This window comes from Cupressus sempervirens, chromosome 11 (assembly GCF_028749045.1).
Source record: "Cupressus sempervirens isolate cs-2001-9-10 chromosome 11, ASM2874904v1, whole genome shotgun sequence".
NCBI lineage: Eukaryota > Viridiplantae > Streptophyta > Pinopsida > Cupressales > Cupressaceae > Cupressus > Cupressus sempervirens.
The window spans coordinates 447066037-447138125 of NC_143128.1; the positions used below are offsets into that span (position 1 = coordinate 447066037).

Here is a 72089-nt window from a genome sequence, read left to right on the forward strand (position 1 = left end):
GCTTGCTCTATCTATTTGGCTATTTGGGCATCTTGCCTAGCTATTGACTTGAGTCATTCATGTCGTAAGTTTCTTGGACATATTGTTTGACAAGTCACTTTAATCTCTCTCTACTATCTTGACAAGTGAACACTCTACCTCCTATAGTTTCAACATCAAGTTATCTTCTAGGCTCTTTTATGCTTGGCTTTGCATCTAAAACTATGGGATCTAAACCTTGTGCTATCAAACTTCAATTGAATCTAGATGATAATGATATCCTCCATGTCACTAAAGAGTTTCAAGATCTATATGCACAATACAAAGAACTAGAAGAGACAAATGATCTTTCTTACCTTCATCTCTCTAAGCGCATGATAGAAATGAAGTCTAAACTTGAGAAAAGGTTAGAGGAGAAGATTGCATCATTACATGAATATTCCTTAAGGTCTTTACATGCATGTGAGTCACCTTCTTTGAGGTCATCCTCTTCTTCTAGGTCTACATGCTCTACTTCAAGACATCAAATGTCTTCATCTTCTAGATCTAAAGACCTCTTTAGAGAACAAGCAAGTGATACCTCCTTTGAGCCTATGCTAAAATTTCATGATGGACCTATCTTTGACCAAGATAATGATGAAGACATGGATGCATTCTATTCACTTGAGAAACAACAAGAAGATCCTAGACATACTTCTAATAGAACTTTTGCTCCCTTGGAAGATTCTTATGATGACACTTTGCAAAAACTTCTTAGCAATAAGATCATCATGTTACCAAAGTCTAGCTCATATGGAAACCCATTCTTGGATATCTATTGTGCTTATCATCAACATAATGAGCATAGTACTTCAGATTGCATTGAGCTAAAACATAAAATCCAAGATCTTATTGATAATGAAATTATTGATAGCTCTAGCAACTCATGTGCTGAGGATACTTCTCTTGAGCAAGATTACATTGATGAACCTATGTCTAGTAGTGGCTCCATTACATCTTCCACTTCTTCCAACACTCATGCATCTCCCAACACGTCAAAGCTTTCCAACATGCCTCTATCAAATAAAGAACCTAATGCTTTCCACATTGACTACGTGTATCCTCAAGGGCTATCTCTAAAAGAAACTCAAGCTAACCTTCACTTGGCTGCAAACCTTTTCCATGCTACTAATCCTAAATATCCTCAACCTTCATGCACTACTATGCCTAATCCATGCACTACTTCATTCACTCTTCATTCTCCCTTGTCCTTAGAAGGAGCTCCATGTCAAGAGGACTCTCAAAAAGAAAAAGCTATAAATGTCAAGAAAGATCAAGATCAAGCACCCTTTCATCTCTTTCAAGATTTTTCCCCTCCATATCCTATATCTTTTCCACCTCCTAAGTATGATGAAGATACCACTTCCATTATCTCCCTTGAGCTTACTGAAAATTATGAGAAAAGTTCTCTTCATATGCTATCCAAAGCTACTTGTCAAGATCAAAGCATCCCATCATGTTCTACTTCTCCATATCCACTTCAAAATTGTGCTCAGGCTTCAAGTGCTCCTATTAAAAATGTTGTTCCTATCAAAGCTACTCATGATTCTATTGATGGCTTTGACTATGTTGCTCAATCTAAAGATGTTGATATCCCTTTTCACTATCCATTTGCATCTCCTAATTCTATCCTTGGTCCTCATCCATCAAAGCTAAATTCTTTAAAACCTTCCATCTATAGTGGGACCTTATGTTCCTTCATCTCCTACACTTTCCACTCCTAGCTCTCCCATCATACCTCAAGATCAACAAAGACACTCATCCTTGATGACTTTTCACCCATCTATACATCTAAACCAGACATATCATTCTTATTCATCCACAAATCCCAAGTCCTTTGGAAGTGAGAATAAACATAAGAATCCATCGAAAAAGAAAGATCACTATGTCCCATCTAATCGACATGTGAATGCTAAGAAGGAAAATGCACAAAAGAGACTGCAAAGGTCCACTATTAAGAGAGCTAAATCAAAGAAAATATGGGTTCCTAAACCCATTATTGAAGAAATGTGTTTTGAAGTATCCAAAGGAAAATCTAAAGCTATATGGATTCCCAAGTCTCTTTTAAAAGACTTGAATATTGAAAATGTTTCAAAGTTGACATTCAAGCTTCCAAAGGCTTCCATTCCATCTTCTTCCAAAAATATTCCTAAAAATATTCCAAAGCCTTCCACTCCACTTTTTTCCAAATCTTTTCTACCACCTCATACATCTAAATCTCTAGCTATTTCATCCATGATTCCTCCATTTTTCCAATACCCTTCAAGGTGTGTGTCAATTTTGATCTTGTCCAATGTTTCAACTACCCTCATGAAATCCTTTAAAGCTTACACTTACTTTCTATGCATGAACTATTATCCTCCATATACTCTTCCTACTACCATTTCTCTTTCATCACCCTATCAACATCTTTGAGCATACCTTTCTATGGTCTTGGCTTATCATGACTTATCTTTTCTATAGGATCATTATCTACATTCAAACAGCTTCAGCTCTTTCTAAAAAAAAATTTTAAAAAAAGAAGGAAAAATAGAAAAAATGAAAAAAATGAAAATGTGCCTTAGTGAAAACCACATCTTGTGGCACCTTGGTAGCAAAAGTAAAGAGAAATAAATTTATCCTATGGTGAAAACTACTTCTTGTGGCACCTTAGATAAGTACCATGATGAAAACCTGGCAAACAGGCATCATGCGTAATTCTTCCACCATCCATCTATCCCCTCTTCTCTCTTTGATCTTCACAATGTTAAGCTATCTTTGCATATTGGCTATCTTATTCATGAGATTCTCTATTTGTGCTTTCTCATTCCATCATAGCCTCCATATTGAGCTTTATTTTTATTGCTCTATCCCATCGCTATCCTATCTAGTTGACCCCTTGGTCTTGATCATAATAAATGAAACATGGTTCTCATTCTTGACATGGCTACTCTTTTGGACTACATGCTTCATGCTATCTCACTTGTTGGCTTCACTGCTTATCCTACATGCTATCTTGCTCATTACTTCCATTTCTTATCCAAAATATGCTTCATATGACTATTTCACCTCTTTCCCTAGCTTGGGTACTCTTGAGGAATCAGTCCTTGAGGATCACTTTTAATTGCTTCATACTCCTTTCTTATCCATCTCTGCTTATCCACTGGCTTGTTTCTCCATCATGTCCTATACCTTGCTAGACATTAGGAGAAAATGATGTGATCTTTCTTGAGAACTAGTGATCTCTAAATTATTCTAAAAAATCCAAAAAATCATATATGATCCTGAAAAAAATCCTAAAAATCAGAAAATGTCTTGAAAAAAAGATCTTCTTAGTGAAAACCTAGCAATAGACACTTTGATGTATCACCAAAAAAATCAAAAATACAAAAATACAAAAAATTGAAAAAAGTCCTAAAAAAATCTGTCAACTGGTGAAAATCTGGAAATAGGTGCTACTTAAGACCCTTGCACCTCTGTCTATCAGTCTCAATCACCTACTTTGCTACACGTTTCTTGGCTTGGAATTATTTCTTGTCCTTGTCTCAGGGGCATAGCTACTTAGCCTATTGAGGTATTCTTGTGCATTAGGGTTTTTTTGAAAACTCACAAAATAGTGTTTCTCAACACTTCCCCCACCTTAACATCTAGTGTTTTTCAACACTTTTTAGATAGTTTACCTATGGTCTTTGATGTCGCGATATTTCTCACTATCAGAATCAAGTCTTGAAGAAATGGCCAAGTGACTTGCACACACGCACTTTAACACTTAAACGACTGAGCTATGCTGATCTTTATCTACTTTGTGTGTTGTCTATGATAATTTCTTTGCCATGTGTTCCCTCCCTAATAGTCTTTCAAGGATGTCATTGACTAGAAGACTGGGGGCATGGGACATATTTTCTTGATTTCTGCTTGTGGGTATACTGTTGTTCTTCTATAGTGTTGTAAGCATTTATGCTGGTCCTATTCAACACGTTGACTTACAAATGTATCATCCTTGACTGTTTTGCAAGACCACACTCAAGGTTTATCCTGATGCTTATGCCTTGATACAGGTGTAATCTTGCTAAATTAAACTTAGGGAATCTAATCGTGTAGTTATCTTGACTTACATGTCTCTGATGCTTAGATTGGATTTCCACATACCTATCTAATATCGATCATATTCATATCCTCATAGTTATACTAGTGATGGTTGTATGATCTCATGATGTCCCTAATAAATGCTCAATGATGAAATTAAGAGTCTAAATGTTATGCACTTCTTGCTAGTAAACCACTTTGCATATTAGCTTGCATTTTAGGCTCATTTTCTATCTTAGTCTTACATTCTTGCATATGGGGAGAGCTCTCTCTTCATCTATTCGCAGACATATCGGCTAACTCCTTTCATATATTTCTTTACTTTCTTCTTGTTCATGTCTTTTCGCCTTCTTAATCTTTCACTTCATCTCTTTTCTATCTTATCATCACATTATATAAAGTTTTGACCTCTTAAATAATTTCAACGTCCTAGATTCATTTTTGGGATCAAAATCCAAATTCAAGTTCATCTTGATGGTCAAAATTTTCTTTTAAAATTCTACTTTCTTCTAAGCAGTTAGCTGACCTTTTGAGGTCTAATCTCTGAATCATCATTGGGGCATCTTCATTTCTTCATGTCTTCATCATTTCCATACTTCATATCTACTTCAATTCACCGTTTCACATCTAAATCCTCTTTCTACTCAATTTGACCTATTTTTTATGATTTATCTTTCACGGTCAACTTTGGTCAAACTGGGGCATTTTATCAGTTTCTTATAGTCATTCTTGGGTTCTAATCATTTATCTATCATATCAGACATTGCTATATCTCAATTTTCTCATGTCCAGCTACTTTCTGCTTCCTCTTACCTCATTTCGATTTCGATCCCGAGGGGGCAGAAATACTCTATTGCTGATTGTTACAACTATCTATTTCTTAGGAGCATTTGTTTGACCTTATCACTTGCTCTCGATCTATTCGCTTCACTAGATGTTAGAATTCTTTTTGGATCCTAACATCATCTTCCTAATGTTCAGTACTACCACTATCAGGCTGTACATTCAGGACTTGCTATCTATTTCTGCATTTCATTCTTTGGAATCAAATATCTATATCTATCATCACCTACTTCACTTTGATTTTCTTTGACATAATGTGTTTCCAGATCGATCACACATTAGTCAAAGAGGGGCAAATGTAATCACATAAAAATGGTCATCTAGACTATTAGCCCCCTTCTCAGCATTTTGGCTAAATTAATTTAATCATTTACTTAGACCAAATTGCTAATAATCAATTTATTTGATTATAACCTATAGTTTGACTATGCTGTCCTAAGTTCATTATTTGATTAAAAGAACATGTTCCCTTTTAATTAAATAAAACACCCCATTCTTCTAACCCACTTAAAGTGCACACATAAAGTCATTTTTCTATTTTACAATTAAAAAAAGAGGCTTGTGAGACTTTTGTCTTATATGACAAGTCAACTTATATTCTATTGGTTGACTTGTGTGTGCACATGGATCACACCTATTTTCAAATTCCACCATTGATCATCCACCATCTTCATCTTGATCTCTACCGTCCATATGACTTTAAAAGGGAGAGAGCTTTCCCCCTCAAATCATCCATCCTCATTTGAATATTGTTATGCTGTAGGTTTTCTAACAGGTTTCTTTGGAGCTTTGTGGAGAACTTCTATTTCTTGTCTACATTCTCTCATCCATGGCATCATGGTATTCTAGCTTAGCTTAGCTTTCATTTTTACATGTAGCTTAATCTCACATAGCTTAATAATGGTATTGTAACACTCTCATACATGTTTTAGCATAGCTCCACTTTGCATCTCATTCTAGCTTAATTTTCATTTGCATTGCATTCTTGAGGAACTCCTTGGGACATTTGCATTCCTGCATCTTGTCTTTGGAACCTCCCATTGCATGGTTTACTAGCAAGAAGAGTATCTCTAAGGCTCATTTGAGAGCCCTTGAACTTGAAATACACTCTCTTGCACTCTGTGGATAGGGAGCTCTAAGCCGGCATCCAAGCATTCTGAACTCATGGAATCGTTTGGATAGAAGGGTTTAGAGTGTGACACTTTCGAGTGTACAAATGTTAATGTTCGTAACTATGTTCTTTTAGTGTCGCTTGACACTCGTGAATTATTGTGCTCTTTAGCATGCTAGTTAGGGTTAGCTATGTAACCCATGGACCTAAGTTGGTTTAAGTTAGTGTCAGTTTGCTAATTGGGTTCTTAATTGAGTTTAGTCATCCTTAATCCGGATTAGTGCTTAATCTGCATTTTAGAGTTGTTAGTTCGTCCTAATTTTTTTCTATCTTTTGTTTGGCTCTAAACCTATTCCTAAGAGTTTAAATCATGAAATTATTATACCCAAAGGGTATGGGTATGGGTTAGGGGTCTTTTCCAACCCCTAAGCCCCTTTTATTGACTTTTGAGGTCACTCAAAAAGTCTCTTTTTGCCTTTGTGCGAAAATTGACCATGGTTATCTTGAGTTTCATTACCCCACCTCCACTTAGTGTTTAACCATGGTGTGGGTTGAGTTAGCAGTTTCTAGAATTGTAAGTGGGTGGGTGTAGTTATTTCTCCTCTTGGATGGTTGAGTTGGAGGCCTATTTAGAGGCCCTTCTTGGACTTGTGGAGGTTGTTACCCAATCTCTACATTTAGAGAGGAGTTCTTGAAGATTGAAGCAAGGAAAGGGAAACTCTACTCAAACTTGTTCTTTGCCATTACCTCTCTATGAAGGTTGGAATTCTCATCTCCCTTGTTCAGATTTCATTCTTGTTTCATGCTTATGCTACCTTGTAGTTGTTTCAATGTTTGTATATTTGTGGGTATGTTGGGAAGCTTTGAAAACCATGTTATTTTTGGATGATTTCCTTTCATGTTTTGTTTGCAATTTTAAGATTTTTTCTTGCATGGATGTTTTGGTATTACTCACCCTTGGAGAAGGCAGAAGTGACCAATTTTGGGAAAGGTCTGTTTAGTCGGACTCCAACCAATGTAGAGTCTCTTCTCAGGATGAGAAGAGGGAGAAAGGGTAGGGTGTTATGGGCCCCTACCTGTCAGCACAAACCTTGTATGATTATGGTATGTTGAAATGGAAGAACGGAAGTTCTTGGTATATATAGCCCTGATTGGGCATCTGTTTGGTGTTGTGCTTGATTTCTCCTGGTTGGAAGAATCCACCTTTCCCTAGTTTTGATTCATTGTGAATCCTATTGTGTAAACCATGTATGATTATGCTTGTTTGATTGTCTCTTGGTTATGCTTGGTTGTCACCCGATCAGATTTTTGTTCTCTCCATGGTTCTAAAAATGTGTTGCAAATTTGGATATGGAACCCTTGTTGAGGGTCATGAAGGAAATTTCATTTAAGTGTTGTAGTTCAGGATTGAAATCCTATGTAAATTGTATCTCAAAACTTTGTTGGATTGGCAAAAAAGTCGAGTTTTCTTCATGATTCTTTCCTGGCTGAGCCTTTGAATCAGGTTGGCCAATAAAATTGGTGTTAAGTATAATTGCTTGTCATGTGATTTAATCGTAAATTTTAAATTGGATGGATGCATATCAAAATAGGATGGAATTGATGTTGTTTTAATTTGGCAAATTTCAAGTTTTCTTGTATGTTGATCAGTTTTAATGATTATTAGAATCAAGCAATTATTGCATGATTGAACAAAACGAATAATTCAAATTTTTGGTATATTAAGTTGTAACAAGTCCCTATGGATTTGCTTTGAAAAGAAAAAATTTAATCTCCCTCTTGGTTATTAATCAACTGAAAATTTTATACTTAAAAAAAGAATTAGACAAAAAAATATATATACTTTGCCTTGTAATTCTTACTTAGAAAAATTTTCAAAAAAAAAAATGTTTCCAAGAGAGTAAAAACTCTCTGGATTTTGTATGAGAAAAATTTTTAAATGCCCCTTTCATAACAGAGAATATTCTTTTAAATATCCTCTTTTAAATCATTTGTAAAATCTTGTAAATTAAAATTAAAATAATAATGATAATAGAAATTGTGTATAACATAATTTAAAACTAATATCCTAAATATCTTAACTCTTACCTATAAAACTTTATATGGTAAATGCTCTACTTTTTTCCCTTTGGCGTCACCTTTTTAATGCATTAAAATATGGTTTTTTTTTGTTTTAGCAAAGTCTTTTGTTATCATGAAAGATGACGTCACCTGTCTAGTCTCTCCTTGGTTTGGACGTTGCCTTTGGTTGAGTGTAAGTTTTCATTAAATTTTTGTTTTACTTTATTTTTTTTCCCCCTTTCTCCTCCACCAATCACCATGGAGGGGAGGTCTTGTGTTGATTTAACCTGCTGACCCATGTACTTGGGCCAGGTCGTCTTAGGGCTGCGAGTTGCAGGCCCTCGATTTTTGCAGGCCATTTTTGGGGCAGCGTTGAGAGCATGGGGAATCCTGGGGAGGGGCTAGGTAGGTGTGGGGAGTTAGGGGTTTGGGGTTAAGTTAGTAGTTAGTAGGTTATTTTAGTTATGTTTAGTTATTAGTAGATGTTAGTAGTAGTTTTAGTGTTGGTTTGTGTTTAATTTTAAATGTTTTAATTTAGTAGTGTTAGGGAAAGTTAGTATAGGTTAGTTAGATTAGTTAAGTTTAGAGTTATGATAAATTGTGTAATGTTAGTTTAAAGTTTTCTTTTTTGTTAGTTTTAGAACTAAGTTATTTTAACAATAAATGTAATATAGTTTTAGATTTTGAATTAGTTAGCATTTTTTTTTAAATATATATTGTAATATAATTTAGTTGTAATTATAGTTGTAAGTTAGTGTTAATAGACTGTAGTATTTGATTGTGATTGAACTAGAATTAAAAATGATACGTTTAGTTTTGTTAGGAATTAAGTATGATGTTAAATTAATATTAATTTATAGGTTCTACCATCATTTAAATTAGTGTAACATTAGTGCTATACTGATATGATTTTAACTAGTTTAAATGTATGATTGTTTTATATTTAGTTAGTTTTTATTTCATTAAATTTAAATTTAGTAAGATTTTGATGGTTTATTAATATGTTAAAAATAGTTGAAATGTTTAAAGTTAATAAATTTGATATACATATATTCAATTTTAATTCTAGTTAAATTGCTTTTTCCTAAAGTGACTTTTTAATATTGATTAATTTGTAAATTGATAATTGTCTTAGAGTTTTATAGTTGATTTGATTTATATACTTTCAATGAATCTAAACTTGAATACATTTACACTGTCATTTAAATAATTGTTTCATATTGTTGTAAGCTAATAAAATTACGTATCTTATAATCGATATCAATCTTAACGATGTATTCCTCCACTAGAGTTTTAAACTTAAGATGTATTGTAGTGAACCTTTACTTCTCTTGCAGGAATCAGATTAAAACTTTGAGCAATCTAACTATTATAATTTAAAAAGAAAAAGATTTGTGTGTTTTTGCCCTCATAGTTTGGGCATGACATTTTGGTATCAGAGCTCGTGTTTCAACACTAGGAACCTTAAACCCTTACGCTTCTGAAACTTAAAACTAAACATTAAATTGTGTAGGATGCCTCCTATTACTCGAAGCAACCCACGAGGCAGAGGTCGTAGGGCGAGAGGTGGTAGAGTGGGATAGGGGGATGGACCACCTCCACCTCCACCACCACCGAACCCAAACCAGGACATTATAGATGCACTTCAGACATTGATCGATGTAGTTCAGCAGAGAGTAGTCCTATGGTTCAGCCAGTTCAGCAGAGTTTGGTAGTGGTAGCAAAGGGACCTAGAGGAGGCGGGCCCAGAGTCAGAGAGAGGACTAGGAGTCCCCCACTGAGATAGTTAGAGGGTCAGGATGAGCATGAAGGTGAGTCAATACACCAGAGAGGAACCCCACTTGTCAGACCTCCTAGACATATAGGAGATGATATCAGGGAATTGATTCGACTTGGGCCACCATTATTTATGGGTTCCACTGAGGGCACAGTAGCAGAGGCATGGTTGTAGAGCCTATAGTGGTGCTTTGGATTATGACCCTATGGGAGTAATCTAAAGGCACGCCTAGTAGTTCATCAGTTGAGAGGGGATGCCTCCAATTGGTGGCATCAGGAGGAGATCATAGGTGGAGTGAGGATGGATACCCTCACGTGGGAATCATTCTTAGAAAGATTCTAAGAGAGGTACTTGTTAGAGCATTTCCGAAAAAAATAGATAGAGGAGTTCCATTCTCTTTATCAGAGAGGTCTTACAGTGGCATAGTATGAGAGCAAGTTTCTCGAGCTCCTTCCTTATGTGGAATACATGAAGGACGAGAAACTACGGGTACATCACTTTATCATGGGGCTGAATTCCTCACTTCAGGGACTAGTTCGGATGGCCTTCCCTACCACCTTCAGATAGGTAGTGGAGATAGCACTAGTGGTAGAGGATACTCGGGGTAGACAGGAATCACGGGATCGGTCTCAGAACCGAAACTCTACCCAGCAGAAACCCCCTTGGAAAGTGAATCAAAACTATACACTAGGGTCCTCTAAGGGCCAACAGTCTCAGCAACAATAGCAGGAACTCTCACAGGGTTACCAAGGTTCTGAACCCAAGCAATGGCAGTTACAGCAGGATCAGAAAGTACTTACCCCACAATCACAAGCAGTGTAGACTCAGTAGTCTTCCAGGGGTGGATACAGTGGGTCTAGCAGATCAGGAGGCCCACAGCAGTCAGGATCATAGGATACACAATCTTATACCCGAGGGCCATGCTATGCTTGTGGTGGTATGGGTCAAATAGCTAGAGAGTGTCCACAGGGACAGTCATCTAGTGGTCAGAGAGGGGTTTTTTCATAGCCGACAGTTGGAGACTTGGGCAGGTCTCACAAAGTTTTTGCAGCGGTTGACAATCGCCAAGATGAGCATCAAGCTACAGATATTGGGGCTACAGGTGGAGTTGGTCAGCCAGTTAGTGCTAGAGACTATCCATATTATTGCCCGACAGACCCTAGCTCCTCGAAGTTGAGAGCTGGACCAAGTTAGGATCTAGCAGGAATGTTATGATGAGGTCATGATTTCTTTGGAGGATGCAGCACGGATGTGATCTCTATACCCTTATCTTTTGATGAACTCTAGGAGGAAGTTCATGCCTAGTGGGGGAGGATGTGAGGCCTCGCCCCAACCCTTCATAGCCTTAGTTGTTACTTTATCTTTTTGTTACTCTCGACTCGAGACGTCGAGACATTATCTGATGCTTAGAACATATTATATTATTTCATGTTGTGTGATGATATTTTCAGATATTTGAGTTCGTCATTTAATGTTTTATGCATATGTATGTTGATGAAATCAATAAATGTAGGATTGATATTTTGGTTTAGGATATTTTAATTTGTTAAGAATTAAGTAGGATGAAAGAAACCCTGATTTTTGTTATAGATGGATGTTTTAATTTATGTGATTCCTGATATGTATATATAGATATGTACATGTGATTTTCAGGATTACTAATGTGTGCAATGAGTGTGCAGATATTTTAGCCGAAGAAATTGACAGAGGAACAGAACTGATCTCTATGTGTTAATTTTAGAAACCTTGTTGTTCGTAATTCAAGTATTGTATTGTGAGATGTATGTATGTATCTCTTTGTGTTCAGTGAATGTTAATGTTCGTAACTATGTTCTTTTAGTGTCGCTTGACACTCGTGAATTGTTGTCCTCTTTAGCATGCTAGTTAGGGTTAGTTGTGTAACCCATGGACCTAAGTCGGTTTAAGTTAGTGTCAGTTTGCTAATTGGGTTCTTAATCAAGTTTAGTCATCCTTAATCTAGATTAAAGCTTAATCTACATTTTAGAGTTGTTAGTTGGTCCTAATTTTTTTCTAGCTTTTTTTTGGCTCTAAACCTATTCCTAAGGCTTTAAATCATGAAATTATTATACCCAAAGGGTATGGGTATGGGTTAGGGGTCTTTTCCAACCCCTAAGCCACTTTTATTGACTTTTGAGGTCACTCAAAAAGTTTCTTTTTGCCTTTGTGCGAAAATTGACCATGGTTATCTTGAGTTTCATTACCCCACCTCCACTTAGTGTTTAACCATGGTGTGCGTTGAGTTAGGAGTTTCTAGAATTGTACGTGGGTGGGTGTAGTTATTGCTCCTCTTGGGTGGTTGAGTTGGAGGCCTATTTAGAGGCCCTTCTTGGACTTGTGGAGGTTGTTACCCAATCTCTACATTTAGAGAGGAGTTCTTGAAGATTGAAGCAAGGAAAGGGAAACTCTACTCAAACTTGTTCTTTGCCATTACCTCTTTGTGAAGGTTGGAATTCTCATCTCCCTTGTTCAGATTTTATTCTTGTTTCATGCTTATGCTACCTTGTTGTTGTTTCAATGTTTGTATGTTTGTGGGTATGTTGGGAAGCTTTGAAAACCATGTTATTTTTGGATGATTTCCTTTCATGTTTTGTTTGCAATTTTGAGATTTTTTCTTGCATGGGTGTTTTGGTATTACTCACCCTTGGAGAGGGTAGAAGTGACCAATTTTGGGAAAGGTTTGTTTAGTCGGACTCCAACCAGTGTAGAGTCTCTTCTCAGGATGAGAAGAGGGAGAAAGGGTAGGGTGTTATGGGCCCCTACCTGTCAGCACAAACCTTGTATGATTATGGTACGTTGAAATGGAAGAATGGAAGTTCTTGGTATATATAGCCCCGATTGGGCATCTGTTTGGTGTTGTGCTTGATTTCTCCTGGTTGGAAGAATCCACCTTTCCCTAGTTTTGATTCATTGTGAATCCTATTGTGTAAACCATGTATGATTATGCTTGTTTGATTGTCTCTTGGTTATGCTTGGTTGTCACCCGATCAGATTTTTGTTCCCTCCATGGTTCTAAAAATGTGTTGCAGATTTGGATATGGAACCCTTGTTGAGGGTCATGAAGGAAATTTCATTTAAGTGTTGTAGTTCAGGATTGAAATCCTATGTAAATTGTATCCCAAAACTTTGTTGGATTGGCAACGAAGTCGGGTTTTCTTCCTGATTCTTTCCCGACTGAGCCTTTGAATCAGGTTGGCCAATAAAATTGGTGTTAAGTATAATTGCTTGTCATGTGATTTAATCATAAATTTTAAATTGGATGGATGCATATCAAAATAGGATGGAATTGATGTTGTTTTAATTTGGCAAATTTCAAGTTTTATTGTATGTTGATCAGTTTTAATGATTATTAGAATCAAGCAATTATTGCATGATTGAACAAAACGAATAATTCAAATTTTTGGTATATTAAGTTGTAACAAGTCCCTATGGATTTGCTTTGAAAAGAAAAAATTTAATCTCCCTCTTGGTTATTAATCAACTGAAAATTTTATACTTAAAAAAAAAATTAGACAAAAAAATATATATACTTTGCCTTGTAATTCTTACTTAGAAAAATTTTCAAAAAAAAAAAAAGTTTCCAAGAGAGTAAAAACTCTCTGGATTTTGTATGAGAAAAATTTAAAAATGCCCCTTTCATAACAGAGAATATTCTTTTAAATATCCTCTTTTAAATCAATTGTAAAATCTTGTAAATTAAAATTAAAATAATAATGATAATAGAAATTGTGTATAACATAATTTAAAACTAATATCCTAAATATCCTAACTCTTACCTATAAAACTTTATATGGTAAATGCTCTACCTTTTTCCCTTGGGCATCACCTTTTTAATGCATTAAAATATGGTTTTTTTTGGTTTTAGTAAAGTCTTTTGTCATCATGAAAGATGACGTCGCCTGTCTAGTCTCTCCTTGGTTTGGACGTTGCCTTTGCTTGAGTGTAAGTTTTCATTAAATTTTTGTTTTACTTTATTTATTTTTTCCCCCCTTCTCCTCCACCAATCACCATGGAGGGCAGGTCTTGTGTTGATTTAACCTGCTGACCCACATACTTGGGCCAGGTCGTCTTAGGGCTGCGAGTTGCAGGCCCTCAATTTCCGCAAGCCATTTTTGGGGCAGCGTTGAGAGCATGTGGAATCGTGGGGAGGGGCTAGGTAGGTGTGGGGAGTTAGGGGTTTGGGGTTAAGTTAGCAGTTAGTAGGTTATTTTAGTTATGTTTAGTTATTAGTAGATGTTAGTAGTAGTTTTAGTGTTAGTTTGTGTTTAATTTTAAATGTTTTAATTTAGTAGTGTTAGGGAAATTTAGTATAGGTTAGTTAGATTAGTTAAGTTTAGAGTTATGATAAATTGTGTAATGTTAGTTTAAAGTTTTCTTTTTTGTTAGTTTTAGAACTAAGTTATTTTAACAATAAATGTAATATAGTTTTAGATTTTGAATTAGTTAGCATTTTTTTTTAAATATATATATTGTAATATAATTTAGTTGTAATTATAGTTGTAAGTTAGTGTTAATAGAATGTAGTATTTGATTGTGATTGAACTAGAATTAAAAATGATACGTTTAGTTTTGTTAGAAATTAAGTATGATGTTAAATTAATATTAATTTATAGGTCCTACCATCATTTAAATTAGTGTAACGTTAGTGCTATACTGATATGATTTTAACTAGTTTAAATGTATGATTGTTTTATATTTAGTTAGTTTTTATGTCATTAAATTTAAATTTAGTAAGATTTTGATGGTTTATTAATATGTTAAAAATAGTTGAAATATTTAAATAATAAATTTGATATACATATATTTAGTTTTAATTCTAGTTAAATTGCTTTTTCCTAAAGTGACTTTTTAATATTGATTAATTTGTAAATTGATAATTGTCTTAGAGTTTTATAGTTGATTTGATTTATATACTTTCAATGAATCTAAACTCGAATACATTTACATTGTCATTTAAATAATTGTTTCATATTGTTGTAAGCTAATAAAATTATGTATCTTATGATCGATATCAATCTTAACGATGTATTCCTCCACTAGAGTTTTAAACTTAAGATGTATTGTAGTGAACCTTTACTTCTCTTGCAGGAATCAGATTAAAACTTTGAGCACTCTAACTATTATAATTTAAAAAGAAAAAGATTTGTGTTTTTTTGCCCTCGTAGTTTGGGCATGACATTACCAGTGCAAATGAGTCAAAACATAATATAGTTGATGCAATGATTGAATCAGTTAGGAACCAGAGTCATATGGAACATAAGGATAAGATCCTTGTTTGTATAAATAGTAGTTACTAGGAACATAACAATATGTGACAACATTGTTCAAAGGAAAATACCAAATACTTTTATTGTGAAGTCTTCTATAGCTGAGACAAAAAATCTAGAAATGTAACCAAAACAAACCTTAAGATTTGTTTTAGATGTAGCAACCAAATCATATAGTTCTGCAATGGAGGCTTTGAACTTGTCAAGAGTCCATGCTGATGTTACTGCGAGCTGCAATCATTACATCAAAAAGATTACAATATATTTTACATCCAATGGAAAATCTTAAAGCACAAAAGGCACACCTTTCCTGACTCCATAGCATCTTTTATGTTTGATTTGTCCTCCTAGTACTGCCAAAGATACATATTCAAAAAATGGTTACATCAAAGGAATCAAACATACATTGCCTTGAGTAATAATGATTACAAGCCTGATTGTGAAAGTGCAATTAAATCCTGCAATCAAATCATTAAAATATATGTAACTTTCTTTCCTGCTTTTTCATCCCTTCTACAACATCTTCAAACAAATCCTTGGGTGGTGAACCAGATGTATTTGAAGTAGGCTCTTTACTTTATGATCCTCCAGTTCTTTGCTTTATCAAAGAACTGGAGGATCATAAAGCAAAGAGCCTGCTTCAAATGAAGTGTGTCTTTGCTGTAAGCAGGCCAGTTGCTTTATGAGCCTCCAACAATCTTCGAAATTCATCTCGGTTTTTACGTTCTTTTTGGCACAGTTCTTCCTGCATTTAAAAATATTCAAGTCATTCCAATATACAAAAATAAGACAGATGAAAACTATGGAAGCACACTACTCTCTCATTCTAGACAACATTTTGAATCGTTTGTACTTTTTCCTCCTCCAAATCAGATATAACACGTCAAAATTTTAGGATGTTCTTAGGTCATTAGGTATGACAGCTTTTAGAAAGATAAGATGCTCATAACCGAAGCCATTATCTACATAATGACAGCAAACTATTCATCAATCAAGATAAAAACCAAACAACTTTCTAAACACAGGCATTTCACAGCTATGCCATCTCTAGCACACCTTCCAAATTCGAGTACAACAATATGGGTTCTAAGATTACACCAAAAGAAGGTCCAAAGAGAAAGTCAGATAAATTCGTAGGTTAACATGTGTATTCAACACAAGATCACAATTTCCTACAAGCAAGACTTTAAGATAGAAAAAAAAGAATGTGAATTTGAGATTTGTTGGGATACCTTGCAAAGTCATTACAATTCCAAAGATTCCTGACTTCAAAATTCATAAAAGAAATGGAATAATGTTTTAAGGAAGATCAATTGGGGTTATAAAACCCAAGCATGAAATTGAGGAATAGGACAAAGAATGAAATATCATTAGTTTATCAATCTAATTTCGTGTTCATGTTTTCTGCTCACCATAACCTTCCTACCCATCTCAAATATTATAATGTGAGAAAATGCTGAAAACTCACCTTGGTTGAGCGACTTGTCCACCCTTTTGATTCCCTCCACTATTGAAAGAACTAAAATATATCAACAAATTAAGTGTTAGTGAAACTACTTGAACATATGAAAGGGAAAAGTTAACAAATTTTGTAAAATCTAGGGGATTTATTGTGAATTAAGTAGACTTCAAGATCATTTGATTTCTAACATATGATAATAGATCACACTATTGAAACATTGATATAACAAGCATACAATATATTGAAAAATAACAACAAAAAGCATTACATATTGTAAAAACAATAATATGTATCAGAGATGCAAGGGGTGAGGACGCCATCTCCTATAACCATACAAGTCCCCACAAGGGCTAGTATTAACAAACATCTCTTGGCAAAGTTACTTTTTTCAAGAGCTTCCTTTATCCTAATGGCTCTATTGGGCTGTCTACTTGCAACTTCAAGTGTATATGAGGAGAGTTTCTTGTCTTCTTCCTGGTGATTGGGTATCATGCTGACATTTGCATGGCGGCAAATCAAAGAATAAAGAGAAAACGTTCCACCTAAAAAAGAAACCGTCCCTTTAAACTTAGAACACATGTTTTCACATCAAAAAGATCAAACTTTGACCTAAAAACAAAGTGAAACTAGAGCTGTTATAATCTTACCATCTCCATTATCATTGGCCCACAATACAATGAAGACGTATTTGATGAGGGCCAAAAGAGTGAGAGAATATATGATCAAAGACAAAGCCCCAAGAATGTCATCAGGATGTTTGATGCCATCAGGAAAAGTACTCGCATACACATAAAGTGGTGATGTTCCTATGTCCCCATAAACCACATCAATACTCTGAAACGCCAATTGCACAACTGCAGCCATGCTCAACATCTGAGGAACAGGATTTTTCATAAAGCAATGTTAGAATAGTTACTAAAATGGTCATAAATTATGTTGTTATAGTAAAAGAATACTTTAACTTAAGAGAAAAAAACTATACAATATTAAAACATGATATCGTGCTTTAAAAACTAAAAAGGTACCTGTAACGAAGAACTTCATTTCGACTTGCTAATTGGTTGTCACTATTAACTATAAGCTTATCTTTAAAGTTTGAGCTTCACTTGGTTTCGAGAATAGTTAAATATTCTCTACTTAACAGGGCCAACCACGTGAAGGTGGAAGCTCATTTGGCCCCTTCCCCCCCCCCCCCCCTAACATCACTCTAAATTCCCCATTAACATTTAATAACATTTAATTCATCCATTTTTGAAATAGAACATTCAATCATTATAATCACATGATAACATTCATTAACACATAAAATTCATAAACACACAACATTCACGAATAATTCATTAACATACAACATTCAAGAGTAAGTCATTCATGAATAATTCATTAACACAATATTCATTAACAATATTCAAGAGTAAGTCATTCATGAATAATCATCTCTTTTTTGCTTTCTTGCCATTTCTTTTTTTCATAAAATTTCTAAGAGGAATATCAATTTCCTCGTTAGGATCCCCCTCCTCTACTGGTTCTAACACATGTCTCCTCCTCATCCGTTCAAGAACACCATGAGGCCACTGCACCAAAGGGGGGTCCGCTGCAATAACAAGTACTTCATGAGGTTAAATTCCCACCATTTTATATTATTGAATTACAATTTTTTATTTAAGTAAAAGAACTATAAATCAAAAAATTAATTTAAAAGAAAAAAACATAGATTTTCTTTACCTGAATGTGCCACATGATCTACTGTTGATCAGTCTGAACATCCTCTGGCACTCATTCAGCACGACATGATTCTATATCCTCAACACAAAAAGGTTACACCAAGTTCAATTAAAGACATTAAATTGTATTAATAATTACATAATTAGTTTTAAATAAAAAATGTGCACCTCCATCGATGGTACGATGCACATCAGGGGCTTCATGATGCTGTGTATGATCTGTGTTAGGATTAACAGGCTGCATTGCAATGTCATGCACATTATTATCAAATAAATTGTTGCTCAAGTATTCAATTTCTAATATATTTTTTGGCATATTTACCTATGCACATGATGCAGGAGACTGTTCGGTTGGGGCAATGGAAGCTTGTCGTAGGCTTTCAGCCACTGCTACATAGCCTTGCTTGAAGGCAATTTTTTTGTGTTCTTCTGTGGCCTCCAGATTAAAATCAATGCCCTGCATTTTTTTATTAATTAAAAAAATTATTTACATTTTATAAATAATTTTTCTTTGCAATTCATTTATTGCTACTTACAATGCGTGCTTTGATTTTTGAATATCCCCCAGAGCCAAGTTTGTGCTGCCCAACCTTTTCCAACCTCGCCTTTGTTGCCTTTGATGTGTCTTGCAACCTACAAAAAGTTTGAAATATGTTAGATGATATAAAGAGAATACTAGAATCATTGTGGAAACATTTACTTCACTTGGGTTTGATGTCTTTAGAGGAAAAAATGTGCCATATGTATGGGTTCGATTTCCTGGTCAAAATTCATGGGATATTTTTACTAAGATCCTTGAGAAAGCACATATGGTTACAACTCCAGGAAGTGGGTTTGGACCTGTAGGTGAAGGTTTTATAAGGGTGAGTGCCTTTGGTCACAGAGAGAACATATTAGAAGCTTCATTTGTCAATATATCTTATGTAGGATTTATGCCCAGATTGAGATTGAGATTTATAAGCAATTGTGTCAGCATATGAATTACATACCTTTCATATTTACAATAACAAAATTTAAATACCAAAATTGAGGATTATGCGTGGTAGTATGTTGGAGAAATAACTCCTATTTTAGGGATTTTGACAAAACAACATAGCGAGAAATATTGAATTCAAAAGGATGAGAATGTGAAGGAACAAGAGGTGCAAGTGAAGGTTCAAATCACATGAAAATGTACACACTATGAATTTTGTTGTACATTATGTTGTATTTTAAGAGTGCTCTCCCAAGGTAGATGTGCTAGGCTTGGTACTTGTCTCTTTACTTCACTGATATATGTGTTTGAATTAGTCTACACACAAATAATTAACATGTTACCAAAGCTGATACACCTTTTGTGAGCTTGCAAAGAGCTAAGGAATGGAAGAGAAAGATTGGAAGCAGGGTGATATCAGGAAAAATCTCTTAATGAGTTTCCATCTTTACAGTTTCCATAGGAGAAAAAGCAGGGATTCCCTAAAAAGGATAATCTATTGGTTGGGTATACAGACATAATCCATGTGATCAAAGCTTCAGCAGCAACGGAAAATACTAAAAAAGAAGAATGGATTTTAGATGTGGTGGAAATGCTCAGCTTTAAATTCTTTAGGATTCTCAGACTACATTGTTATCTGAAGATAGAGATTAGATTTTGTGATGCTTCACACTTAAATTTGATGTATAGTGTATATGCACTTCTTTTTTGATATGCAACAAAGCACAAAATGGAATTGATGACAGTATAAAATAACAATCACTAATGACAACATTATATACTATTATCATAGTTAACAGAATACTACAGAATATGGGATTTGATATCTTCAATGATGGATTTCATCAGGATTTACATGCAGATTAAGTGCAGATTTGATGCACACATGATCCAAAAGAAAACAGGGGATAGGAAACTCAAGATAGCGAGCAATTATTGTAAAAGAAAGGGAAAGTCAACAAGTATAGTGGTCAAGGCGTTGCCTATTTTTATGACTCAAAATCTAACATGGTACATCATATCACAAGATTCGGTTTTCACAACTTTGAGTAGGAATTTCTTAGTTGAATTAGAGTTTGAGTTCAGCGAAGATAAAATTTGAGAAAAGAACCCATAGGAGACATAGGCTCTAAAATTTGTCACTAAATATGAATAAAGGGCTTCATTTTGTCAATATATCTTATGTAGGATTTATGCCCAGATTGAGATTGAGATTTATAAGCAATTGTGTCAGCATATGACTTACATACCTTTCATCAATAGATAGATTAAATTGAGCTAGTTGAAATTGATGATACTGAAGTTGAACCCTAAATTTGCTCATTAATGTAATAGTAGTTAATACTATTGCATACCTTTTTGGGTTTACTGGTGCACTTTCTTTTGGAGGACGTTGCCCTTTCTCCTTTGCATACAAAATGAACTCATTCCAGTCCCTCACTGAAACAAAGGGAGGACACTCGTACTTCGGGTTGTGGATGAGGCTCTTTCTATATGTGTCCCTCACAACCTTAAGATGTCTGGCAGCTTTTTGTAACAATTTCTTATGATCAAAAATATTACTACCAAACTCATGCTCTATATCTTTGATGAGCTCATCTTTTAATTTTTGAGATTGGTAGTTCCACCTTTTAAGAAAAAACACAAAATTGTTAGATATAGCTAGTATAAGAAAAGACTCAAATGAAAGGAAAAATGTTGCACCAATTAATGATATGAAAAAAAAAAGTGGGATAAAATTAGTTCAGTTATGATGTACAGCAACCTAGTACCTACGGTGGGCCTGAATCTTCGCAACGTGAGGTCATAAAGCCTCCTATAAAATGTATCATTTCCTACAAAAAATGTCATGGGATAATTAATAGTAAAAACCATTAAAATGAATCATATGAAAGAAGACTCCCACTTTTGGTTCTCTATAGAAAAATTAGCTAGTATCTTCTACTCAAAGCATGAAATTGCAATGTACCAAATTACTAAACTAGAGAATTACAGGTATTTTGGTCATTGATAATTCAGATGATCCTACCAAACCCCTAATAAAAAGGAATTCCAAAATAATTAAACAGCTTGCATAATACGACACACTAAAGGTCATGAGGCATCACTCCACATCAAAAGCCCTTGCATTCACCACTTCCTATCATGTTTACATCTTGCAAGAAAATCCTTATTACAATATAAAAAATAATTATTTAAAGTACCTAGAAGCTTAGGACATTTCAAAGGTATTAATTCATTATGGTCAATCAACAACGATGTCTCCATAGATCCCGTGCTAGAAACATGGGTAGCTCCAAGAAATGATGGTGAATTATCACCAATAGATGTACTATGATCCGCATTTGGCAGCATACCAGATGGTGCATCTCCTACCACAAAAAAAACAATACACTATGTGATGTATCCCAAGATTAAAGTACATATTATCAACTCATAATTAACACAAAACCAAATATAGAAAAACAAGGATTTACCAGCTGGATGTCCCCTTGTTGCCGACATTGCAGTCGGCAATCTCGTACGAGCATTCATCAACCTCGTAGGAGTCTCCTGCACTAGATGACTTGAACAATACATTGTTAGCAAAGACATTCTGAAATAATAAAAGTAAGAGTTAAGAAGTTTTGAATATTCAAAATAAAAAATTCCTTCTAACTTGTCAACTAAAAGATTATTTTACCAGTGGCAGCCGGAACTCTGCTACTACCATCCTCACTGCATTGTCCTTGACCACGTTCTGGATCAATTCCCAAAAATTCCTGTATAACAAGAATTTAGTAGTTAAAGTTTCTTACAACTCTTTAAAAAAATTGCATCAATAAAGTATTTTTACACATATTACATATTTTACTTCACAACATAAAAGATTATAAAATATAAATCTTTATTGAACTTTTGTTATAACTAAATATTCATTGGAGCTTACTTCATAATGTTGAGCTTGCGCTTTCAATTCTGATAGCCTCTTCCTCATCTCCTCGGGTTCCATATTTGCCTCATCCAAAATTTTCATTCATTCTAAATTAATTTGCCTAATTTTTTTTTCAACATTTTTATAAAATTGGGAGTATTAGCAATATCGGCCTCATCAGAATGCATAGCTAGTAGCTCGGTGGTCACTGCTACTGCTTTACCCTTATCCTGAACATCAAATTGTGAGAGGAATATCAGTAAAACTATCATAAAAACTCAAAAACCGTAAATAAAATAACGTAATAATATAAAATTTTTCAACTATCTAATTTGTACAATTTCAAAAAGGTTTACCCTCGCTGAAGAAGGGGTGGGAGTAGCATCCTGCTGACCTCTATCATCTGTCGGATCCATATCATCCTGTCACAAAGATTAAACATAAAAAATTCAGCTAACTGAAAGCAATAGATAGCAAAAAAAAACTTATTAACAAAATGGTAAATAGTACTTATAGCCCTCATGATAGTAACATTGTTTGTATCTATGTGATTTAAATGGTAATCAATTAGCAGTTCTTCCCCTGCACTTACTGATTTTATTGCACAAGCAAAAACTTCATTCCCCTCACGCGCCTCAAATATGCAATTGGGTTGCTTACTAGTTGAAGCAGGTCGCATACTATTTATAAAACTTGCAATATTACCTATTGCTTTTGGTCTCACATCAATGTACATAGAAAATCTTTTACTTTGATCATTTTCTTTCCATTGTATATAATTAGCTGATACCCCATACCTACGCATACTTTTTTTATATCGAACAATCTACATCCAATCATTGTAATTGTAACATGGACCGACATACTTGAACAATTCGACAACTTTGTTGTAACATACCTTTATCCCATCCATGGAAAATAGGCCCAAACCATGTAATGAGGATGGAGCAATACGATATATCCTCTCATTAACACAAAAATCTGTGTTAATTGGAGGTAGCTCATTGGGTATCCATTCTTTCTCAATGTGTGAGTACCGAAAGGGAACCTTGATGTCGCCTTTGGTCTCATCATCATAAGAACATGACCCTCCATTAGCAAGTAAAAATTGCATGCGTTTATCAAATTTTTTTCTATTCTTTTGACCTCTAGTTGATCTCCCTCTTTTAGCCGTACTACATGTAGAGCTTTCATCTACCATTTCCTCATTTCCCTCATTCGATGTAGATAGATCTAAAAAGTACCTATTTGGTGGGTCCTGCAATCCATCAAATGGAAAGTGAAAGTGACATATATAAAATGTAGTAAGTTGAAAGTGATTATACAATTGTATTTCTATACGGACCTTCTTTGTCTATATATACATTATAAGATTATATAATGTCTATTTATAACATACGTGCTCAATGATAAACAAGAAGAATATAAGAAAATTATGTCTATTTATTGACTTATACCTGCTGATCCATGTCACTGTGAACAATCCATGCCAAATGGGTCAAATCTCCTGTAGTCAATTGACTATTTGCAAAAAGGGTGACAATCAAACACAATATAAACATTGGTAATTATAAATAACCTATGTTTTAATCATTAGAAATGAACACAATAAATATGTAATCAAATTTCCTAAATATGTTAATCATTTACCTTAAGTTAGCTAAAAATTACATGATACACATTTGCTACAAATAACTTAGAAGACAACATGAACAATAGGCAACATCGCGAACATGTTAACAGAAGGGGTGATGATGTACCTATAGTCAATTGACTGTTTACAAAAAAGGGTCATAACCAAACACAACATAAACATTGGTAACTATAAATAACATATGTTGTAATCATTAGAAATGAACACAATAAATATATAATCAAATTTCCTACATATGTTAATAATTTATCTTAAGTTCGCTAAAAATTACATGATACGTGTATGCTACAAATAACTTAGAAGACAACATGAACAATATGCAACATCATAAACATGAACAAATTTACCTTATATATGGAATGCAAGATTGTCAATAGAAGGGGTGACGACGTTTGTAATCATTGATTATCTTCTTCTTCTTCTTCTTCATCATCATCATCATCATCATCATCATCATCATCGCCATCATCACCATCATCATTGCCATCATCATCGTCGTCATCATCGCCATCATCGCCATCATCACCATCACCATCATCATCATCATCACCATCATCATCATCATCATCATCACCATCACCATCACCATCACCATCATCGTCATCACCATCAGCTTGATCTTCATCATCTGCTTCTTCATCATCTTCAATATCTTCTTCTTCCATAACATTATACTTTATCAGCCTTCCTCTTGGATCATGTCTAACAACAAATGACCAACCCTATTTATTTAGAACCTCTGAGTAAAACACTTGCTCACATTGGCTTGGAAGAACATAGGGCTCATCTCCAACTGGCTCAAACGACCTTGTATTGATCATTGTAAATCCATTATCATGTTGAATAACTATTCTATCTGGATCATTTTGATTTAGTTATAACCTATACCATTTGACAATGAATAGAACTACTTTGAAGGTGTTAAATTCACACTCAATTATATCATCCAAGATGCCATAGTATTGATTTTGAGATTGTTGAGGATGTATGTTGCTTCTAGATGATATATTGGTGACCTCAAAAACTGCAATTATCCCAGAATTACAAGTTTTCTTTGTGTCATCCAACCTTTTTATGCGGAATTTGTGGCCATGATAGTACATAGCTTTGTGGTGCTTGACCTGCAATTTTTGAATTCTGTGTAAATTATTTGCATCATGAGTTGATACAAAACATATGTCGAGTTATGATCATTAATAAATTTCTACGTACCTCTCCACCTCTTAAAACATTTACTAGATCAACTACCATCGGCATAACATTGGAATCTCCATTACGATGAGCTTCTGTAACCAATAAAGCAACACCTTCCCATGTTAATGAGCAACCATTTTGTTGACATCGTTCAATCCATTCCGTCATCCAATCAAGATTGTTCGCAATATACAAATGTATTGCATCCCACTCTCGACCACCTGTTTCAAATAAATATGCCAATTAAAAATAACTTATATTGAAGATTTATATGAATTAATTAACTACAATAAAATCTTAGATTTACCTCGATCTACCTTTGCCCATCAAGTACTCCCCTTCAAATTTGTTAATTGAGTTGGGATCCCAAATACGATCTACATGGATGTTTGCTGCAAACTTAGGAAGATATTCAGTAATGTACACCATGGTCTGGTATATCATATATCCCTCCACCATAGAACCCTTAAGATGTGCTCTCTGTCGAACCAAGCCTTTCAAAAATTTCAATTGCCTCTCAACCATCCACATTGACCTGGTTGGTACAGGTCCAGACAATTCAATCTCCTCAACTTGATGTATGAGGTAGTGTTCTTGTGCATTAAAAAAACTTGGAGGTAGACACTTTTGCATTTCACACATTAGAAGAGGAATTTTTCTCTTCCAATATTTTATATCTTCTTTATTGATTTCTTTAGATGAAAACCACCTCATGTATTTTCCAAGATCATATATAACCTGTTTGACATTGTTGGAAAAGTGGTGTGGGAGAGATAGAGGTAGAACGTACTGCAATATTTGTAAAATGATCTTGTCAATATTTTATAAAAGAATGCAATTGAAACTACATGCAGTATATAAATATATAGTGAATATAAAATAACATGAATTACCTTAATAAATGTATGCCAATTGTGTGTTTTCAACCCTGGCCCAAATTCACTTTTATTTGATATGACATTGTTTATGTTCGCAGCAAATCCTGTGGGAAATCTTTTTTTTTTTTATGACATCTTTTATAGCATTGCTCTGCTGCTCTGACAATAACCAACTAAGGGCATTTGTATCAATCCGGTCTCCATTTTTATTTGGTCGAATACCATTTTTCATTGCATGGTTGGATTCTTCAATTTCACTACAAGTTTTGACAATTTGATCTTTGTCACGCCTTCCATCCAAGATTTTCCATAATGTCTCTACTACATTCTTTCCAATATGCATAGGATCAAACAAATGCACAATTGGTAGTTGCTCATAGTATGGCAACCTAGTAAATTGTGTAGGATAAATTTTTAGTCCTTTTGGAAGTTGGACATTGATGTCTTGATGACCTTCACAACCATCAATCACATCATCAGTAAACAAAACACAATATCAAAATATAAATTTGAAACAAAAAGCATCAAATGGAATGACATGACCTCGACGATTTATTTTATTGTATGCCAATTTCCATAGGCAAGGTGTCATTCTCTGTGGCTTTGATGTAGTCTCTTCTAGACCATTGAAAAGATATTTTTTGGTAATTTGGTACTTATGATTTATGTGCAGAAAGTGTCTATTCTCATCAAACACCTGCTTTCTTAAACTTTTTGAATGATGAGATTTCGTCTTTGGACCACAAACTGGACATGAAAATTTACCCTTTTTCTAAAGACCTACAAGATCGTGTATAATTGGATTAAATGTGTTAACTTTGACATACCAAAAAAGAGGTGTCAAGAAGAGAACATACCACAAAAATGTGTTAGCCCAGGGGCATCGTGTATTGTCCATACAAGCATTGCATGAAATTGAAATTGTCTTTGTCCTATTGGTCTACAAATGTCATACATAGTAACCCCATTCCATAACACCACCAACTCGTCGATAAGGGGTTCAATATATACATTGATATCTTTGACTTGGTACTTACCTAGTTGAATGAGCAAAAACATTACATAATTATTTTGACCATTTGATGGATTAGTAATAATAAATTAATTTAGATGACCACTAAATCAAAAAATACCTGGAACAATCAGTGTCAACATTATGTGCTCTCTCTTTATGGAAAACCAAGGGGGTATGTTATTGTTGATAACAAAAACATGCCACACTGAGTAAGTAGATCTCATCTCTCCATAAGGATTGACACCATCTGCTGCCAATGAAAGCTTGAGATCACGAGGTTCTTCTTTAAAGTGTGGCCATTTTTCCTCTATTTCCTTAAATGCCAAACCATCTACAGGCATTCGCATAATTTCATCTTGACTTCTATTGCGTGCATGGTAATCCATAAATTGTGCTAAGCTATTGCACTTGAATAATCATTGCAGACGTGGAATAATGGGAATATGCCGAAGAACCTTGTGAGGCACCTTTTTTGTTAATCGATATGATTGATATCTACTGATATGACAAGTAAGGCATTGTGTTGCAAATTCATGCTATTTATAATATATAATATGATCATTCAAACATGCATCTATTATTTGATACTCCATTCCAATATCTTTCATGATGGCAGATAATTCTCGGTACGAGCGAGGTAGAATGTTTGATGGTGGTAACAAACACTCACCTATCAACCTACGACCAAAAATATAATTTCTTAATTTAAAGAATATTAATTGCTACATGAACCCAATGTTAATTGTAAGGGAACTACAAGTAAAATAATGAAAGAAGATGGCATACCTTAACATACATGTCATTGCTACATTGGATAAACCATTCATTACCTTCAAGTTCACCAATAGCAATACAGCGACAAGAAGAGTTGTTTTGGAGCCTTCATATAGGGGTTGCTCTGCCTTCTCAAGTAAAGGTACATCAAACTCTGCATCATCATCACCATCATCATCATCATCATTATCATCTTGATCATCATGATCTTCATCATCCTGATCTTCTTCCATGGTATCATTACCTTCTACTTGAATATTCACACCTCCATGTTTCCTCGTTTGGAAAATCGCGTTCTCCGAATTGTCATGGTCCATAACATGAAACTCAAGGATGTTGACCTATATGAAAATGATGACCTTATATTAACCATGACCATGATGTCATCATCAAATCATGTCTCATGTAATTTATAAACTATTAAAATACATACCAATGGGCGATACTCGTTTCCTCCTTCAATGTGACCATGTTGCCTACAATGTTGCTCAGCTGTTGTGATTAGATATCTTCGAGTCTTTAAGCCCTTACACATTTTGCAAGAACAATAACATTTTCCATCACCTTTTCTTTTTAAGTTAGACTGTAGTCTAGCAATTGCCTCCCTATTTTTTTGTGCATTGATATCGTCAGACATGGTCTTTCTTGAATGGAATGACTCGTTGGTGGAAGAAGGATGATTTGTTTGCAACCTGCAGATGGAGTAGTAAGAGGAAGACACATATAAAAAGGAGTTAGGTCTCTGAACCAAGTAGGAGTTAGGACATGCTGGAGTGGGTTTAGCCCAAGATATTTTGGAATCTTGAAGAACCTGGTAAAGGGTATCTGGAAGGTGAAAATAAACAAGTATTTTTACAGCTACAAAGGAGGAATCGAGAGCATTATAAATAATGAAGAAGAAACTTAAATCCATACAACTTCACCTCTATTTAAAATTTGACCTTTCTGCAAGTGAAATATGACAATATACAAAATTTCCAATCACATTTTCACTTTAAAAAGAACACCAAATATACCTTTGCTACAATATCTTCTTCAAATTCTTCGCTATCAGATTCTTCAGAACTGCAAGCTCCTGTGCAGAAAAAGGATGATATGTACTAAGTAATTTTTGATGGGCAATATTTAAACAAATCGACTATCAAAAAAATAATTTATGAAATTTAGTTGCTTTATTATGTACTGAAGACTTGGCAAGATGTTCCCAAGTCTATCTATAAAATACCTATCTGCATGGTTGTTTGCAAATAGTCTAGTATGGTGCCACTTTTGAACAACAACAAATGTCACTAGGGCTGGTAATTTGGCTCAAGAGATGCACAAGCCTGTTGACACCACAGAACTTTTAGTTCATCATATAGCATTCAGCTGTCTTCTTTAACAAAATCCAAAGAGAATACAAACAAACTAATGAGCCGTGTCTATCTCAATTGAATAGCAAGTACTATAGTGAGTATTAGGAAACTGACCTTGCGAATAGCATCCAATTCATAAAGTATTAGGAAAGTGACCTTGCTGATTAGTTTAACATAGATTGGTGAACAGAAAATTCATAATAAAAATCTGATTTTTTTCCACACTTGTTCAAACCATATAATGAAACGACAAAAAATGAATTGTATACAAAGACCATATTGTAGGTTGTCCAAGTTGAAAGTGAATAGATGACCTTTATGGGGTGTTGTACCAAGTGGAGCAAGTATGTGAGAGCTTGAAGATGAAGGGCTCCTATTTTGGGGCCAATATTTGGTGGTTTTGAGGTGCCTAGGGAGAACCTTTGATGATAAGTCTTAGTTATGTAGACTTTGGCGAATCTGGTGAGCTTTCTATGAGTTTTTACCTGCTGTATCAGTAGCCACTATTCCCTATTCTAGACCTTCAGTATTCTGATTGACATCAATTATAAGTGTGCATTCAGATGTTAGCTACAATTGATTGGGGTGGCTTTTAGTGTGTATCAGTCTAATTTGACATGTGTGATGGCAGTATCAACGTGTTATCAGCATCTTACATTATTTAGAAGAGGTGTAGTTTAGTGGGTAAATGTTTGGTCATTGTGGGAATGGTATTCTATGCTTTTTGTTAGGTTAATTTGTGTTGTTGTAGCAGTCTGATTTTATAATCTAAATGTTGTATCAGTTTGTTTCAATAATGTTCTTGTTATTTTGCTATATTGTAATGCATCTCACTATAATGTCCCCTTTTTGACATGACATTCAATAATAAAAATAAAAAGTAAAAATATAAAAAATTAAAATAACATGTAATATAATTATAATTTAATTAAGTTTAGTGAATGATCAAAATGAATGCAATAAAGAGTTATGAGTATTGAAGGATTAAGATATGAAGGAGAGACCATTCAATATTTAAATTTATATTCGAAAAGGTAGAAACGAATACTTATTGATTTAACTCAATTTATAATTTTTATTTAAATATTTCTTAAAATAACATAATCCTTAATCTTTTTTTTAATTCTCTTCCAACTATCTCTATTTAGTGCCTACCATGTTTATGTGCATGTTTTTTATGTGTTTTGGATAATAAGTCTAATTTAATTTGTCTATGGACTAAGACCTTAAATTATTGAGCTTCTCTTTGTTTTGTGAAAACTATAGCATTCTCTACTTAACAGGGCCAACCACGTGAAGGTGGAAGCTCATCATGGCCCCTCCTAGGAGTCTCTTATGACCCTTTACGACATTTTAAGAGCTCTAAGATTTATTCTTAGGGATCGTAAACGGTCGTAAAGGGTTATAAGGGATCTTAGGACACAACAACTAAGAAATATAATTGTAAGCATCATGGTCACATTTTTTTGGAATCAATGTAATTGAGCTGTATACCCAAGCAACGAAGTGCATCTAGAAAATGAAACTATAACCTATTGGGATTTAGATAAACCTTATAAAACAAAAGCAGCTAGGAATGATCGCTTTCCAATATCCGTTAAATAGATTTGTCGGAGGACCTTGTATTCATGAGCTAGGAATGATCGCTTGCCAATAGTTGTTGAATACATTTGTTGGAGGACCTTGTATTCATGAGCTACAGATGTATTCAGCAACTATTGGCAAGCGATCATTCTTACAGATGAATTCGACTTGGAATCGAAGGTGTGGAAGTTGCTTTGCATTGCTTGGGTACACAACCCAATTACATTTCCAAAAAAATGTGACCATGATGCCTACAATTATGTTTCTTAGCTATTCTGAAATCTACATATTTGATAGGAGAAGCATTTGAAGTTTATGTTGTGAATCCACTAAATAGGGTCAAGATTTGATTTGGGAATGTTGGTCAGATGATCTGAGAGAAAGAATGGACAGACAGATGGAGAGAGAGATAATACAAGTGGTAGAAAGAGCCATGCCATTTGCAGGACGTCACCAGCCTTTTGGTAGATCAAAGGAAAACATGGTAAGGACTATAATACACATTATCCTCAAGAATATTATCTAGGAGTCTTTCTATCACTTGTATTATCTCTCTCTCCATCTATCTCTCAACTCTTTCTCTCAAATCATTAGACCATCATTCTCAAATCAAATCTATTAAATCAACAAAAATAAGTTTGACCCTATTTAGTGAATTCACAGTTTCTTTTGCATTCAAGACCAGGATTAATGCATACGCAGTAGCTTGACACCAATCACCCATTACATGTCAACTATTAAAGCTTGTCAAATAGTTGCTGAGTTGTACTTCATAAGAGTTAGGTGCTCTTGCACCATAGACAGAGATGTTGATGCAAGGTATGATGTTACTGACTTCCCTCTTAGCGCCCTAGTCCACCAACTCATACATGAAACCATGGGATGAAAAAGAAAAAATGTTGGATTTAAAAGCTTTTTCGATCGATTATTAGGAGTATGAACGAGGTCTGCATGTCAGATTCGAATGAAGCCCTAAGATTCATTCAAAGCCCCCACACCAATATCAGCATGGAGGCTTCGAGTGAAGCCCCTTGGGACCTTCATTCAAAGATTTGGCTTCATTTGAAGCCCCTAAAAGTTAGCTTCCCCACTTTCCATGATAGAAGCCAGTTGTTTTACAAGAGTCAAAAACAGTTTATCCTCCATTGTAGAAGCCACTTGTAATACGCAATTGTTTGATGCAAATCAGAGTCCACAGAATTTACCATCAATCTCTTTCAATAGCTTATTCCATCTTATCCAATGCACAATAATTCAGAGGAATGTGCCAAGGCATTCCAAATCTTTGCCAATGTATAAACATGTGTCTTAAAATGGACCCACATATAAGATAAGATTCAATGTATATCTACACGAAATGAAGCTGAATTTTGAAACCATTTAGCTTTCATTTATTTCAGTATGGCCCATTTAATTTTCTATATAAATGTCAAAATGCAAGAGATATTGAATTGAGTATAATAAAGTAGAGAGGAACAACCAATGTCTTTGGTAAATGCAGTGAAATTGAAGTGTGTAGCATTTGTTGCACTTCCATTATTACCAACACAAGTATCTCAGTGTGAAAGGAAGAGAAGGCAATCAAGAGGTCAGGTGAGGTATGCATTCAATGTGAGTTCAAGTAAAAGTGTGGAAGTGGCAATCACATGGAACTCCTCAAAATTTCAGACGTGCCCTCAAAATTTCTACAATCAAATGCACCAGATCAGACGTGCCCTCGCACCAATGTTGATGGAGACCCTCACGCCAAAGCCAGATGAAAATGATCTGTAGTGGAGCCAATGATTTGTAGCAGAGCCAATGTTGATGGAGACCCTCGCTTGCACCAAAGCCAAATGAACCTCATGCAAAAGCCAAATGAAATGTTTTGCCCTTTTTTTTTGTTTTATGCTTCCCTGTGTGTCGCAATTTTGACAAAACTAATTGGTCGCAATTGTGACCAACACGGGCTAGTTATTAAAAAAACAAAAATTTGCCCATTTAAAAAACTTGGTCACAATTTTTGGTCTCAAAATGACCTCAAATGCTTAAGTGCAGGCTCAACAATCATTGCAAAGATATCTCCTACATAACAAGTATACATGTGTATGTGTATAGTACATATATAAGATAGTTCAAATTGATAATTAAATAACACTTGTTCAAATTAATTTTTATGATACTTACCCACTTTTACCAATCCAGAGATATGATCATAATCATCAAAAATCAATGGAATATCATCAAAATTTTCATCATCTTTATCAAATGTATCAATAACATCAAGTGGTATTGAAATCCATGCACCTGTATATCCACGTGCTTGATTGATGCATTCTTCATAATCTTCATCAATGCAACTGTCACAAAAACATGAATATTATCTTGTTTTCAATGTCCAATTGCAATTATTTGTACTCATGACTGAATGTAAGGAACGTGTATTTTCTATCCTCTTGCAACCATGCATGTTTTTTCTATTAACACCTGAAAGTTCATTAAATTGAAAATATGGACAATTTAAATTTAAACTTCAACGAATTGAAAAATAAAACTGAACAATAAAATGTTATAGCTTAATTGTATAAAAATTAAATAGATGTACACATACATACCTGTTATCTCCCAAAAGACTCTATATGGTACCTGTTGACCTGTTGTTGATGATGTCCCAACCTCATCTAATGCAAAATGTGTCTTACACCATTCAACAACATCATGTGCATCATTTACACGAACTCCCTAATAATTCATTTGATACTTTCACAGAGCACGTTTGATGCAAGCTCCAACACCATCATGTTCACCTTTTCCATGACCACTCTCGAAGAAATTCCATATGTGTTTTATATTCTCATTGCGATGATATCTACATAATGCATAAAATGGTCTAGATGATTTGAACTGTGTGACACATCCATCAGACCAAACATAACGTTTATCAACATTTATGTTTATTTCTTTCAAATAAGAAAAGAAGATATTGAAGCAATGTTCGACATAGTGAATGTCATATTCTTTATCGTCACTTATATAGAAATGATATTCCTTTTTAATTACTCGTGCTTGAACTGTACTCTACACACCATCCAAATCTAAATGTGCATGCCTATAACAAACATGTACCATAATAGTGACCTACTCAGAAAAGTAATAATCTAATTGAATTGCTTTCTGATGAACAAAGGAATAGTTCTCTACAAAATCAACAACTGATACAATCGTTCCAAATGGGAAATTATCTCTCAAAGTTTGAAATTTTTGTGCTTGCCACTTTGCAAAAAATGCATGACAAATATAAGGTTGAATCAAATTCTTAAATTTTTTCATAAATGTTAGAACAGGTAACTCCTTTTCAACATATTCCAACCTTTTTGTCTCTTTTCCCAACTTTGTTTCATTCTTGACATACTTGTAACTTTTGGAATTCAATTTTTTTGTTGCATCAATATTTTCAATTTTCAAAGGAAATAGAGTCAATTCACCACATGTTTCACATAATCCTTTGATGCAATATATTTGACCAACTAGATCATCTATTTTGTCACATAGAATCGATGATATAAACTCACTTCTCCTACTAGGAGGAGCAGCATGAAAACCATATGTGTCTTCTACAAACTCTCAAAATACCTAATAATGGAGATCAAACTCAATATGATGACGACAACAACATGTTTCAAACACTTTGTTTGACCTCACAAAGTATGGCTTCAATTTTTCAAATAACGCTTGCCCAACTTTTACATTAGGATGTTCACTACAAAATGGCACATATAACTGATGTTGTGTTGTGTCCAGCCAATGTTTTGTGTGATGTTCATATTGACCAGATGTAATCCTATGCCTAATAACATCTCTACTATTTGATGAAGGACGAGTGTTATCAATCCAAAATAATATGACTAATTTTTTTAACGACTCTTCAATCCTATTAGAATGAGGTGCTCTAGACATGATTGCCCAATTGCCCTCCATAGTATTGTCATCCACAATTAATCTTCTCTTAACATATTTTCTCATTTTTTTCCTACTAAAACCTATTTCAGACGAAATTGAAGATATTTGTCTATTTTGGGTCATATTCTTATTTACAACAGACATCAATATCACTTTTCTTGACACGGACTTATCTTTAGTTCAAGAGTATTTTCCTATGTTTCTCAAACCTTGTTTAACATTTTCAATCAGATTAGTTTGCATGCTAGAAAATCTTCTCTTCTTTGATGTTGTGTCTACACCTAACAATTTCAATGCCTCTTGCAACTTCTTTTGTGTAAGAAAAAGTGAAAGCAACTAAGCTTGTTCAAGTATTTCAGTGTTATCAAATTGAGTCATAATTTCTTTTATCTTCTTATCCATTGACCTTTTCTTAGACAAAATTAATGGTTTAACACTAGCTGCAAGTCTTCTCAATTTATCCACATCCATTTTAAGTAAATGATCTAAATTTTTTGGAGAAATAGCATTCTTTACGAATTGGGCAATATTTAGGAGTTCATCCATACCAGTTCTTGCACCTAATCCTGACCCTTCTCTGACTTTTGTTACTGGAATTTCTATAGGGAACGATCTTGAGCCTTCTCCAACATCCATTGTTTGAGATTTTGCAGGGAAAGATTCTGACCCTTCTCCGACTTCTGTTATTTGAACCTCTGTAGGGAGTGATCTTGAGCTTTCTTCAACATTCATTGTTTGAGATTTCATAGGGAGTGTTCCTGACCTCTCTCCCATATGCACTTCTTCTACTTTTGTTGACCTTACTTCAACATTTCCTTCACCTTGTTTAATTTGATGATAACATGCCATAGTCTTTTGAAGATTGCTTTGTTCTGCTTCATCAGATCTCTTTCTTGCTTATTTACTTTGCCTTCCTTTCTTGTTTCCCATTATAAAATCAAAAAAAAATACCCCTTGCTTCAAGATAAATTTCACGCAATAATCATATAAAAATTTTGTTGTACAGATTTTCTTGTCGCTGTCACTACTTTTAAACTACTTGTCAGAAGCTGACGTCAAGTTTTTTTATTTTTTTATATGTTCACGCTAACATAATAAAATATATATATGTTCACACGAACATATCTTGTAAAATTTTTGGTGGTCAAAAAAATATAATCCGTATGTTCGGTGCGAACAAATGTTCGGTGTGAACAAATGTTCGCATCAAACATATAAAATATGTTCGCAACAAACATCCAGTTCACTACGAATGCCCAAAACTAAGAAAATTTTGCCCCCTTTTTCTTAATTTTTTTTCTCTTTTGACACCCACAATTGCAGAAGAATGATCTCCTACTATAAAATAAAAAATGTCAAAATGTGCTGCTCAAAGCAAGCTTTCCAATGACTATAATCATAATACATATTTTAATCATTAAAACTTTCAAATATGAGTTTACTCATCATAGGTTCATTACTGATTAAACATCAACCGACTTCAACACTTCAGGAAAATTAGTAAATTAGGTCAAAAAAATTTAAAAATATGTAGGAAATAGCTTATTGAGATAGCTTTCTATTCAAAAAAAATATAGGTTTATGATAAATTGACTTCAAATTATCTGTGTCAAAACAAACGTATGTTTGAATTATGATTGGTGTCACTTCAAAACTTTATTAACTATAAAATATTCAACCAAAATGAATCAAACCAAATGCATCCTCTGCATATTGATGTTAAAAATCTAACCCTGAAAGAATTACTTCATTATCATTTCTAGAAAAAAATTATGTGTGTCAAATGGACTATCACTCTTTAAAAATATTGAATTTTATTATGTACCACTTTTTGGAGGAGATGAAATAATTGACATAAATAAATAAAAATTTAGATTAAAAAATATGGTTACAAAGTAGGAACAGAGTACTAAAAATCACTAGTTTATGTCATCTTGAAATTATTTATAGTTTAAGAGATATAGTCACTCGAATGTGAGGTTTGTTGCAAAAATATTGATTTTAGTGTCAAAATTGGCCAAAAAGTGGAACCCATTATTGTGGGATCACCCATCTTCTTAGTCGGCTAGAACCAACAAACATATCAATTAAACTCAATATGCCAAAATAAGAAAATTCTTCGTTAGTTGACCCTTCTCGGTAGACACTAACTCAGAAATAATTTTCCTGTGTTAACCATGTGAATTTGGTTAACATTGCATCTTTGAAAACTTCCTTTGGTAACCAAGTGATCTTGGTTAGCAATGGTTCCATCCAAATTTCCTTCATTAACTGAGTGAGCTCAGTTAACACTCAACTTCTGCTAACTTCTCTTTGACATCGAGTAAACTCAGTAGACACTACCTTCTGAACTTGGCAAACACTAGAATGCTTAGCAGACACAGGAAACTACCTTCATTGCCTGAGTGAGCTCGACATACACTAAATGATAAAGATATGACATTTGTATAACATCAAAGAAAATACATAATTGAATTTATTTTTCAATAGCCTTTATGTTGCAATAGAGGAAAATCAGTTATCATGTGACTAGTAGAGAAACACAAAGGAAATTGAAAAGGTGTGCCCTCATAATCTACTATTGAGCCCATAGAATAATCCCTACCATGAAAACCACATCTCCAAGTATATGTGTTGAGATATTAATGCCCACCAAGATTTATGCAAAGGAAGAGAGATCCATGGTTGTCATCATCTCATTCACCTTTATGAAACAACTAAATTTAGAGTTTCTAATGGCATCCAAATAATTTTTCTCCCAAAAGTGAAGGGGAATATAGGGGAGTGAACCCACATGATATGCATGCTAAGTGGTTCAATAAGAGGCTTAAAGTAAACTATCTAGGGTTTAGCTAAGAGAGTGGACCCCCAAACCCATAATTTTCTAAGCACCAAATCCCATTATTGAAAAGAAGTTAAAAGAGAAATGGAAATACCTCACATAAGGGAATAGTTCAATATTAGCAAGGAACAAGTGTATTCATGAATCTATTATCCAACAATGGTGATCTAGAAGAGAAGGCCATAAGCTAAGTTCTATCTTGCAAACCAACCTAAACATTGGTAGAGATCCACAAATTCTCTACATATGGAAAAAACATACTACCATAAGGAATATCTTGGCATGGGAAAGGGCCACAAATTTCTCCTTTGAAGGTTTAAATTTGGAAATGTGGAAAATATCTATCCACCAATAGTGGTGAGAACTCAAAAAATTACTAGCCAAAGAACCCTTGAAACCACCCTTGGAGAGAGAACCTCAAGGAGCCCCCATGACCAACTTAGGAAAATCAACACAAGTGCAATTGCAACATGTGATCAAAACCTATTGCTACATAGTGATAAGGTCGAGCATTCAAATCCACAAGATGAGTAGGCTACACATTTTGTGTTGACCCTTCTTCTTGATCAAAATTTCTCTATTCCTTATGAGCAGGGGATTGTGTTCAAATGTTTTTGCATGAGTGGGAACCTAGAACAACCAACTAAATAGTTATGAATCTATATGGATGAAGTCATTTGTTTATCAATTTATATATACGCCTAAATTATGATATATATTGTTTATGATTAAATGTGTTAATCTTGTCTCTAGTTCTTAAAAGGTTGAGATTTTAACAATACTCTCATAGAATGTTCGGTGTAGAAAATGTTCATTTTTCTATACACTAATTCCTTTTAGAGAATAGGTAATAGGTACCTCCTCTTTGTTGAGCTTATGTTCCAATATCGTATTCTAATCATTCATCAATCTCATAAACAATGCATAAAATCAAATATCTTACTTCTTCGATTTCAATTTTAAGAAATTATGTAATATTAAAATTAACATTGTTTCATTTATAGAGCATATCTATTCATTATCAAGAAGTATTGCATTATTTTTTAAATCATATCTTTAATTCATTATATTTATACATTTCATATTTCCATTCTATAAAAGGTGAATCTATAATTGATTCAATTTAAAGTTTACATTTCATTTTAATTGAAATCTTATTTTTATTTGAATGTCTTGCTCACATTAAGTCTTAAATATTAAGATCATAGTTCATAATGTCCAATACCCATCAAAGATGATACCTAAAATTTAGCTTTATTAAAATATTACTTATTTCAATGACAAAATAAAGTTTGTTTATATTTAAAATAATAACTAACTTTCTTATATTTATTAAAGAAGATTTACTTTTAATTATTTTGAAAAATTATATAACAAAATTACTAAATATACTCTCCAATCATATTAATAGGTCCATTCAATTCCTATTTGACAAACAAATATACACTTAGACCACAAAGAAATCAAAAGTCTTCTAAATCAAACAGCCGAAGCTTGTGGGAATTTACATTTTTCTGATGAACACATCCAATATTATAAGCAATTATGAGAAGACAAAAGTGTTGATGGTGGTCTTGTTTGCATCATCTACTTCATTTACTCGTTCAAATTTATGTAGGCTGAAGCTATCACACTCCAAGCTTCTCATATTTGAATCATCAAATGAAACATTTTCCATTTCAATTTGAAATTTTTGTAACCCAATGTTGTCCAAGCTTATAGAACTCTCATTCTCATCCCCCTCATCGCTAACATTTTCTCCTTGTCTATGAAGTAAGGACCTACTAGGTTGTAGTATTTGAGAGTATAGTTGGAACTCTAACTCCTCCCATATCTGCTTCATGGTGGGTCTATCTTTAGGACTTCTTTCAACACACCTCAGCCCAAGTCGACCCATAAACAACATCATATCTCTGTTATATGTCTGTATCATAAGAAAAGGGTCCAAAATGCTTTCTAAATCACCTTGTACAAGGCTTGGCCTAGCCTGCCAACACAAGCAAGAAAGAAAAATATAATTGAATTTGAATGCTAGTAAAAAAATAAAAATAAAGTGAGTGTTAGTCCATAAGAAGAGAATGATGTGTATGGCATGAATATATAACTCACCCAGTCAATGATGTTATAGCGAGGTTGCCTTTTGGTAAGATCAATGGCTGGTCTTGCAGCAACCAATTGCAAGAGAATGACGCCAAAACTGTAGACATCACTGAATGGTGTAAGATGGTAACTTGAACAGTAGTCAGGATCCATGTAACCAGGTGTCCCTTTAACAAGGCTGCTCACATGTGACTCACCGCCTAATGGACCTACCCTCACAAGCCCAAAATCAGATACTTTTGCTTCCATTTCATTGTCCACCAAGATATTGCTAGGCTTAATGTCTCTGTGGATGATGGCAGGCTTGCACTCTTCATGCAGGTGATTAATCCCTACACTTGACCAAATGCTAGCAAATATTCATTCTTTTCTAACTGTAAGATTGGTAACATTAGTTCCTATTAGAACTACACAAATTTAAGCTAATTTGCTTAACTTATTCATACATGAAATCATAATAATGAAATCATATTAATAACTTTTCTAATAGAACCTATTTATTAGTATAATTTTACATAATCATCTAAACAAATCAAAATCTAAAATGTGTCACATAGATCTAGTTTCAGGAACAACATTTGTAAATATTTTCTCACCCAATTATGGGTTAATCTTCTTATTGTTCAAATTAACAGCAATTTAAAATGTTATCAAATGAGGGCTACCTTTAAACATCACATACTAAGCAATAATTTAAACTTACAAAATAGAAATGAAGAGGAACTTCCTATTACCTTTTGCTGCACCAATTGCTATTTGAACCCGTTGTATCCATGTGAATTGCATATTCTTTTGACCTGTATAAACATCCCTCAATTATCATTGAAGACACAATAAATTGGATGTGAAGATTCCACAGAAATATATGTACCTGTAATATGTTCCAATAGAGAGCCATTGGGTATGTACTCGTACACCAAAATTTGTTCCCCTATATGAGATGAGAAAAGAATACATTTAAAAGTGATGTTTTCATTAAATAACAAAGGAGAGGGTTTGAATTCTTAATAAAAATTAATATCAATTACAAAGAGAGAACAAAAGAGGTTCACAAGTCCTAATACATTGCATAGTTTAATAATAAATGTTTGAAATCAACAATAATAATATTAATATCTATTTATTGATTATATTTTTGAATGGTGCTTTAAAAATGTTTAAAATAATTGAAATAATCTAAATAGTAATATCTAAAGATGACTATCATATAATTTTTCCATAAAACTTATATAATTTCTCATGAACTAACTAGAGAAATCGAGATTTAAAATATACATAGATTCAAAATAAATTAAAATAAACAATATATATTCCGAACTAAAACATGAAATGCTCACCTACTTCCTTACAAAATCCAACCAAAGTGACAAGGTTCTTGTGACGAATCTCTGATAGCAATATAACCTCTGCACATGCATGCCTTATTATGATAAGAAGTTTCCTAGCTGTTAGGCATTTGAAATGAAAAACATTTGTATGAAAAAATTGAGTAGTTCCATTTACCATTGTAAAAGTCACGAGTATTTTGATATGCATCTTTTATAGCTCTCTTGATTGCAACAGTCTGGCCACTGGTAAGAAGGCCTTGATAAACCATTCCAAATCCACCATTTCCTATTAAAAACTCTGAGCTGAAGTTGTTTGTTGCTTCTTCCATTTCTTTCAAAGCGAAGCGTCGCACACCGTGCACATACATGAGTGCTCCTTGTGCTTTCTCAAACTCTAATTTACATATAAACATGACCACCTTTAAACATCACACACTAAAGAAGAATTAAGCCGTCACTGTAAACATTGTTGCCCAAATTCAAACCTTAATATCAATTGTAATTGTAACTATGTTGCCCAAAGTGAAACACTATTTCTTTCCATCTGATAAGGAGGAGAGAAGGAAGGACTCACCCAGCACCTCATCTTCAGCATGGGAAATCTTGGTGAGGCGTTTTCTCCGGAAGAAGAAGGTGAAACCGCCGAGTAGAGCAATGAGAAATACAACTGACGTAATAGAGAGTGCTACGATATACACAGTTCTGAAGTTTTTCAAAGCTCCATATGATGGTGACGGAGAAGGTGCTGACGAAGGATAATAAGCACCCAACCTGATTGTTTGTACCATTAGAGATGCTTAGTCAAAGTGAAATTGATTCTAACATTATCTCTCTATTAGAAAATTATATATATGTATCATTTAAAAAAGAGACTATGCTATAGAACTGAGAGTCCTAAGTATTAAGGAACGTAAAAAGAAAAGGATATTAGTAGAATATCAAAATAGAAAAGAAAATTATAAAAGGAAATTTAAGAAAGAAATGAAGCAATTAGATACTAGGTATAGAGTTGATAATTAATATTGAAGAATTTTATTTTATTTAATAAAATGTAATACAGACATGCTGCTAAATAAAAATAGTAAGTTTATAATAAAATATCATTGCAAATTATCTAAATATAATAAAGATATTTTTAATAAATTTAAAAAATAAATAGAATTTACATTAAAAAAAATTATAAATATTTGGATCATTCTTAATTTTTTATATAGTTTGTTTATTATAATTGATATAATGAAATGAGCACTAAAAATTCTAATTCATTATTCTAAAATGTAAAAAGTAGAATGTACTATTGTGTTGTCATCTATACGTACACAAATATCTATGTGTGTATGTTTGCATAGATACATGCATACAAACATCTATATCTATACATAGTTTATATAAATACATATGTATATATAAATATGCACACACATCTATATCTATATCCATACTCATATATATAATATTTATATGTATGTCTCTCTTTTTATATGTGTTTGTATAACTTCTATATGCATGTATACGTATACATTTATATGAATATGTATACACATGATATATGTTTAAAATTTTAGTGTACATTTAAGTACTACTCATAAAATTCTAGCATTCAAAGAAAGAAAAAATGAAAATAAAGACATATAAAATATATGTGTTAACATGTGTTAATACTTATCTTTATTAATTTTTTACTTGATTAAAATAAGCAAGAAGAAATAAAAATTAATATTATGAGTACAAATATTCTACTATTTAGCCACAATGGAATTCTAGGATCATGAAGTATTTGATTTTCTAGGCTAGCAATGAGTCCCTCCTTAATTAGCCAATAGGCGACCATGATCTGGGATGGAGTGCGATGTTAAGAAGTCATTAGCACTATGTAGATGTTTACATCATGGCTTGATGGGGGTTCACTGCTCCACGCTATAGGTTATGCCCAAAATGGGTATGTCAAGGAAACACTTGAAGAATTTTTATCAAATGCTATTGGTAGGTGTGAAACCCACAGTAACCATTTTAGATGTTGTCTCTGCTTGTGCCACCTTAACACTTTATGGCATGGAAATTAAATATTTCATGGCTATGTGATTAAGATTATATTGCTATTCAATATTTTCATGAAAAGTACCTTAAGGGCCCATTTGGCAACAAGAATATGAGTGGAATAGGCATATGTAAATTCTTAAAATTTCAAATTATTTGTTTGGGTGCACCCAATCAAAATTGTGAATAGGAATACGTATTCCAATTTTGGACCAAAAATGAGCTTTTGCAATTCCACCTAAATAAGTGGAATTGGAATACATATTCCTATTCCAATTTTATTTATTTTAGAAAACATAAATTTTTGGGTATGAGAATTCCCCATCAAATTCTGACTGAACCAAACAAGAATAGAATTACGTATTCTTATTTTCTATTCTACAATAACAATTCCAGAATATGTATTCCTATTCCCATATTCTTATTCTCGTAGCCAAACATACCTTAATAGACATCTATTCAAATGCTTGAATATAGAATATGCTCGTAAAATATTTGATCAAATACCTAGAAAAACATGATTTGATGTGGAATCCATAATTTCAAGATCCAATATGGGAGTTCAAACAACGTATGGTTATTCATTAAAACTTAAGTGATATATAAATTATGTCAGATTTTGTAGTGGAAAGTCCATTTCTAGATATGTAAGTAAGATGTGGAAACATAGATAAGGAATGTGAACTATTTGACGAAATGTCTCAAAGAAATGTGGTCTTATGGGGAATGTAATAATTCTTATGAACAAATTTGATCTTTATGAGAAGGTTTCAAAATTTTCAATCAAATGAAATTGGCAGGAATATAGCTAGACTCCACAACCTTTACCATCATCCCAAACACACTTGTCAAAATGGGAGCGTTGAAATAGGGAATGGACATTCATCAAAGCTAAAAGATAGATGAATTTTGAGAGACGCTATAATTGCAACTCTATAGAATTGTATGAAAAATGTGGAGTTATGGAAAAGACACATTGGAACTGTTTGACAAAATGCCTCAAAGAAATGTGGTATGATGGACTGCAATGATATATATATATATATATATATATATATATATATATATATTGGATCTATTAAAAAGACTTTGGAAACTTCCAAATAAATACAATTTGTAGGTAGGAAGACAGACTCTATAACAATTGTCTATTTGTTTCAAATCAAAAGCTTTGCAACATGGTATGAATATCTATCAAAGCATAATAAAAATAGGATTTTTGTCTCAAATTATGGTTGTAAATTTTGTGGTACACATGTATGCAAAATGTGGAAGAAAAGACAACTCGCAATAAATGTTTGAGAAAATCCCTCAAAGATATATCATCCCTTAAAGTGTAATTTCTGCTCAATATGCACAAAATGGAGTTGTTGAAAATACTTAAGAAACTTTCAAACTAATTATCACTACCCGTCTATTGATCCATAGTTGCACTACTTTGATTTATCTCTAAAAGAGTGACAAGCATTGTCCCTACAAGTTCTATCCTTGAAGTAATCCTCTTTAAATACTTATGGAAATTATTACTTTGCAATGCAAAATAGATTCTTGACAATACGTGTCATTGTTCAAAACAATTGATACAAAACAAAACAAATCGGGTTAAGAGGGTGTCTTATGATTTGACCACCTATGTTGTCGATAATTAGTGCATGGGTCATCCAAATATTGCTAGACTACAAAATTGTAATTCCTTGTGATGAGAAAATTCATTGCTGGTATTTTCCCATTCATGTCAATATTTGTTTTCAATTAACAATCAATATTTGTTTCAATTAGAAATCATCTTAATGTGAAACCTATAACACCACTATCTTAAGAAATTACATCTATGAAGCAAAGTGCTCTAATTTTTAAACAACTAAAAAATTAAGAAAATAAAAACAAACATAAAAAATAGAGAATGTGTAGTTTTAGAAATTTGTAGATCAATGTTTTATTGCAGACTTCTCATGTTTCCTCTCATCCCTCTCTATGCATAGCTTGTCTTCTTTTTCCTTTCTCATAGAATCAGTACCTAGAAGTTTCTTGATTGCTTCAATGCCTATGAACATTACCAGCGCTTTGTGCTTTTTGTGTGTGTTTTTATGCAGCCTCTTATTTCTTAAATTGTTGGTCTACCTCAAAAAACTTTTCCTTTCCTCCTCTGACTTCTATGAGACAATATTCTAGGAAGTCAACCAAATTTGGTCCTACTTCTACATCCAAATCCTTTGATGGTTGCATAACTCTCACACAAAAGCTTTAAAAAACTATCCTATTCATAAAACTCTCCCATGACTACATTTTTGCAAATTGTCTTTTAAAGCATACAAGATTTTTTAGGGGTTCCAAAGATGGATATTTTTAAAATTTAGACATTGAAGCCAATGGAAGGAAGAATGGAAAAATAAAACAAAATTCAAATTCTACTATTGACGAGGAAAAAATTCCTCTAACTGAAACCATTTTGAGCTAGGGATCGTATATGCTTTAAGTTACAAGTCTCTACATTCTCTCCAAGATATGTAAATTACATTCATGTGCCATTTTTAATTTCAATCTATTTCTCTTCCTCAAGGATATTTTCAAAATGTTCTATTCTTGAAAACTTGGAAGAACGTGACTATTAATTAAGGTCAACTAAATCATATAAAACATGGAAGAAAATACCAAGAGCTAAAAAAATTGGATGCAATAGGAAAGTGTAACACCTAATTCCATTCACCTTCTTGGTTCTCCACACTAGACACATATGAAAAAGGTGGAAACATTGATATCAAAAGAAAACTATTTGACATAATACACTAATTATAGGAAACACACCTCCATTATCCCCTCTCCTCTTCGTGATATATTCATATTCATTATTCAAAAAACCCACTTCTCATGAGAATGAATGGAATACTTAACACTCATTAGATCTAGGTGATGCTCACTCAAATTCCTTAGTAAAATGGAAATGGATTTTGTGTTTGAGAAGGCAAAAACAAAAAAGAATGCATAAGGGAAAAGATCTTGTGAAACCATACACATACATGTAAAACATATATGGATTTTGTATTTGAGGAGGCAACAAAGACAAATAATACATATGGTTAAAGATCTTGTGAAACCACATGCATAGATTTTGGATTGAGCTTGTGATTTCAATGCTATAAAAGGATTGAGAATGTTTGGGTATTAAAATCTTGTGTTAAAAGAACTAAAATCTCCATGAAAGAACTAAGAAGTCAGACTACACAAAACATCATCAATATTTCACTCTATAAATTACAATTTGAACAAGTTATGGGAAAATAATAGTAATGAAAGATCAACAAGAGCTAAATATTTGATTAGTTGCATCGTCATGAATTAACCGGTAGTAAATATAAGAGCCCCATAATTTGTATTGATTTTAAAATGGTATTACATGTTTCATTACATAAATAGTGTATTATATTTTTAAATAATATTATATATTGTTGCTTATATATCTATATTTAAGAATATACATTTTCTATCTTAAAATAATTATCATATTCTACAAATAATTAATTGATAAATATGCCTTTAAAATTTTGATAATTAAATATATATAAGTTTCTAATGGATTGGAGCACACTTTCCCAGAAAAATATAAGCCTATAATAAATGTAGTTTCAAGTTTGATTTTATAATTATCTATAAAAAAAATATGAATTGCTTCCTAATTGGTAAATGAACTCATAAAAAAAAAATTTGAAAACTTGACATGTTCTTATAAGTTGTACATATAAAATCATTAACAAGTTCTTATAAGTTGTACGTATAATGATTTTATTGGGTTAATAAAAAATTTAGATGCTAGGATTAGCATTGTCTTAAAATAGATTCCTAATAATATATTTGAAGTTGTATTTTACTTAGAACAAGGATTTGCTGGAATGGCTTTATAGATTGATTAGTTGATTTGTGAATATAAAAAAGGAAGATTTGTGTTAATCTGCATTGAAGTTAATTATAGAATGATCTATAATAATTATCGTTAATTATTTTTAAAAACTAATTAGAACTTAATAAAATGTAGTAAACTTCAAATAATTTTTATAAAAAAATTTATGACTATTTTTAACTAGATTTAGACTAAATGCATTGAAACAATTAAATTCATCTAAAATGCACACCATCTATCAAAAATGTTAAATATTATTAAATCTTTAAGATTTGGGTTTTATTTTTCATTAAGGTATTTTGGTTTTCGTCCACTTATTATGGAACTATTGAATACCTCTTCAAAGAACAATCTTTCCTTATAATTTTAAAAAACTCACATACTTCCACTTATTAAAGAGCTATTGAATACCTCTTCAAAGAACATTCTTTCCATATATTTTTAAAAGGCTAACACACTCTCTCTTATCTGAACTTGATTTTTGAAAATATTAGTTTTTATTATTTTACTAGTTAATGATTAAAATTATTTACAATTTAATTAGTTAAAATAAATCCGTAAATATCTTTTTAATAAATTTAATAATATATAATAAGTAACTTCTAAAAACTAACTAAAATATTTCTAAATAAAATCGTGTGTGTATGTGTCATTAGACCAATACACAATGATATATAAAATTTTACTTGGTTTTGTTTCTTTTATCAATATGTAGTGAGTGTACAAATACTCGTAAATTATGAACCATAATTGTCTAATCTAAAAGCTCTACTAAATTTATTTATTTTACAAATCAAGTACTTGATAATATGGTTACAATAAATTTCAGATTTCTAAAAAGGTTTATTTAGATCACAAACATTAGTAGTTTAATTGCTAAAAAATGTTTAACATTTTATAATTGATCTTAAGATTAAAATAACAAGAATTATATTTCTCTAGAATATTTCCATACTCAACTATTTCTTTTTGGGACAAGGGATATATCACCATGGTGAAGATAGATCAAATTGTTTAACATCCTAACAAATTGAAACAATATGATACTAAGAAAATGAATAACAATGTACTAAATATGTTAGATCCCAAGGACATCACAAGTGAGCCTATCTCAAATTCCATATTCCATTTCTCTTACCAAGTCTCTCATGTGGTTGTTCATTTTCAAGATACTTGTGTCCTCTTCAATGCATGTGTTTGCAGCGCATTTTGTGACTTTGCTGCAAGCATTTATACTATCTATCAATTTTTTCTAGGATCCATATCACGTATTTTAATATGGGACATCACAATTGGTTTTTCCTATGCAAACTATTTTACTACCCACATGTAATGTATACACTACTTTTAAGAAAATAATATGCTATTCCTTACAAATTTCTACGATCTAATAATTTATTTTTATTTTTTTGTTATGTAAATCTTTATTTATGCGTTTAAATCAAAGACCTATCAGCATATCCTTTGCACCTTCTTTAGGTACAAGTTCTAGTTTTCAACAATCCGTATGTTGCATAACTAACTATGTTAGCTACCTATAAACTAATCAAACTTCACTTTTAATTCACTTCTAAAGTAAATCTTCATTATTTAAGCAATAACTTTTAGTTTCCATCTTTTCCCACTTCTATTATATGTTGTCCATGTCCCTCGCTGGATAAGACTATATGAGGTACTGTTAAGACCATCATATTCATTTAATAGGAGATTCTAATATTGAAATATAGAAGAAGTTTATTTACACCAGTAAAGAATAATTATAAATATAGCAGATGAAAGAACATATATATACAAGAAATCATGTCCTCATATAAAAAAATGTAGTCTACACGTAAATCCCTGGTTATGAAAAACACTCTTATATATTACACAGTTCAGTTGACTGCATAGCCACTACGGTTAGGAAATACTTCGAATTTGAACATCATGGATCAATTTATTACACAGATCCTGTTATGTTTGATGTCAAGACACGCGCAAGGAGCCCAACTGGAAGTATTCAAGTTTCCCTATAAATGATTTTTCTAATTATTATCCTTGCTTTATCTCTATATCAAGGAGCCTCCCCCAGCCAAGATGTCCCTTATTTCAGCCATTCTTTTATACCATTCATTTTAAAAGTTGTATAAGATGCCATTACATTGTTCTAATCAGGAAACAAAATCAAGAAACTTACATGTCATGTTCATGGAAATTAACTCCCCCTAATCCGTCCTTTGCAGACGGCTTGAACTGGACCAAAATGTTTCCTGCACAATTCAAGAAATTGAGTAAACAACAATTATGAAAACCATTATCATGAATCAATTGATCATTCACAATCATTCTGAATAGAATAGAATAGACTTCAATACTTTTGTGGTATGGAGAGTTCATATTTGTGATTGCAGTTGCAGAGAAAAACACCAGGAGACTCAATATGATAAGAAGAGAGTGAAGTTGTGTTTCAGATTTTGGGGTCATCAGATAATCAGAGAAATCATGGCAGGCCGGCTTAAGAGCAAGTAGAAGTGAGTGGGTTACACTTAGAATATAAGATTTATTTGTTATTTTCGATGAAATTAGAATATAGTTGTTGTTGGTGAATCAGAATATAATAAAGATGATTTAAGCTTGCCCTGCTTGTCGTTGTTGAAGTTCGATTCAGACTTGAGTTTTCCTCGAAGACACTGGCCGGCTGACATGCTTTTGTTTATCATTTTCTTATCATTTCTAACTTTCTGTTTGTTTGATTTCGAGCTTTTATTTGTTTGTGGCTTCTGTTTGTCTCATCAAGATTCAAAACCATATATTTGGATGAGAATCAATGAATTTCACGCGGAAATAGGTATGATTTTTATTTCTTTTTAAGATCACGCGTTATCACGAGAATCTTGAACATCATCTCCTACCGACATCAGTCGACATTTTGTAATGTTGGTCAAAACAATTATATGATTCACTCATACCTATTTATAATTAACTTTGTAGATATCTTGAATATGGGCTAAGTAAGTTAAAAGAGATATCAGTTGCAAGGTCTCTTATTAATTTATTTTATAGATTATATGTCAATATCCTTTTGAATTTGTGTGTTTAAAATATTTATGTTGGTGTGATACATAGTCATATACTCTATTTAAAATAGTGTTGTCTATATTAAAACATATGTTCATTAGATCTATGCAGTTGGTTTTATCTTAATAGTGGTTCTAAAAAATAACATTGTGTATCTATAATTTATTTGAGAAATTTTGTATCAAGTAATCACACTTTTTAACATATAAATTTAGTGGACATGTGGTGCAGGAGCACCTCAAACATTTAGTTCAGAATCAGAGATGAAAGAGACATCAAGGACATTCAAAGCAAATTTGGAGGATCGGAGGCATAATCGAGGTCAACTAATTAATTGGGCAATCCTTGCACCTATCATGACCTTCTAGTAGTATAATGTATTAGCATATTTTCATTTTGTAATGTCCACAAAGGAACAAGAATTGGATGTAATGGACGAATGTTGTCCAAGGTTTACTAATGCTTTTCATAATGTTTTATGAGTCTAGGTTGGGTAGGATATTAAAATTAAGGTTTGCATATTAAAATAAAGCCTCTGGTTATTTAAATATTCAAATATTTAAACTAAATGGCTAGTTAGGGACATAGAGGGAATTTCAATTTGTTTTAAAACTAAACTATTCAATCCAACCGATGCAAGTTGGTTGAAGTAGTTTTCTAGGAAGTTTAGGATGTTTTATATATTGAAGGGAGTCTCTGTTATGGGAGAGAGAGAAAAAACTTGATGCACACGGGTTTGCAACACTAAAGAATAGAATTTCAATTTCTTGCAAGTCGACTATTAGTTGAGATTCCATTGGTTTGAATTGAATTTTGAATGCATTGATAGGTTTTTTTAATCATTCTTCTTACCTATTATGAATTTTGAAACACTACAGTGGATTGGTTATTTCGCTAGTTTGTAAAGTTTCAAATTGTTTTTTTGACTATTATGGTTACTGGAGTAGGGTTTTAGAAGAATGAAGACCGTTCCATGAATATGTAGGCCTGATATTCATGGAATGTAGGAATCTAATTTGTATTATATGGCACTGACTGAGCATATGCAAGTTTTAGTAGAAAAGGTGTGATCACAGAGTAGATTTGTGGGTGACAATCGGGTTTTTATGTTTCACTCATTATGAAAGAACATAATAATCATACATGTATCGAGTCTGTTGGAGGAAGTTCATAATATTTATTGGAACTGAGTTTAGACGTTGATTGTTCCTGAATATATATATATATATATATGTTTATTTTTCTAAGTATTGGTTTTCATGGTGATGCATAGGATCAGGTTTTGAAGAAGTAACTGTTGTTGAATCTGAATATTCTTAACAAATAAATTTGAAAATATGAAACAGTACCGAACAAGGGGTGTTTGTCCAAAACAATAAGATAAAAGTTTTTGATATATTATTGAACACTATAAAAGGTGTCTGGAAAAGTTATCAATAGGTCATTGGCTTTGAGAGATGGTTATGAATTTTTAGTTACAAGTTTTCTAAGGGAATGGTAGACTGTTTTTTTTTTAAAAAACCTCTATAACAATTTGAGATAACTTTGTGAGTTGGGAGTTGGACTGAAATCTTAAGACCTCTAAATCTAAGCCATCAAAAACCCATATAGCCAAGTACATCATTGTGTAATGTTCAAGAATCTTTAACTAGTCAAAGTCCTTTAAACATTTGAGGTTGGTAGGTCGGCTACAGTGCCTAAACCTCTCAATTTTCTAAATCCTCTTGTGCTATTGTTGCCACCACCCTTACCTTTGTATCAAGTGGTATCAGAGTGGGGAAAGGTCTCATGGAAATTGCATTGGTCTTGTGAAGTTGGTCCTTGAATCCTTTAGCAAGCCCTTACAGTTGAGTTATCCTAGGAGGAGTAGCTCTAGAGTAGATTCTTGTGCAAAGTAAGCAAGTAACCATGTCTGAAGGAGGAGAAGAGATTTCTACAAGGTTGACAAATATGGAGTTGGCAAAGATAGTGAAAGAACAAGTGGCAGATAACAAAAAGTTAAGGGCATCACTAGAACAAAGGGACAAAGAGAATGTTGAAAAAGATAGATTGATAAAGTCCATGATGGAGAGGTTGTCAACACTAGAGAAGAAGGATAAGAGCATTAGATTGGATGAAGAAATCGGATATGAAGAAGAGGAAGGAGAACCCGAAGAATAAGAAGAGGAAGAGGACCCTGAGGAAGTAAGGATGGCTAAGTTGGCAAAAGCCATAAGGAATGAAGATAGAAGGGTAAGGACAAACTTACCTACGTATGGAGGAAAGATGGATGATGAAGAACTAATACATTGGTTCGATGCAATGGAAAATTGCTTTGAGTGTGAAGGGATAGAAGAGAAGGACAAAGTGAAGATAGCACTTGTCCAGGTTGAAGGGACATACTTTATTGTGGTGGGATTGTATCCAGGCAGACAGATGGAAGAATGGCAGACCCAAGATCACATCTTGGTATACTATGGTGGAAAAAATGAAGGCATAATTTTTGCCAAAGGATTATAGAGTACAATTGTACAAGAAAATGAGAGATCTCGGGCAAAAGGAGATGGATGTACAGAAGTACACTGAGGAATTTCACAAGCTTGATATCAGAGTGGAGCATGATGAAGAGAGGGAAGAAAAGATTGCAAGGTATATGAGGGGACTGAGGTTCAATATCTAAGATGAACTTATTAGTCTTTCTACCCCAAGGACGGTTGATGAATTCTATCAGTTGGCCCTAAGGGCTGAAGAGAAGACAAAAAGGAGACAAGAGAAGCAAAGCAATAATAGAGGTGGATCTTCCATGATAGGATGAGGGGAAAGAGGTACTACTGATTTTTAGAGTAGCAATGATATGGATAAGGATAAAACATTTTCAAAATCAAGAGGGGGTTATAGAGGTGGAAGAAGTGGAGGAAGAGGAAGTGGAATATTCATAGGGAGATGCTTAAATTGCAATGAAGTAGGCCATCAATCCTTTAGGTGTCCTAAATGGTAGGTAGACAAAGGGAGAGACTGAAGAGTGCACTTGGTTGATGAAGAGCCAAGAAAGGATGAGCAACAACAACCCATTGAAATTCATCCGAAAGAAGGTGAATATTTGTTGGTTGGAAGCGGACAGCCCGTGCAAGGAACCAGCATCTTCAAAACCAAATGTTTTATTCAAGGTAAGGTTTGTAGTTTTTTTATTGATTCAAGTGCTTCACACAATCTGATTTCAAAGGAGGTCATCAACAAGTTACATCTACAAACTTTTCCGCATCCAAATCCATACTATGCCACTTGGGTGAGTAAGGATCAAAACCTACTTGTGAATGAGCAAGTTATTCTAAAATTTTCAATTGGGCAATATTTTGATAGTATTTTATGTGATGTGATGGATATGAGTTGTGGGCATGTCATCTTGGGTAGGCCTTGGCAATGGTCTAGGAGGACTACACATGATGGTTACACAAACACTTATATAGTGCATAAAGGTAGGGTTAGATATAAATTGACTCCACTTATTGACAATGGAATAAAAACAACGATTATGTGTTTTGGCAAAGATATCTTAGTACACGGTCAGAGGAAACCAGTTGATACTGGCTGGAAGAAAGCAGAATGGTTGCAGGATAAGGTAGGGCAGAACAATCCAAGAAAAACAAGACTAACTGAGGAACCTTTTCTATTTGTTGGGATAGTCAAGTGTCCTCTAACTGGGCAAGCAGATGAAGGCACAGTAGATACAAGACAGAGACTAATGACTATAGTTCAGAGGCCTAAAGTGCAGCAGCAGCACTATCCTAAAGTAGGATAGTCCCCTACACATAAGTTTCTATCTAATTCTTTGTGTCTGAATGCAGGGAGTCTAGAACAGCAACAGGTCATTTTTGGGAAATGTTTCATCCCTAAACATCAAATTTCTATGAGCAAATACAATGGGCACAAGTACACTAACTCTTGGGGCAAGAGTTCCTTTTGTGGTGGGGAGTATGGTGCAGGAGCACCTCAAACATTTAGTTCAGAATCAGAGATGAAAGAGACATCAAGGACATTCAAAGAAAATCTAGAGGATGGGAGGCCTAATCGAGGTCAACTAATTAATTGGACGATCCTTGCACCTATCATGACCTTCTAATAGTATAATGTATTAGCATATTTTCATTTTTTAATGTCCAAAAAGGAACAAGAATTGGATGTAATGGATGAATGTTGTCCAAGGTTTACTAATGCTTTTCATAATGTTTTATGAGTCTAGGTTGGGTAGGATATTAAAATTAAGGGTTGCATATTAAAATAAAGCCTTTGGTTATTTAAATATTCAAATATTTAAACTAAATGGCTAGTTATGGACATAGAGGGAATTTCAATTTGTTTTAAAACTAAACTATTCAATCCAACCGATGCAAGTTGGTTGAAGTAGTTTTCTAGGAAGTTTAGGAAGTTTTATATATCAAAGGGAGTCTCTGTTATGGGGGAGAGAGAGAGAGAGAGAGAGAGAGAGAGAGAGAGAGAGAGAGAGAGAGAGAGAGAGAGAGAGATTGATGTACATGGGTTTGCAACAGTAAAGAATAGAATTTCAATTTCCTCAAGTCGACTATTAGTTGAGATTCCATTGATTTGAATTGAATTTCGAATGCATTGATAGGTTTTTTTTAATCATTCTTATTACCTGTTATAATTTTGAAACACTGCAGTGGATTGGTTATTTCGCCAGTTTGTAAAGTTTGAAATTATTTTTTTGACTGTTATGGTTATTGGAGTAGGGTTTTAGAAGAATGAAGACCGTTCCATGAATATGTAGGCCTAATATTCATGGAATGTAGGAATCTAACTTGTATTATATGGCATTGACCGAGCATATGCAGGTTTTAGTAGAAAAGGTGTGATCACAGAGTAGATTTGTGGGTGACAGTCAGGTTTTTATGTTTCACTCATTATGAAAGAACATAATAATCATACATGTATTAGGTTTATTGGAGGAAGTTCATAATATTTATTGGAATAGAGTTTAGATGTTGATTGTTCCTAAATAAACAATACTCAACAAAATAAACATTTATATACCATGGAAACCAATACTCAGCAAAATAAACACACACACACACACATACATGTGTGTGTGTGTGTGTGTGTGTGTGTGTGTGTGTGTGTGTGTGTGTGTGTGTGTGTGTGTGTGTGTGTGTGTGTTTATTTTGCTGAGTATTGGTTTCCATGGTGATGCATGGGATCGAGTTTTGAAGAAGTAACTGTTATTGAATATAAATATTTGTTCTTAAAAAATAAATTTGAAAATATGCAACAGTACTGAACAGGGGGTGTTTGTCCAAAACAATAAGATAAAAGTTTTTGATATATTATTGAACACTATAAAAGGTGTCTGGAAAAGTTATCAACTAGTCATTGGCTTTGAGAGATGGTTATGAATTTTTAGTTGCAAGTTTGTTGAGGGAATGGTAGACTTTTTTTTTTTTTTAAAACCTCTATAACAATTTGAGATAACTTTGTGAGTTGGGAGTTGGACTGAAATCTTAAGACCTTTGAATCTAAGCTATCGAAAGCCCATATAGCCAAGTACATCACTGTGTAATGTTTAGGAACCTTTAACAAGTCAAAGTCTTTTAAACATTTAAGGTTGGTAGGTCAGCTACAGTGCCTAAACCTCTCAAGTTTCTAAATCCTCTTGTGCTATTGTTGCCAGCACCCTTACCTCTACATCAAGATGCTTCAATTTAAGGTTTATCAATTAGTGATGGGTATGCACAAAACAACAAGGGACTAAAAAATGGATTGACCACTTTTTGGTTTATCTAGAACACAATGTGAGCATTTTACAATGCATTCACATAATCACTTGTAGTGATCAAGCCTAGGTCAGTCACAACAAACCCTAAGCTAGTCACTACCAAGACATAACATGCTTGTGTTATGTGTGAAACAATAAAAAAGCTACAAATGTTTATCTATTTCTACAATAGGAAAACACGTGCAAGGAATAAATATAATCACCCTAAAGTGGGCTAGTCTAACTAAAGGACATATTTGCCCTAGTTTAGAACCAAACTCTTACTTATACTAGTCTAATTATCCGACTACTGGCATAATTAATCAAAATCATCAAATTGACTTTGATTCATCATCAAACATCATTTAATTGACCAAATCCCCTATTAATTATCGTTGTCTTAATTAATTAGTTCAACTCCATCAAATGCATGCCCAAGGTAATTAATTTAAATATATTAAATAAAAGCTCTAATTTACAAGTCATCACAAAAGGACAATTAAACTCCAATTGAACCTATTGGAGTTAATCACTCAAATGGACCAAGTGAGGATAAATCATAACCCTCCTTGGATTAATGACAACCATTGATAAATTTCTAAGCTCAAAGGATCCACAATTTCATTTTTCTAATTACATGTTGTATATTGTAAAAATTTATTTAAATAAATTAAATAAAATTTCTAAATTACAAGTCATCACAAAAGGACAATTAAACTCAAAATTGAACCTATTGGAGCTTATCACTCAAATGGACCAAGTGAGAATAAATCATAGCCCTCCCTCTTGGATTAATTAAAACCATTGATTAATTTATAAGCTCAAAGGATCCACAATTTCAATTTTCTAATTACATGTTGTAGAATTCATCACCCACTTAATTGCACTTGCCTAGCTTAATTTCATGGAATCGCGTTTAGCTTATATCTTCATTCCTAGTTGCATATTAAGTATTTTAAGAGCTTTGAATCTTCCATTCTAGGGTTGTAATGTCATTGGTTAGGATCTAAGTTACAATATAAGAATACTTTCAATACTCATTACACACTCTCTCTAGATAGGAAGTAATAGGATGCTCTTTGATAGTCAATTGTATTGTATTGTTTCAATGTATTTGGTTGACCAAAACAACTAATGTCCTATTAAAGTGTTGTATGTGTAGATCTAGGTACAATAAACATAAACAACTTTGTGGCATCCACCGTGGGGCCTAGCCCCAAAGTTTCAATCAAATTTGAGCAAATTTTCATCTTCTAACAAGATATTTTGTAGTGTAGAGTCGTTTCTAGTGGGAAGTGTTTCTTTTGGTAAAAAATTGTGCATCTAGTCTATTATGAGTTGTTTCTAGGAAAAGTTGTGTTTGGTTTTTCCTTAGTCATTTATGTTAAGATAATGTGTGTTGCACACATTGCATTATATTGTTATATTGTATTATTTAATTTTATTATGTAATGTTGCAACTAGATGGACGTGCAACATGTAAAGATTCTGATGGGATATACTTAATGAGTTGTATTGTAACATTGTGATAATATTTGATGTAATTATTTAATATTGGGAAAAAAAGTTAAATATCCAATATTAAATGCGGGGTCAATGGGTTAGGTAGCACACGGTTTATGTAATACCACTTGGTGGTTTTGTAGAACTTGCTACTATATAAGCATGTTAATATGAATGCTAATGATACTACAATGGGGGAGTATCCTAAGCATTGGAGTGTATTGATATATTGCATTCATGAATGTGTTTGTCATTGATGTCAACATAGCATTATTTCTATAAAGACTGGCAGAATATCAGACAAAGATCTTGATGGTACGGACAATCGTTTGATTGTCTAGTCATGCACAATTATGGATGTAATGCCCTACTCAAGAACCCAAAAGAAATAAACCTAATATGTTATAAAGTTTATTGAACTATTTTTTTAAAGTTTAAATAACATCAAAGTAACAATAATGTAGAAGCAATATATACATACACATCAAGAACACGTAATCAATTACAAATATAGTTTCAATTCTTTAAGGGTTCCTTCACATTGAGTCATGTTTAACAAAGTTTTATTGGTCTTAATTACAATGTCTATAATCATAAAATGAATAAACACATACATAGTCATATAAGCAAATACATAAGTACAACTAATAATTAATATGAAATCACATCTAATGAATAACATCCACTACACATGTCACAAGGTATGTGAAAATAGATACAAATACACCAATAGACAATACAATATCCCGTAGGATCTCAAAACACATGATACATAGATACATCAAATTAATAGAAATCTTCAAGATAAGAGGAAGAATGATAATGGTACCACTATATTAAGGAGAATTCAACATCTATCAATCTGAGGGGGACCCAAATAGTAAGAATACACTACCTCTCGACCATGTGGTCACCTAATCAGGCTCCCACTCCCATCGTGTAGGAGAGATAATGTACGATCCACACACAAATAATCAAATCATAAAATAGTCTTAGGCAAAGAATCCTGGTAGCCAAAACTACCTCAAGGGTAACACAAACTAATCAAGAAGATATAATCAAAATCGAAAGGAAACTCACTCCAATACTAACATCTTGTACCAAGTCAACATACAAATACCAAGACCAAAAATATACAATCACCTCGAAATCAATGTCAAGTGTCACAAGCAAAATGACCAACAGATAACAACTATTATCAATAAAACTAAATTACCAATCACTAACTCTAACAATAAAAACACCACTAATGAATAACTGATCATTCATTAATAAAAGTCAATTGTCAACAATAAATGACATCCAATCAATGAGTAACGACTCACAATAAATGCACCATCAAAAGTAATATCCAACAAGTACACCACTAGAAGCAAATGTAAAAAAACCATGAAGGAGACTAGGGCTACATACTATGGAGTGTCATCACATGAGCCAACTCTAGATTTACCCTGGTAGTTTCTCAAGACCCTAGCCCCCTAGTGACTCTATGCGGAACCAAAATACCCTCTCATGATGATGAAGAAACTAGTCATACCTCTCAAGGTATCATTTTCATCTCATCCTTAGTCTATACAAGCACTTATTGCATGGACAAGAAAAAATCTCTAACTTATCTTTTTAATGTATCTCAAGGAAAAGGGCTAGGCAAAATATTTTAATTACTATGTTATCACTTGTTGCACAACTTACAATGAGTTACCCTAGCAGCCACTTTGGGACCCAGCCCCCATTGCAAGCCACTCCCATAGTCATGCACCCAAACTACCTTCCCAAAAATCGTAAACCACAATAGTGTCTCATACCAAAAAAAGTAATATTGATTGAATTTGGTTCCTTAACAAGCAACCCAAAAAATAACATTGGTTCTCAAAACCCAAGTTCTCAAAATTGCTCAATAGCATAAAACTCATAAAATATAAATCTCAATTCAAATAATAAAGCTCATCATGACATACAGTCAAATAATCATAAAAGTAATCTCAAAAACTGCCTCTAGTTCACATCCTAACTTGGCCAATTAAACAACCCACAAAAAAAAATCATCATAAAAATAAACATCACAAGACTATAAATAGAATATTAGAAAACACATAGTTCTCAGCCACATGATTTAAATCCACAAATTTTATTTTTTTAGTTTGGGTCATAAGAATGTGTTTAAAAATAAAATAAGAATATATATGTTATGCTGACATACTTAATTAAAATAATAAGTATTTAAAAATCCAATCTTTTTGTGCATATAAAATATTATGCAATATTATCATGTTATTAATTTAAATAATCTTAAATCATAAATGATTTAATTAATAACATAAATGTATATTATTATATTTAAATATTGATATTAATTTTAATTTCTAAAATATTAATATGATTTCTATTTAAGTCTAATAATAATATTTACTTTTTCTTTAATTTATAATGCAACTAGAGATAAAATTATAAATTTAATTTAATTATTTATAATTTCTCTCATAAAGTCAAATAGTTATTAAATAAATGATTATAAAGTGAACTCTATCACAACTTCTCTTAAAATATAATAAAATTATAAATATTTATTTATTAACTTCCCTCTTGCATTAATAAATATAAAATCATTTTGATGCAACTAAAAGTTTAATTAGACTTAAAGAATCAATAATGATAACATCCACTTAAACTAAATGAATGATATTTATTTAATTTTTTGAAATTAATAAATTATTTATTTATTTATTTTTAATTAATTAATTTAATTTTTAATTTATTTATTTATTTGTTTAATAAATAAATTTGAATATTATATTATATTAAATAAAAATACACATGCAATTAGTATTTTTGCATGTCTTTGATCTCTCAAATCATGCAACCATACTATAGTTGATTTTTTATTTTTAGCATATTTGTTTTCACATGCAGCCCTACTATACTTAACTTTCTAGTTTTAGCATATTTATTTTCACATGCATGCAACCATACTATACTTAGCTTTCTATTTTTAACATATTTATTTTCACATGCATGTAACCATATTATACTTAAATTTTTATTTTAAGCATATTTATTATTATATGCATGTAACCTTACTATACTTAGTTTCTATTTTTAGCATTTTTGTTTTTGCATGCATGCATAAGTTTGTTTGCAACATGTTTTCCTCTCAATTAATCTTTTTTATTTTTACATGCATGTAACCTTACTATACTTAGTTTCTATTTTTAGCATGTTTATTTTCGCATGCATGCATAAGTTTGGTTACAATATGTTTTCCTCTCAATTAATATTTTTTCTTTTTTCCAATAAATTTTGTAATTAAATTATTTTCGATATAAGAGTAATATTTAGCTATAGTTAGAAAATTCATGATAATCTCATACTTCTAATGACAAATTTAAAGTTGAAATCTAACCGTTCAATTTATTATTTTTCTTCCAATTTTTAATAATAAAAAATTTTGTTATATTAGAAAGGGGTTTATAAGAATAGTCACAATAATTTTTTACAATTTTTCTATAATTTTTCTCAATCAAGTTTTCTTGATTAATAAGTTTTACTTTTTCAAAATCTACAACATAATTATTTATTCAACAATCAATACAGTAAATTAATAAGTAGTATGCAAACACCCAGGAAGACACGAAATAGACAGATCTTTCAATAAAATTCTATAATGGGTTTTCAAATCCTACCTCAAAATCACAACTAAAATCTTAAACAATTTATGAATGCATGCAAATCCAAACCCTCTGAAACTTTCAACAATTCTTTTGATCCAATTCTGAATTTTGCTCTCCAAAGCCAATGTATTTAGAAATGAGCTCTAATTTCCTTAATAAATATTTTTTACCCCAAATCAAGGCTTTGATCATGCAATCATTCGAAAACCCTTTGTCTTCAATTACTATATTTTAATTTTCATACACACTTTATGCAATTTAATTAAAATAAACTTTATTAAATTAAAGCTTTCTCTCCCTTATTAAAGCATGCGACATTTTTTATATAATATTTATTAATTTAACTAATGATATTATTTAGAGTTTATTAAAAATAAAACTCTTAAATAAATTATTATTAAATTAAATAAATATAAATACGCTTAAATTATAACTTTAATCAAATCTTTTAAATTTAATTCTTTCATGCATAGTCAAAGAACTTTTTATTAAAATATTATTTTTTCTTTTCTTTTTCTCCACTTATGAATTAGTGCAAGCACTAATTAAAACATAGTTTATTATTTAAATTAATAATAATAATCAAAACTCATTGTTTAAATGCAACTCTAATTTAATTATTATTAAATAATTATTATAATAAAGCAATATTAAATTTTTAATATTTTAATTATCTCTTTTTGTCCAACTTCTTAAATTTAACTTTTAAATTGAAGTACATATTTAATTAATTAATAATTAATTAAATATCATTATATTCTAATTTCTCTTTAACCAATTTTCTAAATTAAGAATTTTAAATTAAAGTGCATATTTAATTAGTTTCTTAATTAACTAAATATGCTAATGCTTTAATATTTTCTTTTTAATCAAATAATATTTAATTATATGATTAACCAATAAAAAAATTAAATTATTTACCAAATAAATCACATAGCAAAATCCACATAAAAGCAACATTACCAAAACAGATTGAAATTCAAAATCAAACAACATAGACAAAGATAAACTCATAGATTTTTAAAAGGGTGGAAAGTCAGTTACGAGTCCTCCTTGCAAGACAAGTATTTAGGCTATGCAAAAAGAGGGGTAAAAATTTATTAAAACAGAAAGGAATACAACAAGGAGAGCTCAACAAGGAGCTCAATCCTGAGCAACAAAATCATCAAATTCTTGCACCATCTCAAAGGACAGTTGCCCCCTATCCCTAATATTCCAACCCGGATCATGACTAGAAGCCCATTTGGCTAAACAATCAGCAGGTCTATTCCATTCTCGCAGAATATACTTGAACCTAATGAACTGAAAAGAGGAAGAGAAGAAAAGAATCTGCTTAACAACAGTGGCCAGCTGCCAACTAACATCCTCAAGCTCTTGCGAAGAAAGCATGTTCACCACCACCTGGGAATCAGACTCACAAATAATCTTACTCCATCCCCACAAGCAACACTATTCCACAGCATATAAAATAGCCTGAGCTTCCATGAGATTGTTAGTATAATCACCCTTATGAATTGAGAAGAAAAATTTAACATTCCCAGAACTACAACGAGCCATTCCGCCAATACCAGCCGGACCAGGATTCCCACGAGAAGAACCATCAGTGTTAATTTTCAGAACTCCACAGGGAGGAGGAGTCCAGTGCCCATCCCGGTTAACCCAACCCTTCCTCTGATGGTGAAGCTGCCTGGACATAGAAGGAGACCTATGAGCTGCAACCCCATCCTGCAGATGAAAATTGAGGCGATTACAGATAGCAAGATCAACCGGATCCATACCCTCATCAAGCTCACACTTCACAAGAATAGTTTCCTGGAGAGAATGTGATATTTTCCACCAAAGATGCAAAACACCAAGCCGAACATCTTGGAATATGCGACGATTCCTCTCCAACCAGATATGCCAAAGCATGAAAGATGGGCCAGCAATCCAAGCAGCATGGAGAGAAGAAGACTTGGAGGGAGCACTACCCAAGCGAGCCCAGAACTTAGGCAAAGAGGAAGCATGCCGACAAGAGCAACCCCAAGCGCTCCACCAAAGGTGTCATATCTGAGTAGAATAGGAGCAATGGAAGAACAGATGGGAGACAGACTCCTCTCCATTACCACACAAAACACAATAAGAGGGGCCCTAAAATCCACGTTTACAAAGATTATCCCAAGTAAGAAAACGGTTGTGAGCCACTAGCCACATGAAAAAATTGCACTTGGACCAAGAAACTTTATTCCAGACTTTCTTCCACCAAGGGACCTCAGCATCCCCAAATAATTGTCTAGTTATCTCCTGATACCCAGCAGAGACATGATATTTACCAGACAAGGTACCGCCCCAAGCCAATTTATCTGGACCAAGCAAAGAGGAACACTCTCTAGAGGCCAGAATTTGAGAAAGCTCCTGACGATCCATGTCTATACCTCCAAGAGGCCAATCAGAGGAATGCTTCCATCTATAACCAACAACAGGTCCCAATTGATAAGGAGTCTTGTAATGAGCCACTTTATCCCATCCAGCGGCAAGAAAAGAGTCACAAAGAGGCTGAAGATGAGGGTATATGGATAAAATGGAATGGAATCCATCCCAAGCATCAAACCAAAACAAAGCCTGAGAACCTCCTTTACATATCCAGAACAGACCCCTCTTCACCAACATCGCACCTGTCTTCAAAGTATGCCAAACCATTGAGCCACGACCTTCAAGAGGAAGTGTAGAAACAGAGCAAGGATCAGCACCATGAAAATATTTATGAGTGATAATACGAGCCCAAAGTTGATGCTGTCCAGAGCACCATCGCCAATAAAGTTTAGCAGCCAAAGCTTGTCTACTCAATAGAGCAGAACGAAGACCAAGACCACCCTCCTTTTTAGGCCTACAAACAGTTGCCCTATTAACCAAGCTCCATTTAGTACTACGCAAATTACCACTCCAAAGGAATTGTCGAGAAAGAGCATCAAACTCCTTGAGAAAGTAAATAGGTGCAGCATGAACCATGCTTCTATAAGTAGGAAGAGCTTGGATAACAGCTTGAAGAAGAGTAACCCGGGCAGCAGTAGAAAGCCATCTATGAGTCCAATGATTTACCTTATCCTGAAGCTTGGTAATCAAATTTTGCCAGAAGAGACGTGGCTGCCTGGAAACAGCAATAGGAATGCCAAGATAAGTCAAAGGAAGTGAACCTATCTGAAACCGTAGGATACCAACAATCCTGTGCTGAATAGAATCAAGAGTGTTAAAAAAGTAAATAAAAGATTTGTGCTCATTAACTTTCTGGCGTGAAGCTGCCAAATAAACGTCCAAAGCATGTCGAAAGGCTTCAGCTTCCTTGATCCTAGCAAGACCGGCAAGAGCAGAATCATCAACAAATTGAAGATGGGAAAGAGAAGGTAATCCATTACCCCACCGCCAGCCTTGAATAGAATTCTGGGACACCTGATGCTTAATGAATCTGCCCAAGCCTTTAGCCATGATGATGAATAGATATGGGGAGAGAGGGTCACCCTGGCGGAGGCCTCTAGAAGCACCAAATAGTTGTGAAGGTTGACCATTAATAAGAATAGAAAAAGAGGCAGAAGTAACGCAACTCATAATCCAACTCACCCAGTCAGAGCTAAATCCAAAAGAAAGAAGAATACTCCTTAGGAAGCTCCATTTAACTCTATCGTAGGCCTTAGCCATATCCAGCTTAACAAACATGGCTCTCTCCCTTGAAGTAGCCATAGAGTGAATAGCCTCAGTAGCAATAACCACCCCATCCAAAATTTGTCTTCCAGCAACAAAACCACCTTGTTCTTCTGAGATAATAATGGGAAGCCACCTTTTCAGTCTCTCAGCAATCAGCTTAGTAATAACTTTGTAGACCACATTACATAAGGCAATTGGTCTAAAAAACTCCAATTTATTAGCACCCTCTCTCTTAGGAATAAGAGTCAAGAATGTAGAGTTCAAAGCTCGAAGCATCTGCTTGCTAGCATAGGATTCTTTAACCACCTCCAACAAATCATGATTAATGATGTCCCAAAATTCCTGAAAGAATTCAACTGGAAAACCATCAGGACCAGGAGCCTTCCCCTTAGGCATGCCAAAGACCACCGCCTCCAGCTCTTCCAAAGAGATAGGACGCATGAGATAATCATTCATTTTCTGAGTGATAAGGGAAGGAATACAGGACAAAATAATATTTTATTCATTATCAGCAGGAGGAGAGTCCTCAGAGAAGAGGGTAGAGAAGTACGAAATAGCCTCCTGGAACAAAGCTGGCAAGGAATTCAGTTGGATACCTTGAGAATTAACCAAAGAAGAGATAGTGCTCTGATTTCGGCGAGATTGCACTGTTTTATGGAAAAAGGCAGTGTTTCGATCACCTTCCTGGAGCCAATCAACTCGAGCCTTTTGCTTCCAAAAAATTTCCTCTCGAAGTTCCCATTCTTCTAGAGCTCTAGAAGCAAGGGATTCAGCCTGGCCAAGATCCTCCGAGAAACCTCGATCTCTAATCTCCCTTGTGATGACATCAAGATTTTCTTGAGCAAGCCTCTTCATAAAGTGAAGATTCCCAAAGAATTCCCTATTCCATATCTTGAGCTATCTTTTAACATATTGAAGCCTTTTAGAAAATGAGAACATTGCAGTACCATATGCAGGGGCACCATCTTTCCACCAACAAAAAAAAAATCATGAAGAGAGGAGTCACGAAGCCACATCAACTGGAACTTAAAAGGAGGATGCTTCAGAACATAAGCCCCTATAGTGGAAAATTTGATTGGCCAATGATCTAAACCCCTCCAATCAAGGATTTCTGAAGAGATAGTAAGGGTGCCACTAAGCCAGAAGCAAGAAACAAGAAATCTATCCAGGCGTTCTGAAATAGCAGCAACACCAGTCCTGCAATTATTCCAGGTATAGAGGCCATTAGAAGGCTTAACATCAGAGAGATGCAAAAGAGATATGTGTTGCCGAAGAAGAGCAGAAGAAGGCCCCAATCTAGCCAAACCACCATGCTTCTCTTCCAGACTTAAAACTGAATTGAAGTCCCCTGCTAACACCCAAGGATGATAAGGATGAAAATTTCTAACATATTGAATATGTTCCCAAAGTTCCTCCTTTCCCACAAGATCAACAGGTGCATACACATTAGTAACCATGATTACCTCTCCTGAGTCTAGAGCAGAAGCTACCATAGAGAGAGCTGAGCGAGAAGACATCCAGCCAAGAGGAGAAAATTTTTGAGGATCCAAAAATATAGCTAAACCACCAGCACTGCCTGTTGCCCCAACACACTGGCATTGGCCACGAGACCAAATACTAGAGGCATGTTGGACCATAGACTCCACAGAGAGCTTAGTCTCTTGGATACAAAAAACATCAGGACTATGATCAACCACCAAGTTATGAATAGCCTTTTGTCTAGGGATGCTATTCAACCCCCTTACATTCCATGAGAGAATAATCATCATTGGGTAGATTTGGGAAAATGAGAATCCAAAGGTTTCACTGAACCAGACTCAATCAATATATCTCCTGTGAGTTTAATCTTCTCTTGGTCTATTTTGCACCCACTCCTTAGAGGGGGAGAAGAAGAAGCCTGCTTAAAGGGTCGAGGCAGCAACCCCAAGGGGAGAGGAGATCCCTTGCCCTTACCTGATGGTAGCACATCCTTAACCAAGTCAGCCAAAACAACATCATCATCTTCCAACACTGCAGGAGTCACCAGAGCCGCTGTCACAGGATCTACAGGAACCTCACAATTCTGATATAATACAACTTGAGATGCCCCACAAGCATCATTAGGAACAGATCTCTCATCTGGGCAAGCTGGATCAGAAGAGATAGGAGGAGGAATACCCTCCTCCAGAACCATACTATCCAGCACCTCAAAACGGGTAAAACCTGAATCAGATAATCTTTCTTTCAAAGGCCTCTTTTGACTACGTCCCTTAGCTCGAGGATGAACAGGGGTAAATCCATCCTTATCTTGCATTGGAGCCTTACCCTTACCTGTAGCATCTTGTGGATTTGTCCCCTTGGTAGTATTAACCATTTGAGATTGTCCTTTCCCTGTAGTATCTGCCAAACCACCAGTACTTCCAGCTGTAGACCAATCCACTCCTTTGAAACTCGAGTTACGGGGGCACTGCCGCAGTAAATGACCATACTCATGACAAATCCAGCAACGGAAAGGGAGGGATTCATAATCTAACTGTTGCACCCAAGAAGAATCCCCCTGAAAAATTTCCAGAGAATCTGGTAATGGGTTATTCAAATTAATTTCAACACAAATTCTAGCAAAAGAAATAACCTTTTTATCGAGGGTTTGATGTGCGATCGCAGCTGGCTTCCCCAACAAAGCAACAATTTTTCGAAGGATGTCTTCACGCCAAAATTCCAAGGGAAGATGAGGCAAGCGAACCCAAACTGGCACTGTTGAAGGGAGATCCTCAGCAGAATTAAAACCTGAATGCCAAGGTTTGACAAATAACCCCACATTGTTGTAGAAATAAGGGCCTCCTTCAAAAACATGATCATGATCAGACATGCAAGAGAATACAACAAAGAAATAACTATTCCCTACCAACATAATCTCCATATTGCCTTCCACCTGCCAAGAGCAGTAGATCCATGCCTCAAGAGCGGATAGGGAAATCCGGATTCCAAGAAATTTGCATATCAAAGCATGCTTGGTCCAATAATCAATGTCCTCCATTACAGCCGTTGGAGGAATAACTAGAACAGGGCGATCATGGCTACGCGGAAGACAACCATTAACTTTTTTCAGCTTGGAACTCTCCCCTGAATAAAATGATTCAGATCGCATTGCATGCATAGTTGGAGAAGAACCATCTGTTCTCACCAACGGAGAAGAAATCCCAGGCCCTGCCATGCAAACAATAAAACCCCCAATCCAAAATTGACTGCAGAAGATCTCCAAAAACACCGACACAAATTATGTCCAGTAGCTAACAATCCAAACAGAACAGAAAAATAGTAAAGATAAAACACCAAGAACAGGCCAGGGGAAAAACCCTAGCCCAGCCAGCAACCAACGCTTCTCAGAGACTCCATCCATTCAAGTATTTAGGCTATGGCTGGGATTGGGCCTAAACATTATCTCCTCATTCTTACCATTGAGTTATTGTGATAGGGCATGCTCATCCTGTCAATTCGGGGAAGTCGATGCCCGGTACCAACATTCTGCATAAAAGACGAGCATGTGCATGTATATAAATATATCTAAACTAAACAAGCAATGGCAGGGAGTGGTACATCGTGTAGATCCTGACTAGCGGGTGACTACAACTCTCTCCCTTAACCACATCAAACACAACAAACAGAAAGATAAAATAGACACACGCACTATACACATGCAAGTATGGGATAAGTACTATAATAATAATAAGTCAAACACCAATGGTTAGATAAAATAATGCATCGTTACAAATATGAAGTAGTCATCATTAAAGCATTATTAATGCACTAGCAATCATAATCATCAATAAACATGTTAAATATAATCAACTAATTAATTCTTTATTGATATACATGTAATCCAAGTCATGAAATAATATCCTTGAAACTATCACATCCATGAAATAGGCATAAAAGAATTTGATAAATATAATGAAAAAGCAAACTATAGGTGGGCACTACAACAGACATACAACACTGTGTCATGATGATGTGGTTAAGTGCATAGAGTCTAAGTCGATGACGTACGAAAGTTGCACCTAATTTATAGAGAGCAGTTCAAAGAAAGAGTATTGGGAAATCAATTCTTGATTATTGTTGTCTATCTTACATTCCATATGTAATAAAGTGATGTGTAGTCAGAAAGTGATTAAAGACAGTCAGATGATGATGTCAACAAGTGTACAAGCCTTACTATCGTACGTGTGAAGTTTTGTATAGACTATGAGCTAACAATGCTATTATAATTATAATTTAATTAATTATCTTATTTTAATTAATTGGGAAGGCCTCAAGGCCGACTCAAAGAATTATTATGAAGATATGGTATAAAGGAAAGATGTTTATCCTGATTGTAGTGAGTGGGATAAGAGTTTTGAAGTATTGTGATCATTGTTCAAAGCGTGAATTGTGAAAAGGAGCAAAGTGCTTACTAAATGTGTGTAAGTGATCCAAGAGCTTATTGGATGCGTAGTTTGAGATCTGGTTACAAGATCTAAAGGAGCAGAAGTCTAGTTGATAGGGTAGAGAAAGAGGAAGGAAGTACAATTCAGTTCTATTATTTTGCAAGGAATAATACAGAGATCAGTTGGATAATGGGTTCATTAATCTTTCCCTTGAAGTTGTTCCACAACTCCTAATAGGGATTCACAGTCTCTGAATAGGGACTCATATGTATTGAATGTTGTAATCGACTCCTAATAGGGTCTATCCTCTAATAAGGAATATTTATATAGTACATCATCTTGTGGGTACCATCCACACTGGGGTTTTCCCTCTGATCAAGGGTTTCCCTAGTTAACTTATCTATTATTATTGTGTATGAGTATCTTGTTGTGGTTTTAGCTTACATTACTCATATGGTTAAGATTGTTTAAAATTGATATTTGTGATATCAGTTGGATAATTGATTCACCCCCACCCCCCACCCCATCTTAGTTATATCAGTGGACTATATGTTCTAAAAATTGGTATCAAAGCCTTAGGTCCTTGAGGGAAAATCTTAAAAACTTTGGGCTCAGATTAATGGTGAATATATTCAAGAAGGATAGTCCTAGATTTGATGGAGCAAACTTGTTGACATTACAGTCAAGTTTGTTTATTAGTCACACACACACACACACACACACACACACACACACACACACACACACACACACACACACAAACACACACACACACACACACATACACACATATTCAGATGGTTAGTAGCTACCAAGATTATATTACAGTTAGCAGTGTTAACCAAGTAATTCAGGCTCTACCAAGTTCTACAGTTGCTACCAAGTTTCAGAAACAATATTTAGTTTACACCGAGTAGTATCTACCAAATTGATGATTATCAGTATAAATCGAGCTTCATAGTGTTTACCGAGTTTCTCAGTGAAAACCAAGTTCTCTAGTGCTTACCAAGTTCACAACTTCAACAATGTGAATCTAGTGTTTACTGAGCCATATAGTGTCAACCAATTGATTCAATCTATAATGAGCTCACACTGATAGTGTTGACCAAGCTATGTAGTGTCAACCAAGTGATTCAATTTATATGATGAGTTTTGTAGTATTCACTAAGTCACAAATATAGACTGAGTATAGACTACTTAGAAGTGATTAGTATGAACCAAGCTTCTACATCTACTAAGTGCATGATGATGCTGAGCATTGACAATGGTCGATGAGTGTCAAAACCTCACCGAGTTTTCAAAACCCGAGTACTAGCAGTTAGGTCAACTTTGTATTTTGGTGAAACTTGTATTGTAGCCGACTTTGATGAATTGTAAATTGGATTGGTATATATATTTAATGTATTGTATCACATCCAAAAATATGAATGCCAATGAATATGTATATGAGTAGAAGTGTGAATTAAAAAGGCTACAATAGTATAAGGAGAAAAAAAAGATTTATCTATCATAGTAAGGTGATCTTTACACTCAAAGGAATCTCATTCAACAAGTCAAGGTTGCAAATCAGAGATTAGCCACTGGTTCATCCTAATAGGTGGAACAATTAAATCCTTTCACAAGGTATACTTAATAGTCTTTTGTAAATCTCTTTACCAAGTGCATACTTCATTGTATGTTTGTAAATCCTTTTGCAAGGTGGATCTAGCAGTCCTTATTGCTCCTAACAAGGCAGATCATTGGAAATGATCATTATAAACCTTAACAGGCCAACTTTACACTACAGTACTAAAGCTTGTGGGTATCATCCCCACCCCAATTTTACTTTCTATTTGGAAGGTTTCTAAGTCACCATGTTTTGTGTCAAAGTGTTATGAATTTTTTAATGCTTTTAGTTTTTCATGCATGCAATTAGATCAAGGATTAATTGGTGAATTAATATTAAGTTTTATTGGTTACTGATTCACCCCTCCCCTCTTAGTAACTTAGTCTATCTTATATTTCCAACAATTGGTATCAAGAGCTTTGTGGTTCTCAAAGAAGAATTTTAACAACTTGAGCAAAGATGAGAGGTAATGGAGGTATTCAGACTCGATAAGGCTATTGACAATGAAAAGCTAGATTTGGAATTGACAATTCAACAACTTAAGAAAGCAAAGGAGTAACGCTCTCAATCCTTGAAAAGAAGAAAAGATCTTGCAGTGCAATTGAATGACAAACTCTAAACTAAAGAAAGAATTGAAGATATCCATTTAGAAATTAATTCAGATGAAGCTAATGAAGCAATCAGAGAACTATTAGAAAAGAATGGTACACTTCAAGAAAAAGTAAGAAAGTTAAAAAGAGAACAAGAAATTCAGTCAGTAAGATTATGTGAAGTCATGGAAGAGAAAAACAAGATAGAAGAAGAGTTAGAAGGAAAGAATAATGAAATTCAGCATCTATCCCTTTAATAGTCAGATTTCATTGATCAACTTACTAATGCAAATGAAAAAATCATGAATCTAAGACCAGAAAATGAAAGATTACAGAATGATCTAAACACTGAAAAGAAAACCAATATGATGAAATCTCAAATACACATGGACCAATTAAATGAGAAAATCCAATACAAACAAAAAGGCAAAGCAAGAATTGAATATACAGAAGAAGGTGAATCATCCAAGCAAGGAGCTCAAGAGAATCAAAGACCTACTTGAAATCACTGTAATAAGTTAGGTCATACATCAAACAAATGTTGGAGCAATGGTAAAGCTAAATTCAATGGAAAATGTTATAATTGCAATATGCATGGTCATAGAGTTGATGAATGCAAAGAGAAACCTAAATTTCAAGGCAAATGTCACAAATGCAAGAAGCATGGGCACAAATCTTTTGGACGCAAAACTAAGATATTGAATCTAGTAGAATAGATTGTAAAAGCTATATTTGGTTGGGACTACAACACTTGGTGTAGATGTCACTACTGTGGAGAATTTGGACACATTGGAATAAATTGTGTAAAACACCACATGACGAAAAATGACACCACTAAAAGATGTTTTATTTGTATAGAACTTGGACATATTGCCAAGAACTATATGAAAACTAGAAGAATTGAAGATGAAAATAAAGCCAAGGTTGATAACATCAAAAAACAAATGAGGCATCAGTGGATTCTAAAATCTTCTGAGAATGCAAGTTTGAGCAATGAAGAAAATGTCACT

General features: G+C 33.7%; 1 protein-coding gene across 1 annotated transcript; it reads right to left on the bottom strand.

The window, feature by feature from the left end:
• Positions 1 to 10572: 10572 nt before the first annotated feature.
• Positions 10573 to 49512, bottom strand: LOC149530342 (putative serine/threonine-protein kinase PBL22). The gene is made up of 11 exons (XM_089808187.1): positions 49446 to 49512; positions 49005 to 49077; positions 41471 to 41667; positions 41072 to 41290; positions 40906 to 40974; positions 40303 to 40365; positions 39578 to 39900; positions 39346 to 39455; positions 23691 to 23754; positions 22003 to 22081; positions 10573 to 10670 (listed from the first exon to the last, which is right to left on the bottom strand). Exons 1-11 carry the CDS (start codon positions 49510 to 49512, stop codon positions 10573 to 10575), a joined length of 1362 nt encoding a protein of 453 aa, XP_089664313.1.
• Between the last annotated feature and the right edge of the window lie 22577 nt (positions 49513 to 72089).

Excerpts from the sequence above, each read along its gene's own strand:
- LOC149530342 (XM_089808187.1), bottom strand. The coding sequence starts at position 49,512 with ATGTCAGCCGGCCAGTGTCTTCGAGGAAAACTCAAGTCTGAATCGAAC. Across the intron at positions 49,078-49,445 it reads CTTCAACAACGACAAGCAGG|GAAACATTTTGGTCCAGTTC; the intron begins GCAAGCTTAAAT and ends TGAATTGTGCAG. Across the intron at positions 41,668-49,004 it reads AATTTCCATGAACATGACAT|GTTGGGTGCTTATTATCCTT; the intron begins GTAAGTTTCTTG and ends ACAAACAATCAG.